This window comes from Phalangium opilio, unplaced genomic scaffold, assembly GCF_054372755.1.
Source record: "Phalangium opilio isolate 3A_F unplaced genomic scaffold, DU_Popi_V2 ptg000078l_1, whole genome shotgun sequence".
NCBI classification, from domain to species: Eukaryota; Metazoa; Arthropoda; class Arachnida; order Opiliones; family Phalangiidae; genus Phalangium; species Phalangium opilio.
The window spans coordinates 6483380-6555468 of NW_028324186.1; the positions used below are offsets into that span (position 1 = coordinate 6483380).

A 72089-nucleotide genomic window follows, 5' to 3' on the forward strand; every position below is an offset into this window, starting at 1 on the left:
TATGAACAGTGCTGAGAGAATGATACATCAGAAAGAGCCATTCAAATCGAATTGCCGAAAATATTATCCATATTTTCATTTCATATAACAGAGAAAACAAATTATTATGGTTCTGAGAGGAGCTTCCCATTTTGGTTGTTGTTCTCAAAAATATATCGCAATGCACGGGCCTAGATAGATATTGGAGGCAATGAAGGAAATATATCACAATGCGTGGGCCTTGATAGATACAGGAGGCAATGTAGGAAATATAACGCAATGCACGGGCCTAAAAAGATATAAGAGACAATGTACGAAATATAACGCAATGCACGGGCCTTGATAGATATAGGAGGCAATGATTTAACGACTTCGGTACTTGGGTTTATCTTTAATATTTAAATAAATATAATTATTTTTAATTATTTTAATCGCCAGTAAATAACTTTAAAAATAGTTAAATCGTTTAAAATAAAGTTGTTCCTATTATCTTTCGAAACTTTGCTAATATTGACGTTTAAAGTGAAGGGTACCCCTCTTGCCCGCTTTTTTCAAATTTTGGGGTATATATACATTTCGATTCCATTATAATAATAGATAAAAACGCATTCGCGTGAACCTTTGGTGGAAGCCCTGCCATTGGGAGGCTAGACGTTTCTCGTAACCCTAGCCGATCGCCGCGTATATCTTAAAACCAAATAATAGATAAAAACGCATTTGCGTGAACCGATGGTGGAAGCCCTGCCATTGGGAGGCTAGACGTTTCTCGTAACCCTAGCCGATCGCCGCGTATATCTTGAAACCAAACAATGACGGAGGGAAAGAAGCCAGAATGTACTGACTGGCGTCCATGTGGAATGGACAAAAGACCTGAAGATGGTGGTGCATTGAAGCTGGTGTCAATGTGGAATTGACGAAGAACAGAAGATGGTGGTGCATAGAAGCTGGTGTCAATGTGGAATTGACGAAGAACAGAAGATGGTGGTGCATGGAAGCTGATGTCAATGTGGAATTGACGAAGAACAGAAGATGGTAGTGTATAGAAGCTGGTGTCAATGTGGAATTGACGAAGAACAGAAGATGGTGGTTTATAGAAGCTGGAGTCAAGGTGAAATTGACGAAGAACAGAAGTTGGTGGTGCTTGGAAGAAAGCACGTACAGACTAGTGTCCATGTGGGATGGACAAAGACTAGCAGATTGTGGTCCTTAGAAGCCAGTTAGTAAAGACTGGTGTTGGTAGATGAATGACCAAATTTCCGTGAACCGCGAACGCGTTCCGGAAATCGGGTATTTGTTTGCTCCGATTTGTAAACTGCGAACGCGGTCACGTGGGGTCTGACAGACAGACAGACACACAGACAGACACACAGACAGACACGGCCGGTGTAATACCTCTCACGTGACATACGTCACTCGGAGAGGTAAAAAACGTAAAAAACTACTAGCTTTAAACCGAGACGACGGTCCGGGTAGCTATATCATTGAACTTTGGAATAGAAAAATCCCCGACCTTTATGGAACCACGTGATGATTGTTAATTTGTGATAGAAAATCTCGGCCCTTAATTTAGACCTGATGATGCATCTGTAAGATGCGAAACTAGTCGTCGGAGCTCGGTAAAATTTATTGTTTTTCCGAGTTCTAAAATTTTATTGCGTAAATAAAGTTGAATTATTTGTAAATACCTAGTAATATACCAAATACCGCGTAAATTACCGTTTATATCTTACCGTAATTTTACAATGGTAATTTACCGGTAAATTACCATTGTAAATTACCAAACATTTTTACTACGCATTAAATGTTCATTTTACTCTTAAATGATCAATTATTTCTGTGTTTACTTCCGAAATGACTCACCAGGCGCTATTCGCTAGCCAGCAGCGTGGGAAATAAGGCGGTGGCACAGGACAAATGACCAGTTTAAAAATTGCCTGGAGAAGTTTAAAAATTAAACCGGAGGGTGGTCGGTGGTCCACGGGACCACTAAGAAAATTCAAGGGTAAACAGAGTCCAGACATTAACTCAACTATTTTAATTACACATTTCTTTAGTTTAGCAGACGACGCGCCCTGGTCAATGGTCACGGACCACTTTGTTTATTCCAGACCAGGGGGGTCGCTGGCCCAATGTCCAGTTTTAAAAAAATCCTTATTTCCCACCCTGCTAGCCAGTAGTTGTAAATGTTCTATTATCCCCTCTGACACTATTTTACCCCGAAGAGCCGTAGCCGAAGCTCGAAGTCATTTAGACTATACGACGTATAGTATGATTTCTCCTATTTTAGATTATGGGGTAATTCGGGAATATGTTAGGAGTTTTGGGGTAATATAGTGGATGGACCCTAAAAGGCACACCTTTCACAACAGCACACTTTTCACAACGTCTAAAAATACCTATTTCGCATCGCCTTTCAAAAGTCGTTTTTTATCACAATGCAATATGCCCCCCGCCGCAAATACTTAAAACTAATTAGTGATTTTTATCACACTGCTAATTCCCGAAAATACAAAGAATTAACATAAGCACTGCGGTACACACTTATTTTAATGAAATCAAAAAAAAACATGAAGGAACGAATTTATTTTACTAAAATGCAAAAAAAACATCATATTCCTAGAAAGACCGAAGCTTAGCGTAAATTTTGCGGTAGGCTGCGGTAGCTGGAAATCCGCGGCAGCGCCGGCACACCTTCTTATCACAAACGGTACGGGAGGGACTCGTTTTCCCGTCGACTCGAAGGCTGAGTGCCAAGGCTTAGCAAAAGGCACACCTTTTCAGCTTCGAGAATCTAACGCCAGGAAGAGCGTTCATTTCACTTAGACCAATGGGGTAATCCAGCCACTCTCAAACGCCAAATTTAAATCGTTCAAAGTCATTATTCAATGTAAAGGAACCAAAAACTAATATTTCTCGCTTATTTTACGCTCCACGTCGTTCTTGTACTATTCCAGCATATTCTTCACAACCTCTTTATATTTTAGTACACCTTTCTCATTTACTCCCAGCACACCTATACTTTCTTTCACAACCCCTTCCGATACTAGCACACCTTTTTCATTTACTCCCAGCACACCTATACTTTCTTTCACAACCCCTTCCGATACCAGCACACCTTTTTCATTTACTCCCAGCACACCTATACTTTCTTTCACAACCTCTTCCGATACTACCACACCTTTTTCATTTACTCCCAGCACACCTATACTTTCTTTCACAACCTCTTCCAGCACACCTATACTTTCTTTCACAACCCCTTCCGATACTAGCACACCTTTTTCATTTACTCCCAGCACACCTATACTTTCTTTCACAACCCCTTCCGATACTAGCACACCTTTTTCATTTACTCCCAGCACATCTATACTTTCTTTCACAACCCCTTCCGATACTAGCACACCTTTTTCATTTACTCCCAGCACACCTATACTTTCTTTCACAACCTCTTCCGATACTAGCACACCTTTTTCATTTACTCCCAGCACACCTATACTTTCTTTCACAACCTCTTCCGATACTAGCACACCTTTTTCATTTACTCCCAGCACACCTATACTTTCTTTCACAACCCCTTCCGATACTAGCACACCTTTTTCATTTACTCCCAGCACACCTATACTTTCTTTCACAACCCCTTCCGATACTAGCACACCTTTTTCATTTACTCCCAGCACATCTATACTTTCTTTCACAACCCCTTCCGATACTAGCACACCTTTTTCATTTACTTCCAGCACACCTATACTTTCTTTCACAACCCCTTCCGATACTAGCACACCTTTTTCATTTACTCCCAGCACACCTATACTTTCTTTCACAACCCCTTCCGATACTTGCACACCTTTTTCATTTACTCCCAGCACACCTATACTTTCTTTCACAACCCCTTCCGATACTTGCACACCTTTTTCATTTACTCCCTGCACACCTATACTTTCTTTCACAACCCCTTCCGATACTTGCACACCTTTTTCATTTACTCCCTGCACACCTATACTTTCTTTCAGCTGTCTATTCTTTCACAACTTCTTCCTATAGTAGCACCCCTATCTCATGCACTCCCAGCACACCTGTCTACTTTTTCACAAGCCGGCAAAACTCCTATCACTCCGGCGAAAAACTCTCTCCTTGAGTCCTTTCCCGGTAAAGTAATCCTCCAAAGGCCTAGGCTTAGCTTAAGTTTTGCGACAGCTGGTAAATCCGCGCCGGCACACCTACTTTTCACAACGGCCTGAACTTGAGCAAGCCCTTAGCCGGTACCCATCCCTATGAATAGGCCAGGCTTCGCGTAAGCGACGTGCTTGTTATAAGTGCGCGCCGCGCACACCCACTTTCACAACGGCCACGCACCATAAGCAATTTTCGCTTGGAATACCCATGGATTTATAAAAAACTATCGTTTGTGGATATGTCACTGGGAGAAAAACGTGTAAACATAATTCGCGATTTTCTCCTAGCGCCACCTATTGATCAGGTCATACGTTAGAGCGGAAGTGAGGCAAACGTCACATCCCGTTTTGGGTGAGGGGTCCTTTGTGCGCATGACGAGATGTCACGTGTTGTTAGGTCTGGGATTTTGAATGTTAGAAACGGACATGTTAGGGTTTTCGGGTCGTGATTCTCTTGATGTATTTCAACTTATTCAAGTGAAGATTCCTTTAATGCGTAAGTGACAATCTAAAAATCCATATTATAAAATACATTATTTTCAATTCAGAACTACTATATAATGAAAAATAATTTCAGTTTAGTTCTACAACGATTAAGCTGAATGAAATATTGATTTAAATTTAGTAATTATTACATTATCAGAATGAGTGGCTGGGTAGAAAATATTTCTGAGCCCGACTCAGAGGATGAGCATACTAGTAGCTCCAGCGAAACGTCTACATCTGTCAGCGAAAGCTCTGGTAAGATAATTAACAAACCCAATACACAGCCTCCCTGTTCCCAAATTGCTAATTACAGAGGATGAAAATGTCACCACCACTGTAACGACGGAAAATATTTTGGATGGTAATTTATGGCTTTTACAATATTAACTTGTTACTATTAATAGCATGTTATAAAATGGTACATTTGATTAAACAGATGAAAACTGTGATATTCATCAGGGGTTGAGTATGGAAGACGCTCAAAACATGATTGAGGATGTGGAATTTGAACAAATGCTAGACAATGAGGACATTGACAAAGCTCTAATGAACTTAGATACGAAAGTCCAAGTCGTAATGCAGTCTACTTCACGCCCCTTAGAAACAATTACTAAGTATTGTGTTATAAAATACGAGTATGAAACTCATTTAAACAAAAATAAGTTGTCTCTCAATGTTTCAGCAAGTCACCAACTAGTTCACCAATTAAAAAAAAAGCAAAGAAAATTAATCAAGTTGCACCTCCACGAACGTCCATGATCCCTAGTGAGTTTCACCCTGAATAAGTAAATTTTCAATTAAATAATCAAAATTAATTTCACCTAGGTAGAGAATTTGATGAATCATTTAAAGGGCTTGTATTTGAAACACAAGCACAATTCAAATCTTGTGAATTGGGATCTTTGAACATCGACGAAAAACATATAGCAATTTACACTTGGATAACAAAAGTGCACTTCAGAGACTTAAATGAATTGAAACGTGTAGTAAGACCAATTTTGGTGAACACTGTGGAAAAAAACGTTTCACAAATGATGATGAAACTAATTACCCACAAAAAGAAGGAAAAATTAAAAATTTTAAATTCTTTAAAACATACAGATGTAAGAAAATGTGAATAATAATTATGAATCAGGTTGATTTATAATGTAACAATTTCAGGGTTTTAAGGATCTTGACGAAAGAGAGAGAACTGTTGGTATCAACCTTCTCTTAAAAAGAATAATAGAAAATGGATCTAAAGGAATTCAAATTATGACAATTGACGTTAGTGCAAAAATAGAAGAGCACCCTTCGGTTTTTATGTACGTAATTGGTGCAACTCTTCAATCACTAGCTCGTAAGTCAGAATTTGGAAGGAACCTCGTTTCAAAAATGCACACGACAAAAGAAAATGTTGCTTTTAATCTAAGGAAGTGGATCGACAGTCTAAATAGAGGTGGTTTATTTTACCCAACACAAGAAGTATACGAACTCTTTGTTAAAATCTATAAAATCGTCATTCCATACTACTTCAACAATTATAATGAAAACCGAGTAGTTAAAGCAAAAGCTGAGATAAAAGAAAACGAAACAATTGTGCAATCTTGGAGTAGCCTTTGTGATAATTGTGTTCCTGAAGTTGAGAGGCCCAAGCTGTTTGACCACTGCGTTAGTTATTTCATAAATACAATTGGAAATGGTCATCTCAAGAAGCTCAAAGAAGAATTTAAAACGAAAAATAGACTTAAAGCTATCAAATCCCTAGCTGATTCAAAGGCGAGATTAAGAAAACAGATGGAGCAACTTTCTACTGGTAAATTTGCAAAGTGATAAACCTAGTCAATGATGAACAAGTGCAATTGAAATGGAAATGTTCCTATTTTTAATCGTTTAAAGGTTTTGAAATGTTCCTATTTTTTATTTTTCAAAAGTTTTGTAATTAATGTTCCTATTTTTTTATTTTTCAAAAGTTTTGTAATTAATGTTCCTATTTTTTTATTTTTCATAAGTTTTGAAATGTTTTTTATAATTTTTTAATTATTGACAATCTCCATAGTAATTGAGATATATAAATGATATTAGTTAAAGCTCATCGTTGGTATTATTTGAAGTGGTGGTGTTTCCTTCAGATGTGTGTGTCGGTATTTTGTATCGTCTTAACATAAGGAGGGATTCTCTATTATTTCCAAAGGTTTCAATAGTTGGGTTATCATTTCTCCCATTCGCACCACGCTGCTTTGAAAATTCCAGTTCTAGTGGGTCTTGATTAAAATTCCCAGTCAAAACAAACGAAGCTCCTTTGCCAAGGAGAAATTTTATGATAGCCACCATTGCCTTAGCTATTTCAAAACATAGGGAAAACTTTAGTAGCAGGTACTTAATACTTTAATTTAATCTAAAATAGAATATCTTACTACTTTGCCTCAAGCCTGCCAGTGTTTCCTGCGAAAGGATCATTTTCTTCCTTTCCTCTGGCTTGAATTTACCTGGATGGATATTTTGGGTGTATTGCTCCCAATCATCTAGGTACCCCAAGAAGTCATTTTCTAACCACTGCAAAGAATTCATTCAATTTGTTCATAATTAAAACGTTAAAAGGAATACTCACACTAAGCCGCTGATCATTAATTGTCTTGAAAGGTCTTTTATTGGGTTTTCTTTTATGGTAAGCTTCGTTGAAATTTGTGGTATTGAATATGTCAAACCATTTGTCAAATATCTCAATGAACTTCACAGTTTCGGCATATTCTTCGCCAAATTCTTCTTTTATCGCTTCTGCAACAGTTTTACTGAGTACTTGTGATGCATATCGAACTTTCATCTTCGTGTAAGAATTAAGATAAATATGATCCCCAGTCAATTTGTGCGCTTTTCGAAGGTTACCAGGTTGGGATCTTTCTTTTTCAAATAAATCTCTAATCGGTTTCCAAAGAATATATTGGCCATTGTTTAGCATGAGACGAACTTTGCATGTTTCTTCACTTGACCATAAACAATTCCTTGTTGTTTTTAAGAGATGGGGAGGGTCAAACATGAAAAAGAACGGTCTTTCTTCGTCCGCACTAAATGGATTAATACAGTAATGTGGAGAATCTACTGTTGTATTCGTGGTGAAAAACTTTCTGTTGGTGGCTGCACCATCCCCAATGACGCCTAGTACTTTAATGCCAATTGCTTCAAGTTTTTCAACAGCTTCCCAAATTATAGAGTTAAGGTCACCTCCAGTTAATCCGTTGGTAGCAAAGTGTGCGAATGGATATTTCTCATGGGTTGTGGTTCCTCTTAACATCAACATTAGAACATTATTGGCTACTTTTTTTTCTTTGAACGTATCTGATTGAAGGCTATTAATCTGGTTTCTTGCATTGTTTAATTGAGTATAACCAATTATGTTGCCAGTATTTTTTTGTAAACTAATTCTTCTTTCACTTTCATCTCATCCAGAAGAATGGTGAAATATTGTTGATGAGGCTTTAATTGCCAAGGTTTTATATCTTCTTTGAGTTGATTAAACACTTCATTTGAAAATCCAGGTAAACTCCCGTTATGAGTTGAATGTCTAAATAGAGTGCTATATGAAGGCAACTGCAATATTTTAGAATTGGCCAAGCTTTTGTACGCGTTTGGGGCCTTATGATATTGATACATGCACCACTGAATGACATACGGGTGCCACCTTCGGCCACGTGCATCTTTTTGTTTAATTGCTTTCAATTGCTCTCGTAAAAACAAGGAAACAAATGATTGGTCATCTTTTTTTGGTATTGTTTTTGTCAAAATTGTTTCAATGCAATCATTATCTTCAGGTTCTTCTAATGGTTGGCTGTCAACATATATATGTTTCTTTGCTTTTTTCTTCTCTTGTTTAACTTGCCTTCTTGCTTTTCTTTCGCAAGCTTTAGATTTCTTCAGCAATGAAATAAGTTCTTCTTTAGATAGTGACTTGTACTTTCTCCTGTTGCTCGTTTTTTTCCCTCCAGAAATTGTTTTCAATGCGTAACTCCTTAATTTTGAGCAATGAAAACATGTTTTGTTGTTTGAAATACCCATGCAGTTATCGTCTCGTATAGCTGAGAAGTGAACTTTCCCTCGACATCTTTCCTTCAAAATGTTTACCATTTCAGGCTCTTTAATTCCTTGGCAAATCTTAAAGCGGTTGATGGTGGTTAAAAGTTCAATAAGAGAATTCACACTCGATATTGTCTCTGGTAACTGAACCATACTATGATTTAATATATCTTTGCCACAAACCTTAACTTGTAAGCTATTATCCTTAGTTATAGTTATTGATATTAAAGGTGTGTTTGACTCTTTGTTGACCTTCAAAAAGTGAACTTCACTATTTCCTAAATTAGACAGGTTGGACAGCCAATTTTCATCTACTAATTTTAACCATTCTGGCGAGTTCAAAAAGTCTTTCAAGTTTTTTATACTCCATTCTTCATTATCTGTACAAGTGCGATTTTGTGACATGTCTACATCATTTTGACTGCTTTGATTGGTATTATCCTTGTTATCTTCACAGTCAGTGAGGCAGATTTGTCCTACATAATTTTCATTGAGCAATTGAGGTACCATCGCCACATTATCCCCTTTTATTTGACTTTCTTCTTCAAACGGGTTGGTCATTCTTGCCATATTTTCATCACCAAACTGGTTGATCACCTCAGGATTATTTTGATCTTCACTTGCTTTGGTCAAGTGTAGAGACTCTGCATTACCTATTAAAATTGAACTGCTAGTAAATAAAAGCAAAATAGTGACAGAATGGACAGTAGTATTTTGAATTACTCATGTTCCCTATTGCATCATCAACGTCTAAATTAACGGAGCTGAGATCTCCCCAATGCATTGATAATACAGTTTCATCCATATTTAACGAACTATCAGCTACTATATGATCTTGAGTGATGCACATCGGTGTATGGTGGGGCGCTTTAGGGGTACTTGAGCAAGCAGGATTCAAAGCACGTATCATACTCTATGCAATTAAAACAGAATCTCATCTACCGTGAAGTATCAACAATAAACATTTTCTAGTATTACTAACAGCAGATTGAGTTGGTTCTATCGCAGTAGGTTCGCTTGCTTCCACAACTGACGACAAAGGTTTCAAGATAGATACCATGCTCTTTAATTAAAAGACCACATCTAATTATACTAAAAATTAAGCAATAGAATGTTTTTACTTACGTTAGAATGAACAGGGTCAGGAAAAGTTTCACTTGGACCATTTAATCCCACAAAGTGTTTATTGCATAAGTATGTGTTTTTAGTAATTTTATCCTTAGTAAAATCTTTTCTAACTTCTTTGAGCCATTTTAACCATTTATTACATAACACGGGTTTGGTTTTTGGTTTAGGAAAAGGTATAAATGTTACCCCAAACATATGAGGTTTCTCGGATCTTCTAGAATCGCTATTACACGTTGGATATATGCAGTTCTTATTTCTCCCCATCTTACACTAATGACTTTAAAATTTAAATTTTAAAATTAATTTCCTAACTGTTTTAAACGTAACGGTCGTAATTGTAAAATAAAAACAAGCAGACGATAATTAAAAGTAGATTTCTAGTGGCTCCCCCTCTTGACAAAAAGAAGCATACATTCGATTTCCGTTTAAACGCCTCACTTCCGTCCAGACCCCTAGAGGCAAGGGGGACGAAAGTGCATCTTGCCACCCAGCTTCCACCCGAAATCGTGAACTAGAGGCATTGCCTTACCAAAGGTAGAAGTACCATATCCACAAACGATAGTTTTTTATAAATCCATGGAATACCCGTGGAACACCGAGGCTAAGCAAAACACTAAACGGCACACTTTTTCAGCTTCCAGAATCTAACGCAGGGTAGCGCGCTCATTTCACTTAGACCAATGGGGTAATCCAGCCACTCTCAAGCGTCAAATTTAAATCGTTCAAAGTCATTTTTCAATGTAAAGGAACCATAAATTAATGTTTCTCGCTTATTTTACGCTTCACGAAGTTCTTGTACTATTCCAGCATGCCTTTCTATTCTTTCACAACTTCTTTCTATACTAGCACACCTTTTCTTCTATTCCCAGCACACCTGTATTTTGTTTCACAATCCCTTCCCATAATAGCACACTTTTTCCTTCTACTATTCCAGCACACCTGTATTTTGTTTCACAATCCCTTCCCATAATAGCACACTTTTTCCTTCTACTATTCCAGCACACCTGTCTAATTTTTCACAACCCGTGAAAACTAAGCTCTATTCAGTTTTCACATTTCTTCAATTCTAGCACACCTCGATATTATAATTTGACAGCACACCATATCTTTTAGTTTCTCAGACCTTTTCTTTCAAGTTCCAACCTGGCACACCTCGATCAAATAATATGAGCTTTTTGTTTGTGAAATTGATATAAATAATTAAATGTAACAAAGTACATAGGAACAATTTCAGTTTTTATTTTTCATTTAGTACTTTGAAAACAGAAAACCAAGTAACTGGTTAACCTTCTTGTCTTTACCAGCACAGAAGAACATGTCCTGGTTTGTTATGAATTTGAGACACGTTATGCTAAAAAAAGGCAAAATTTAACAGAAAACATAAATTACGAAGAAATGAAATTTACCTGAAATACTGGTGAGTGGTGACCCAAGTATACCTCAAATAGTGGTGAGTGGTGACCCACCTATACTTCAAATTATTCCTGGATTATTCACCACTAAAGTAAAGCTCAAACCCTGATTAAACACATCTCTTAGGCGCTACAGTACAACAACGAAGTATCGACTAAAAAAACTTGTGCTTTAAATAAATAAAAATGGAACTTTGAAACTTTGGGACAGAGTTCTATAATTGAAAAATATCATATTATGATCTGTAGTGTTTTACACCCATAGAAAGGGTCAAAAAAAGTAGTATACGCCCATTGGTATTTTTAATCGAACAGTTACGCCTATAATATTTTTCTGTGGCCTTCTAAGGATGGAAAAGACTATAGATTGTTTTTTTTTTGCAATCCGTACAATGGTAATAATTTTTTTGGGCATTTTTGCGAAGTTTTTGGCATGACAAATGAAACCAATTTCTACACAACACAAAGTATTTGTTTCTCCGCTTTGTTACTTGAGACGCAATTTTTTGGTCCGAAGCCACATATCGTGAAATTTGGGTTTACGTATTTTTCCATCAATTTGGAAGTTTTTCTTCTGTCTCCCGTAAAAGAAATTGTAGGTCATTTCTTAAATCAGCTATAATTTTCAATGATTTCAAAACTAGACAAATTTTTTTCTGATTATCGTAGGTTCTAGATTTTAGATCAAATTGTGTGTTATCGTTGATTGACTTTGACTTGATGTAAATTAGCCATTTTCTACCTTTCTCCTTATTTTTCGGAATTTTACTTTTAGTAACAGTTAAAACAGACTTAAAGTAATACATCAAAAATGAACAGCTGTCATCTGGCCATTGCTTTGGGCAGTCTTTGCTATGAGTTAATGACCACTCTCTCATTTCCAATTTAACTCCTGCATCTTCAAATGCCATCATTGCAAAGGCTAATAATGTTTTGAAATGCCATTGCAGTTCAGGTGTTTTCATGACAAAACCATACAAAATAATCTTTTTTTTTTCATTTAAACAAATCAATCCAAGTAGCCAATGCGTGTTTAAAATACCAGTGCAGCGTGGTAAAATAGTGGCCAAAATATCTTTATTTCCCGCCTCATTTCTGTGTAGAAATGCCAGTACTTCAGAAATAACTTGAGATTTATGTATTTCTTGCTCATTATTGTGTATAGTTTTTACCACTTTGAACAGTTTTGAAAATGTTTCGTGACTTATGACTAGAACATTATTTAAAAATCCCAAACGATCAACCAAAGTTTGCATTCCACACTGGATAAAACCAGGCTTCCCAGAACAGCCACTTCGAACTATTTCCATATGTTCGTAACCTTTTGCGTTTACTTCTTTTATTTCCGAGGCATTATATTCGAAATCCCATTCTTGAACAATGTCTGATTTTTCCAGGTTGAAGGTTTTAACCTTTTTGGCTTTAAAAACAGTTTCTGTGTCCCTTTTTCGCTTGCAGGTCTTTTCTACACCAGTAGCCTGTAATGTTGTGGAATTGCCTTTTGGTTCAGGTACTTCTTTGATGCTGGTGGAGATTTTTTGTAATTCACCTTGGTCATCAGGTATTTTTACGTTTGATTTGACCAGCCGTGTTAAACATTTTTCATTCTGTTCTATAGCAATAGCCAGTAATGGTACGGATTGCATTTCGACTCAGGTACTGAAGGTAACTCTTTGATGCTTGGGTCTATTTTTTGTACGCCAGCTTCGTCTTGAGGTATTTTTACATTTGATTTGTGAGCCCGTGTTGCAGATTCTTCGTCGATAAGATTATTTTCAAATTCAGAGTCATGAAATTCGTTTCCTCCATGAAATGTAATATTTCCCTGATTCCTACTAATCGCCACATCCATTTCTTTATCGAAATCAATATCTTTAAATTTTTTAGATCTGTCCTTCAATTCTCCAAGTTCAAAGTGCTCAGTTTTATTTCGAAGAATTTCATTGGCCTTTTCAGTTCCTTTTTTCACTGCTGCAATATGGTAACAATGGCGCGACTTGCATGAACACTTATTTTTATCTATTTCTACTAATGAAAATTTTGAGTTTATTTTCTTGCATTCCTGATTCTCAACGACATGTACCTTGTGGTGGGGGTCATAGCCAATGACGTCAGTTTTCGTAGCCTCAAAACCACTAGTTTTCGTGTTGAAGGTGCAGGTGCCCCGTTTAACATTGCGGAAAATTTCATGCGGATTGCCAAATTCAACACATGGCAAAACTATTCGTAATTTTGACATAATTTTCTTCTCTTTTAAGTTTTCATAAATATTGTTAAATTCCCTTAAAATGCTGATTTGTATGAGATACAACGATAAAATTAATTCGTCTGGTTTCAAATTTTGCACAATGTTTCTATCAGTAAGTTGATTGCTGTAACAAGGGCTTATGCCAGTGTTTGATGACACATCATTAACATATTTTTGGCCATACCTAATATTCTTTTTGGTAAAGGGGCAGTAATTCTCTGTTCGTCGTATGTATTATAATAACATTTCTTCCACATTTTTTAAATTGAAGCATAGGAAAAACACAATGCTTCCAAAAAAATAATTCAGTATCTGAACTTAAGTTTTCATGTAATAGAAATAAAATAGGAAATTTAGTCATCTCTGGTAATTCTGAGTTTGTGAGACCAACCACAGACACATGAAATCCAGCAACCTGAAAAGAGGTATTGTATGAGAGTTCAGGTTTCTTACTTTTTTTTTTGGCAGAAGATTTTAAGACTCTCTGAGCTAAGGTTATTGCTTCAGGCGCGCCAAAAATTACAAAAACCTCGTCATGTGACATGAATCTATGGATTACTTTGCTTAAGGGACCCTTTTTCAACAAACCTATATTCTTGTAAAAGCTAGGACTGAGTTTCCAAATTTGTCTTGGATTCTCTGGACATGATATAAATAGCTCCTTTTTTTCAGGTGGTTCCTGTTTCATAGAATCTGCAATAACATGTGAATTTTCAGGTCGTTCCTGTTCAGTGCTTTTCAAAGAATCTGCAATAACACGTGAATTTTTAGCTGGAGTCTTGCATATCCTATTAAATCCCTTTGTTTTTCTTGATTTTGATTGTAATACCTTATCTTCGCCTTGATACTGAATCAGTATTGCATTGTCATTTAAAGCAATACTGTCACGCAAGTAATATGATACTTTTTTAAAACCACTTGTCACCTTTACAGAGTGATCAATTCTTATGTAACTGAAAGTTTTTTTCGTTTGTTGTTATATGTGGCTTTCCAAAGATAACCATCCTTGTAAACATCGGAAACATTTCTTTTAGGAACAAAAAAGGCTAAAATATCTCCATTTTTTATTTCTGTATCTATTGGAATACTACCATTAAATACTGGGCCCGAGAACTTGCTTTCTTCAATTTCTCTTAATATAGCCTCAGCTTTTTCTAATGACAATAGCTCATCAATATTTTTCAAAAATGGGCGTGTAATGCCCTGTAATTTAAGAGGCTGATTAACATTCTCTGAGGGGATGTCCGAGCTTCTGCTGTTATAACTTTCAACATTGCAGGTGTTAATGGAACATTCATTTTCATCTTTGGCGATGAATGTTTTTGAATGTTTAGTATTGGTAAAAAGTGATTGATTATCAGGACTAAAAGAGGTTGAATCTGATCTGCTCAAAATCAAAATGGCTAAACTCAGATTCCGATGATTCTTCATTAGAAACAGAAAAAATATGCTTATGTGTTGTATCAGAAAAAGAATTTCCACAACCAAAAAAAGAACCTTCACAATCAGATGACAATTCATCATTTGAGAGAAAGGGAATACTTATATGTCCCTTTTCATTAGGTTTTGAAGTTAACTCGTCTTTATAGATCGAGCCATTAGTTGCCATTTCATATGGTTTGGAAGTTAACTCGTCTTTATAGATCGAGCCATTAGTTGCCATTTCATATGGTTTGGAAGTTAACTCGTCTTTATAGATCGAGCCATTAGTTGCCATTTCATATGGTTTTGAAGTTAACTCGTCTTTATAGATCGAGCCATTAGTTGCCATTTCATATGGTTTTGAAGTTGACTGGTCTTTATAGATCGAGTCGATAGTTGCAATTTCAATGTTTTCATCAACTTTTGAAGGTGAATGGTCTTCAGTTGTGTTTGAATTCGAATTGGATTTAACGTAACTCCGACTTAATTTACTTAGTCTCTTCTCCCTTCGCTTCATGATGGAAAAAATACCACGATTTCTAACAATCACTCAAAAAGTTTCACTTTCGTCAAAGCAGAGGCAACGCTTCCAAATGACAATGTCAACAGTCAAATCCTCCGAATCAGGATTCAGGAAATCTACACGGTTATCTTGGCTGCGTTCAGCAGAGCTCAGCTTAGTCAGCGCTTTTAGCCGTGTCCTACTGAACGGATTTGGTTTTTGGACTTTGACGTCACGCTGCTCAGCGCTGAGCCAGCGCGGTCACCAAAGAAAATAGTCGGATTTTTGGATCGCGTGACGTAAAACGCGTAGTTCTCAAACTTCTCAGCTTGGCGAAAACAACATGGAGAAATTATTACAAATATATCTTTCAGATTCTGGTGGGACTACCTATTTAATTGCCGTGAAACTATTTGAATACGCGAGAATTTTATGAGATATGCTAGTCTTTCTAATTTTAATTATTTAAGTAGTTCTTATTTATCTCTATAAATAGGTTTTCATACTAGTTTTGTTAAGCCTTGGTACCTTGACCGCTTTATGACGACAGAGCTCACCGGTAAAAGTTTCCCAAAAACCGCTGTCTTGCTTGGTGTGCTCTGCTGAACGCAGCCAAAATCAGTTAGACAACAAAGCAGTAGACATTTAACATCATCTTTCCATTCACGGCCAACTTAGATCATCTCCTCCGTCGCCTGTACAGGCGACGGAGGAGATGATCTAAGTTGGCCGTGCCCGGACGCTCGGTTTAGACCATGGCCCACTCGAACATGCGCTGAGTTGTTCGCGCTATGGAACCCCATCCAAATACCAATCGGCGGGAAATACAAAGTATACGAAAATTAATCCCTAGTTCCCTATGGTGACGGTTGGTATTCAAGCAATATCCATTGTCCTATTCATTCGAATATGTTGAAATATTTACGTAACAAATATACTACGAAAGTTTCAAACTTTTAAAAGTGGATACTGTTTGAAAGAACCATTTATTTCATAATGTCATTAATCCACCTTATTCCCTTTCGCCGGAAGTTAGGCTTATCTCGGGATTCATGGGGGTGAGTACTGAGTAGCGGGAAGAAATTGGTCTGTCGTCTGCTACATAAGCCAAAAATATGTACTGTAGCGGACGACAGACCAATTTCTTCCCGCTACTCACCCCCATGAATCCCGAGCTAAGCCTAGCTTCCGGCGAAAGGGAATAAGGTGGATTGGTTCAGAGGTAACACTCAAAATATCCTTGGATATACTGCCCCAAATCTCCTGAAAGAAGGGCGTTTTAATCTCTTCTATTTTAGGCCTACTAAAAATAGATCTTAAAGATTCCGAATGGCTTATATTTAACTTTTATAATATAAAAAAGTAGCCACTTAGAAACATCATTGTTGCCACTTTCCAGTATGAAACTTATGACGTCACTCTGCCCCTTCTCGTTGGAGTTTTTTTTTTTCAACCGTAAGTGTATGGTAACCCTAGTAAGAGATGGGGAGCGGTTCGCTCTCTTTAACCGGCAAAGGAATGAAAAGTAGTCTTCCTCAGGCTTTTTACATAAAGATCCACACCTGACAGGATGCATGTTACATGGGTTTTTGTCTTAAGTTCCCTTAACCATAATGAACTATAAATTCTATTCCAATAGACCATTTCTGTAAATATTTGAGAAACCAACGCACAGGGGCTGGGCCGACATAAGAGGTCCGCCAAGAGACAACGCCAGACTGGGCCCGCGTTGGCTACACGCGGGAGCCTAGAGGGAAGGTACTTCTAAAGCCGGTCCCGCCCCTGCGGTGTTTGCTTCTCCCATGGCATTACAGGAATTGTTAGAGTAGGAAATTTATAGATAATTAAAAAAATCACACATTTTTATATCATAAAAAATAAAATTTTATTTTACATTTATAATTGAATTACAATTAAAAAAATTCATTTCAGAAGAGACGCACGCATAACTAGTTTGCCTTACCAACTTACCATTCAGAGGAACTCCCATTTTTGTTTTTGAAATGTACCTTACAATACAGAATGATTCAAGAGTCGGGAATGATCGTGGCGCCCTCCTGTGAGTGAAACTTCTGGGCGATGGGAATGGCTCGTTTCTTACAAACTTCAAAATGTAACTACTATAGGGTAGGATAGGTGAGTTTTGGTTCGGTCCCCTAATTGGACGAACGACAGTCTCTAGCCACAGCTATGCTGTTCTTTCGCTAATGTTGAGTAGCTTCGAGCAGTTCAATGGGATTGCTAGCCCCCTAAAAATAATACCAGTGTCTAATGTATTTGATTTATTTTAGGTTTTAATTAATTGATGGTGTGTCCTTTAACCACTTACTAGTTTCTTCTTCTGTTTTAAAGCTTAAAAGTTCTAATTCCGTCTTTCCTTGATAAGCTTCAAAATATATTGTCTCACTTTTGATAAATTGTGATTTTCTAGATCCCCCAATTTCATTTGGTGAATCACACGCAATTGTTCAAATTCCTCATTACTTGTCTTGGAAAAGAGACGTAACGCCCACTTTCTACCAGAAAGGCTGTCATTCGGCATTTCAGTTTTTGTTCCTTTCAAAATGCCTAATATGTAATATACTATAAATAAACCACAGTCATTTGTCCATGACTTCTCACCAGAAGGCGAGGACAATTGAACTGGACAGTCTGTACTAGCCCCTAATAACCAGTCATCAACTTCCAGCTTTTCGCCACGGCGGTCGAATACCAGCATTAATAAAACCAATATGCATTGGAAATGGTGACGCAACTCATAAGGTTTTTGAGGCATACTATCCAAAATAAATATTTTCTTTTCTTTTAGATACACTAATCCCAGCAGCCAGTGATTTACTTTACCAAGTGGTGTGTTTGGTAGCAAAATTGCCCACACTTCCTTTTTCAAAGCCTCAGCTTCTTGAAGATATGATGAAAGTTTCATGGTAATATTGTTAAAATAATCCTTTTTATTTGTGCAAGCGTTACTCATGGCACCAACCAAAGATATGAAAGTCACACTATCTAATACGAATACTCGTTCCTCTAGCTTCAATGTTTTAACTAAAATCCCAATACATATTTCAATTACTTTATCATAAATCTCTTCTCCCAACTTCAGGCTCATTGTGTATCTATTTCTCTCAAAATGTTTTTCATTACATAGATCCCCTTTACTGAATTCCAGCCCTTCTTTATCGTCAACTTCCATTTCAATATTAAGTTCTTCGTTTGTGTCGATATCCCCGACAAGCTTTACTCTTTTGGAGACCTTTTCATGTGAATTCTCTTCAATTTCACGCCTATTTCTTTTTGTTGAACCACTTAAAGGCGAATATTTGTGGTTTTCATGGTTGTCTTTTGGGAGATTCATTGACGGAAAAATTAATATGCAAACTTTTGTCCGACAGATTTATCTTTCCCTGCTTCAGAGGAGTGGAGTGCAGTATTATTTTGTTTATAGCGTTTATAGAATCAGGAGCATCAGTACAAGTGTAGTCAAAATCTATAGCCCTTGGTTTTTTTCGTCCACTTTTTGTGGCGCCTTTCATGAGCTTGGTGAGACTACTGTTTAGTAATTTTTTTGAGGAGTGCGCACCCACGCCCATTGTTTTAGCTACCGCTAAAACATGATAACATTCTTCAATTTCGCAAGTGCACTTCATGTTTTTGATTAAATTAAAAGTCTGACCAGAGGCCTCGTCAAAGGGTTCTTTTACAACATATACTTGAGTATTTGGTTCAAAAGAGACGAGTTTGTTTTCAGCACATAAAGAAGCCACAAATTCTCTTGTATTACTGTAACAATCTTCTACCTGAGACCGAAGCATTGTGGCACGAACTTCTTCAATGCAATTTTCTGCGCTTTTCAATTGTGCTTCATTAATAGAGATAAGCAAATCCAAGTCAACCGCCGACCCTTTTAAATGATAGTCGCCACGTCCACGGTAGCATCTATTGAATTCGAGCAAATAATCCATTTGCATCTTATGCAGCAAAAGAATGAGATGATCTTCATTTTGTTCTTTGTTTCCGATTTCAGCTTTCAACTGGCTGTTAAAAGCTTCTGAAAGATTATTTGTTGGCATTTTATTTTGGAACGCAGCAAACTGATGAGTTTTCACTTTTATAGCACCTCTTTTCAAGTCATTTTTAATGTTTACGTTAATGTATTTCAGAAATTCTTGCGACCATTATTTAGAAAAGTTTTCATATAGGATTTCAAATTCTTCCTTGGTTCTCGCCTTTATAATATCCCTGATAAATTCCTTATAAGCCTTCTGCTCTTTCCAATTTGCCCCAACTTTTTTTAGGAAAAAATCAATGTTACGGTGGATATGATTTTGACAAAATCTAATATTCATCTTTGCTTGAGGGCAACTTGATGAAATTGCGTTAATTAGACCTTTCTCTCGGTCAGTAACTATGGGAACATTTCGTCCCCACGCATCAAATTCAATCAAACGAGCCACATACTTCCAAAATATTTTATGAACCTCCTTGTACCGTTTTTCGTGTAACAAATAAAAAACAGGGAATACTGGATCACCTTCAATAAATTTATTACGCATTACAATGGCCGAAATATAAAAGTTCCCCATATCATAAGTTGTGTCATACGAAATTAGCTGTTCTAGTGTTGCATCTTCGTAAGAAGCCTTAAATAATTTTATGGCAAGTGAAAGAGAGAGGGGCGGCGTAAAAAAAAATACAGTGGCGGGAAAGGAGCTGGGGTAAAGAGAGAGAGACGGGAATGGAGCGGGGGTAAAGAGACGACGAAATAAAGAGATGGTGAAAGTCAGCGAAATAAAGAGACGGTGAAAGTCAGTGAGGGGGAACAAAAAGTACCACCCCCTCCGGGGGCGGAATTGAAGGGGGCAAAAAGTACCGGGGGGCCAAAAAAATTTGACCCACCCTGCGCGGGTATCGAGGATGGGGGAAAAAAAATTCATCCCCCCCTGCACTGCCCGCGGGTATCGAGGCTTACTATTCTCTCATGTCTCTTATCGAACCCCTGTGGAAGTTACGTTTGCCATCGAACATTCGTGGATATCTGTGTCGTGGGACATTGTTCTAAGACAGATTCACTATCGGCCACGTATGCAATAAATGACGCATACGGCGACAAACGACCAATGCTATTTCTCACGTGATTTAAATACTGTATGACGCGTAATCCTTCGAAAAGTAGTCGCTTAAGTACATTGCTGCTAGTAATGATTGATAACTACACCTGCTAGATGAAATGTCAACTAGTACATTACAATGTTTTTTAAAGGATCTTAAAATAGACCAATTAAAAAACATTTGTTTTGGAAAATTATTCAAACGAGGAGCTAGCCGATATGCACCTTATGTATGGACGAGCATTCGGCGCCTTTACCAAGAGATGTGTCCTCAACGACGATTGCCGTGTCGTCAAACTTTCGAGGCGGTAGATCTAGAGGCGGCGCCAGAATTTTTTTCAGTATAGGCTGAAGGTACTTAGTTTTAGGGCCCCTAGCTGGGTTTTTCAACTTTCTACCCCCTTCTAATTAAATATTATAAGTCAATTAAAAATAAATAATAATTAATATATTATATTTTAACGTTTACCTCTTAATTCTAAATCAGTTTTGCTTCTTTTAAAGAAATTTCTCATTGTTTTTCCTTGTTTCTCAATGTCTGATTGTCTTGTCCGTTTTTGTTTACTCTTTTGCGCACCAGATAACTATTTTCTGCTACTTATATTCAATGAACAGGTAGGGCAGCCTGCTAAGCAAGCGTTTTACATTATGAAATACTTTCGTTGCATTAAGAGACTATGCTTGTTCAGACTGAAGTGCCATAAAATTCTTTTCTTACACACAACTTCGAACATTTACTCTATGGCTGGTCAATGCTTATAAAAGTTTCCCCTCTAAAGTCGACTCATCGACTGACTGTGGATGGAGCTGTCTTTGCTGTGTGGGGTTGGGAGGCGATGATTCGCCTCTAAAGACGGAATTTTAACAAATGTTTACCATTCTACATAGCAGATTAACCTGGAGCTATTTTACTACCAAACTTTGCTCCTTTCATTGCTCAGTTTTTGAGGTTTTTTGGGCCCTTGTCTAATTGTCAGGTAGGCTAAAGCCTACTTAGCCTTAATGTAGCGCCGCCACTGGGTAGATCGACGTTTGCGAGAGACAGGGCAACTACGGCGAAGGGGTGGAGCTGGAAGACCGCAAGATGTATCCGAAAACTTAGAAAACCAAGTCCTGCAAATCTTACAAAATGATCCCGGAACCAGTACCTGCAAGCTGGCAGATCAACTTGATGTAAATCATGTAAAGGTTTGGAGAAACATAAACAATCACGGATTTCAACCGTACCACTACCAGAAGGTTCAGGCTTTAAATCCAGATGACTATCCAAGGAGGCTACAGTTTTCAAACTGGTTTATCCACCAATGTGTTGCGAACCCCCAATTTCCAGGCATGGTCTTAGTGACCGACGATGCCACGTTTTCCCAGGACGGAATCATCAACTCTCACAACATGCATCAATGGCGCCAAGAGAACCCGCACGCCATCGTGGTAGCAAGTCATCAAGTAAAATTTTGTTTAAATGTTTGGTGCGGTATTGTTGGTAATCTTTTAATCGGACCGCACTTGCTCCCACAAAGACTTAACGGTCAACATTATCTCCAATTTCTAACTGAAACGCTACAGGAACTCTTAGAAGATTTGCCCTTGGCTCAGTGGCGCGACATGTGGTTTATGCACGATGGCGCTCCCGCTCATTTCAGGCGCGACGTTCGGGCACATTTGGACGCCACCTATCCTGGAAGGTGGATCGGTCGTGGAGGACCTGTTGCTTGGCCAGCTGTTTCGCCCGACCTCAACCCTTTGGATTTCTTTCTTTGGGGTCATTTGAAGGACATGGTGTACCAAAGGGAAGTTCCAAACATCGAAGAGTTAAGTCGACGGATCATTGAGGCATGCGAAACCATCAGAAATACACCAGGAATCTTTGAACGAGTTCGTGGGTCTTCCGATAAGAGGGCCGAAGCTTGCGTAAGAGGTCGAGGACAACATTTTGAACAAGTTTTGTGAAATTTAATTGATAAAATACTATTTCGATGCTCATTGCACCCTTTAAAAAACATTGTAATGTACTAGTTGACATTTTATCTAGCAGGTGTAGTTATCAATCATTACTAGCAGCAATGTACTTAAGCGACTACTTTTCGAAGGATTACGCGTCATACAGTATTTACAATCACTTGAGAAATAGCATTGGTCGTTTGTCGCCGTATGCGTCATTTATTGCATACGTGGCCGATAGTGAATCTGTCTTAGAACAATGTCCCACGACACAGATATCCACGAATGTTCGATGGCAAACGTAACTTCCACAGGGGTTCGATAAGAGACATGCGAGATTGGGTAATAATACCACGATCTGGTTAAAAACGCCGGTTTTACTAGGTTCATGCCGTTGTCACGACATCTTTCCAATAACTAGAAGCTCTTGCTTACACGTAAAAGCGCTTTACTCGTTGACTTGACAAAGAAGTTGAATGGGCCATAGTTTTAATGAATGAAAAACCAAGCCACTCAGCAACTACAGCGATCTGAAAACGCCGTTGTAACTTTAGGCCAAATTAAAACACTTTACCAAATTAAATGTTTAATTTTTTGGTCTAAAATGCTTTTAGCTCTGCCCCCAGAATCGATCGTTTCTTAAATATCAAATCTTTTTCAATTATGACCAATTAATTGAAAACAATATGGTCAAGCCAAATTCGTCGCTTCTTTTGAAGGGAAAATTCATCGCATTTTACGTGATACTTTGATGGCCCGTATCTCCGCGGGTGTTCAGTTTTGGACCATAGTTCTTTGGTGACTTAGTCTTGTTTTGACCCGTAGAATGCGCCCCTGAATTTGTGACAAATCTTTTTGTAACACCCTGTATACACGACAACCTTCGAAGTTAACTTCTATTCATCCATATGAAAGATAATAAAAAAATATTGGGATTGGGGTCCCCATAGCGGATGTAGTAATTAAAATATAAACTCAAAATGTTATTTATTACAAATTTCAATTTAACAGAGAGACATCAAAAACGCGAAGATATTTCTACTTCGTTATACGATATCTAGATAAATCGCATTATTTTCACTAAAAGCAAAAAACATGAAAAACCGTTGGCTCAAAGGTCCCCGTAAAGGGTTAAAAAATCCAAAATTAGACACAAAATGGTGTAAATTTTAAATTTCAAGTAAAGGTTTTTTTGAATAATACTATACACGACAATCTTTAACACGACAATCAAGTTAACTTTTATTCATCCATATGAATGCTTATGCTTAAGGTCCGTTGGAATAAATAATATAAAAGTAAGGAATGGAAACTTTTCCTGATCCCTGCCTTCCGCAGTTTAACAAAAACACCTGAAGACCCAAAAGGATTCAAGAATTAAGGATTTTTGGAAACTGCCTTCCAGTAAACTGTGGTTGCTACATTCCTACTGACTTGTTAGTGCCACGATTTCTTACTGGAAGTTGTTATCCAAACCAAACCCTGACCTACCGACTCCATTCCTTTCTTTTAACTCCATGGGTTGGAAACTACGTACTACACATCGTGGGAAATATTTCAGAACACAGTTATGCCGTTTTCCATTATAGATATACTAAAAACATAAAGCTCCAGATTCACAGTGCTTGATTTTGCTTAACGAAAAAATGCGGGACAAATAGCAGACACCCACTATTTTATGGTGAAGATCAGTGTATATTATAATAAGTTTCAGGTAATTTAATGACAATCGAAAACTGCATAAAGCCAATGCTACGGTACTTAACGAATATAGACCGATATCAAAAGGGGCGTCAAAGGGGGCCGCAGTCCTCAGTAGAATGATAGAGAGATAGATCCGGTGAGAAAGGGGGTAATACGTCGGCGGAAAGGGGTACACTCTGTCTGCTTAAACCCCCTTTTTAAATCGGTCTGTGGAAGATAAGTTTAAAGCGTCGCGCTTGCGCAGAGAGAAACATAAACGAGCTTCAGTCTCAACTCAGAAGGTCGGGACGGGGGGGGCGAAAGGGCTATAATCTCGTCTCGTTTGCTCACCGTAACGCGCGCCAGAGAAAAAATGAATTGTGGAAGCTAAAAATTGGGAGTTTTCTCATGCAAAGAGAAATATCAATCCAGCTTGAATCCCTTTTCACTCCCGCATTAATATTTTGAATTTTTTTATAGCCAAAAATAGAATTTTGTGAATATTATATAATATAGCTTAATGGATTGAGAGGAAAAAATTCGGTTCGATATTCGAATCAAGAATTAAATTTGTACAGAACTATTTTTTAAAAGAAAGGTTTTTTATGCATTTCCACAGTAAAATAGGTTAGAGCACAGGGATTTTCTATTTATGCTGAATCCGAAATCGTAATTTTAATCACTTTGAAGCTTAACATTACGAGGTGAATAGTTTTTTGCGAGTTAGACGTTTTTGTTGTAAAATTTCGAATCATAGTGAATGCTTGAACTACGCAATTAAAACCAAATTTCTCGTATTGATTAAACTTATATTCAAATTGTAATACAGTAATAATTTCTATATTCTGCGCCTTTGTGGGTTTGAAAAAGTGTCGCCAAGGATTTTCTATATGTACAGTTTTTTTAAGGACTACGAAGAAAAACTCGTTTTTTTATAATATATTTCAATATTTATAATCTAATACACTCTAAAGAATGACAAAGGCTAGAAGGATATATTTACGAAAGGCATCGTTAATTAAACTTAAAATAGGGTTTTTAACAACTTCCTCTTATATTAAATTATTCAAAGAGCCCATTTCAATGCTAATGTTTTACTTCCTTAAGAAAGTGCACAGTGTTCCAATGGTTTGTTTTTCATATTTTTTTATTTAGGATGTAGCTAGATATTATATATTGCACTTAAAAAATCATAAATTTGATAAATACCTGTTTAATTGATATTTAGAGTAAATTCTATTTTGTGTTTCTTTGATTTATTACATCTATAATATTTTAATTCCAACAATTTTTGACTTATCTTGACTAACACTTTTTGCGTCTCCTTAAGTTATTAGAATTAAAAATAAGTCCAAATTTTCATACCCGAGATGGGCATTGTTCGTCTTTTTTCTTTTAATGAATGTTAAAAACCTTCCGCAACTAAACGCAAAAAAATGATTAGAATTTTTGATATAAACCTGTTTAATAAAATCCCATATTTTGTCCAATTGTGACTATTTACACCTTTTTTACAGACCCTTCTTCCAATAGATTTTTGTTTTGCTTTAGATAAAAATTGGATAATTTCCGAAGGTATCGTACAACAATTTAAAAGAGCCTCGGATATCAAAACTTGCTGAGGTTAACGGTAATAGTTAGTATAGGGCGCTGTAGGTTAGCTGTGGGAAAAGGGCTAGCCACCACTCCTCTATGCGTTGTAAAGGGACCCACCTGTAAATAAGTCACAGGCTTAGTGTGGAAATCCCTTCGTAGACAAAGCTTAGATTACTACTATTATTATTACCTATCTCTTTAATTTCAGTTTTCAAACGGTTTTTCATTATTTTTCTTAATGATGAATATTAGTAGTCAGGGCCGGATTAAAGGGGGCAAGGGGGCACTGGCCCCCGGGTGCAAGGCTTGTTGGGGGCGCATTGAGTTTAACTATTCCCCCTTAGGGACATTTGCTGTTCCGTTTATACCGCGCAAACTATCTCGGCCCCGGGTGCAAAATTGCTTAATCCGGCCCTTTTAGTAGTCATTGTAAGTAAATAAAATCAATTTTCGATATATCCCTGTTGAATTGTAATTTTAATATCACCCATTTTACACTATTTTTCAGGTGAATAGTAAACTTCGTAAGGTGTCGTATCTAAAATTTTTAATATATACTATTTTAATTGAAAATTATAATTTACACCATTTTGTGTCTAATTTTGGATTTTAACATCCAACGGTTTTTCATGTTTTTTGCATTAGTTGGAAATAATACCATTCCTTAAGTTTTCGTATAACGCAGTAGCAATAGCTTTGTATTTTTGATGTCTACCTGTTTAATTGAAATTTGTGAAAAATATAATTTGAGTTTAAATTTGACTTACTACATCCGCTGTGGGGACCCTTTTTCCAACGGTTCTTTATAATTTTGTGTCTAATTTTGGATTTTAAGCCCTTACGGGGACCTTTGACCCAACAGTTTTTCATGTTTTTTGCTTTAGGTGAAAATAATGCGATTTTTCGAGATAACATATAACGAAGTTCAAATAGCTTCGTATTTTTGATATCTTCCCGTTTAATTGATATTTGTGATAAATAAAATTTCCTGTTTAAATTTGACTTACTACATCCGCTTTGAGGACCTTTTTTTACGCTTTTTCTTTATTTTTCTTTTGGTTAAACTTGGTTAGGTGTCGTAACTAAGATTTTTGATATATAATGCACTATATAGTGCGAGCCTTGATTTTTTGGTTTTCGAGCTACATGTTCAAAATCTGGTTTCGGGCTTTTATCGCGCCTTAAATTTCTATGGCGAGCCTTAACGACTTTCAATTTTAGCTCTTAATTTTCAATGCTATCGTTTTATACATTCAATTACTCTCCTTAGGAAAGAACACTATTAAGTCGTAAATATAACAGATAGACTTTTTAGACTATAAATACACTTGAATCCTTTTATCACTTATTAAAAGTACTTACGTGAACTGACAATCGCATTGATAATTCAATTCAATCGTATTTTTCTATACCCAAAACGGGCCAAAAGTAAAAGTAAAAATAAAACTCCAAATATTTTATACTTTTTTCTATGCACAAAAGTGGAACTAATATTTACACCAGTCAAATGTGGGCTTGCAAAAAGGATACGAGCCTTACCAAAAAAAACCAGATTAATTTTCTTCTTCGCTGCGCTTAGGCTATCAGGCAGTAATAGTGCAGCAATGAATCCAATATATAAAAAAACTGCAACTCGGTAACCAGCTGGCTAAAATATAGCAGAATCGGGGTCAGCGCTGCTTCTGCTAATTGAAGTACAGTTGAAGCCCTCTCACTGACTATTGCCCGTACGAAAATGTTCTATGAAATTTCCATAAAATATATAAAATTCAATAGAGCGTTGTGCGTAAGGGGCTCTATTCCAATTGATATTTCTATAGACTTATCTATAAATTTTCTATATCTTCATTTAATAGATTTTATATAAAACAGAAACCATGCGTTTTTCTGTAAGTGTTATGTTAATATTCTATAAGCATATTTTATAGAAATTTTATAAATTATTTTAACTTATTTTCCACAACTTCCTATACGATTTTTGCTAATTTTCTATTAAAGTTTTCAGAAAATCTTGTAAAGGCGTTTGAATTGTGATTCTACTGTTTTCTACAATACCTTAATGGAAAGTCTATGCAATGTATATATTGTACAATTTATACAGTTTCTTAACATAAATTTATAATATGATTTACTTTTCTACTTAATGATCGCTCCAGCCCACTTTCAGTCGCTACACACTGTAGAAACTAGAGGTCTAAAAATGGTCTCTTCATGGTTTAAACTAAAACATCATAAGAGTAATAGTTTAAATTTAGGTGTATTATGGTTTGAAAATCGATTGAGTCAAAATTAACCATAAATGGCTTGTCCATAAGGCTAGATTAAACCAACAATGTTCTGGAATTAGACATGGAACCGTTATGTTCTATTATCAGACCCTTTAACTAATGTTCTGCTTTCAGAATATGATTCAGAAATGTACCGATTTTAAACTATATCTCGTTAATTTTCCGTCTTTAAACCATATTCTGTTAATGTCCTAATAATAGAGGTTAAGTTTAAATGTTCTAGAATGAGAATAAAAATTACTATTCTGATATCAGAATTAAAGTTTAAACGTTCAAACAGCACCTATGATAGCTTTCTAATAAGGTGTAACACTCCGAAGCTCTTTCTACTGCCCGTTGACTTAAGGAGAATAATCCTTACTATAAACCCAGTGCCCGGTTAAGATGGGATGAATGAATGTAATGAAAACTTGTCTGTTCTGCAGGATTCTTAGGGCACTGCAGTATTCCATGTAACAATGAATTACATTAAGTAATACACGTTGGTACAAGTGCACTTAAACATGCAATAAACCAAAGCGGCTGAAGACCACTGACAGGTATCTCCACCCAAACTGCAGTCTACTAACAGCTCTTTTGCAACTCACTTACAGCTAATCACTGAAGCCCCATTGGAAGCACCGTTATAGTTATTGTATCCCTTTCAGGGCCCTCATGTAAACGAAAAGACGCAAGATCACATAGAAGTGTGTTAATAGTGATAAGCTTTAATTATAAAACTTTATGTAATTTAACATATTTTAGCCCCTATACCGATCATTTTAATTGGCTGACAGATATTACGTGCAGAAATTTAGCACAGCTTCATAAAGTCTGTTTTTAAGATACAGCATCTTATTTTAAGGGCTGCTTACAGATGTATTTGTGTTATATTCCAGTTATTGAGATTTGCAAACTCCTTCCTACTAAGCTTGAGTGCATCTATATTAAGGCATATCACATGGGCTACCATTACAGTTTGATTTCAGTCATGTTGTAGTATCATCAATTTGACTTATTTGCAAACCTTTTCCAACCATCTAACAGGGATAACTTGAAAATGGTCCAAAGAAACATTCAATTTACAGTATTTTAATACCTGCAGCTATATGGCTACTTAAAACCTTTGCACCTAGATTTAAGTCAGTTAAGCTGAACTAGCAGCTGTAGTGCAGCTCTTTATCAACTTTAGCAGAAAAATGCAGATCGATTTTTTAGCTAAATAATTTGCGGGATGAGTCTGCAGTCAAATGTAGTCTAGGTTCAGAGAAGGTCCAGCCAACTATTCTAAACACAGCTATAGTTTACACCTTATTAACAGCCCCAAATTTATGTTCTGGAACGGTTTTCCATAACCTATGTTTTTGATTCAATTTAGTCATATTCGTAAGGTATCGCATAACGCACAAAAACTAACCTCATACTTTTGATATATACCTGGTTTTTCATGTTTTTTAGTTTCGATGAGTCTTGATAATTTCTTAACGTATTAAATAATTATAAACGTATTAAATAATTATAAACGTATTAAATAATTATAAACGTATTAAATAATTATAAACGTATTAAATAATTATAAACGTATTAAATATTTATAAACGTATTAAATAATTATAAACGTATTAAATAATTATAAACGTATTAAATAATTATAAACGTATTAAATAATTATAAACGTATTAAATAATTATAAACGTATTAAATAATTATAAACGTATTAAATAATTATAAACGTATTAAATAATTATAAACGTATTAAATATTTATAAACGTATTAAATAATTATAAACGTATTAAATAATTATAAATTATAATCGTAATCAGAGATTCATTTATATGTAATAGAGAATATATCTCGTTTTGTGTTTTATTTGAATTTTTACGTTCGATGTGGGGATTTCACTTCCTACAGCTTTTTGCGGTCTTTGCTTTAGATGAAAATATACATAATAATACATATACATACAAAACACGTATTTTATTCCCGTCTTCCTAATTCATTAGACTTAAAAATCAATCCAATATGTTTTTGGTGTGAGCTTTTAAATTCGATTTTGGGACCCTTTTTCTTAATGACTTTGGAAGTTTTTTTGCGTTGAGCTCTCTGATGAAATTACTCAACAAACATTACTTCCTGGAGTCAATGATCGAAATTGGTTGGAAAAAAATTGCTTATGTGTATTCCGAGGAACCGCTTCAAATTAAGAGTGTAGTCCCACCCGAAGATGTTAAGGGATACATTTCTATCGAAACTTACAAACGCACGTGAAACGAGCCTTCAAAGGTATAGGCAATCTCAAAATTGGACAATAGGCTGACACTATGGTGCCCATTATAAAAATGAGGGATGTTTTGAGGGTGAACAAGGACCAGGTTCAACTTAAACCTAAACAATAAGTTCGATTTAAAAGAATTATCTATAGACTCGAGTTTTTGATATATACCTTTATAATTGAAATGTATAATTCAGCTTATATTGTATGTAATTTTCAATTTTTACATCCGCTATGAGGCCCCTCGTTCTAACGTTTTTCCATAATTTTTTTCGATTAAAATACGTGAGCTTCGTAAGGTTTAGGGTATCGCAAGTACGTTGAATTTTTGGTATCTACCTATTTAATTAAAATTTACAATACATACAATTTTTTTTGTTTCATTTTGACTTTCTTCATCCGGTATTAGGACCTCTTTTCTAACGGTTTTTCATTATATTTCTTATTAAGGTGTCGTACAACGCATTAAAATTTACCTATTAATTTTGATATATACAATTTTCTTTAAATAAATAGAAAATCCAATTTTGGCTTTTTAAATCCGCAGTGGCCAGCCTAGTTCCAAAGATTTTTCATGTTTTTTTAGTTTCTATTAATCTAGATAATTTCTTGAGTTATCAAGTAATGCACTACGTAAGAATCGTAATCCAGATATACATCTGTTTTTCTAAATTGTGAGTAAATCACACTTTGTGTTTTATTTTAGTTTTTACATTTGATATGGGGACCTTTTTTCCTACAGGTTTTCGTGGTCTTGCTTTAGATGAATATCACACTTAATCAAGCCCGGTATTTCTTCTATCTTCCAAATTCATTAGACTTAAAAATCAATCGAAAAGGTTTTTGGTGTTGAGGTTTTACATTGGATTTTGGGACCCTTTTCTTCATGATTTTTAATTTTTTTTTGTTGAAAATTATTAAATCTCCTAAGGTACAACGCACTGAAAATAGCCTCGAATTTAATATATAAACATATTAAATTGAAATTTAAAATAATTCCATATGAAATCTATTTTAGAATTTGGATGAAACTAGATAATTTCTTAACATTCTGAATCATGCAGTAAATTAGAATCATAATTTAGATATAATGTTTAATTGAAATCTAGAATAAATGTGGATCTGTTTTTAACTTTGACTTTTTACCTCCAGAATCAACGGGTTTTAGTTTTTTTTTCATAATGCTATGCACAGAAATTTGAAATCTTGTTTCAAAGGTATAAAACATTTAATATAGCCTTGTATTTTTAATATCTTATTTACTTGAAATCCAGAAATGTCCCATCTCGTCTCTAACTATTTACGTCCGTTATGCTGATCGTTGTTCCAAGGGTTTTCATATGTTTTTAGATTAACTAAATAGATGCCCAATAGTGTACTTAAAATAGGCTAAAATTTTTGATATATACCTCTATTTTTCAAATTGAGAATTAATCCCTTTTTGTGTTTAATTTTGACTGTTTATACGCGTTATGAGGACCCTTGTTATAAAATTTCACGAGCTATCTCCTATTACACTTAAAATTGCTCGATTTTTTGAGGTATTCTAAAATTATTATTATTATTAATAAATCCAATTTTATGTTTAATTTGTCACTTTTACATCTATGGGAAAATTCATTAACAATTTTCATGTGGTTTTTTTCTCTGTTTAAAGGGAATTACAAAAGTGATAATAGGATTCAAGTGTATTTATAATCAAAAAAAGTATATCTGTTATATTTACGGCTTAATAGTGTTCTTTCCTAAGAAAAGTAATTAAATGTATAAAACAGTAGCATTGAAAATTAAAAGCTAAAATTGAAAGTACTTAAGGCTCGCCATAGAAATTTTAGGCGCGATAAAAGCCCGAAACCATATTTTCAACATGCAGCTAAAGGCTCGATGCTGGATAAGAAACTCGAGACTCGGCTCGAAGCTCGAAAATCGAAAATAGAGAGGCGGGAGGCTCGACTCGAAACCAAAAAATCAAGACTCGCACAGCTCTTATATATAGTACATTATATATCAAAAATCTTAGTTACGACACCTAACCAAGTTTACTATTATTCAACTAAAAGAAAAATAATGAAAAAGCGTTAAAAAAGGTCCTCATAGCGGATGTAGTACGTCAAATTTAAACAGAAAATTCTATTTATCACAAATATCAATTAAACAGGAAGATATCAAAAATACGAAGCTATTTCAACTTCGTTATACGATATCTCAAAAAATCGCATTATTTTCACCTAAAGCAAAAAACATGAAAAACCGTTGGGTCAAAGGTCCCCGTAAAAGGCTTAAAATCCAAAATTAGACACAAAATGGTGTAAATTATAATATTCAACTAAAAAGGTATATATCAAAACTTTTAGACATCATACCTTACGAAGTTCAATATTATTCATCCACAAGGAAAATAACAAAGAACCGTTGGAAAAAGGGATGTAGTAAGTCAATTTTAAACTCAAATTTTATTTATCACAAATTTAAATTAAACAGGTAGATATCAAAAATACAATGCTCTTGCTACTGCGTTAAACGAAACCTTAAAGAAATGGTATTATTTCCACCTAAAGTAAAAAACATGAAAAACCGTTGTGTCAAGGGTCCCCACAAAGGGTGTGAAAATCCAAAATTAGACACAAAATGGTGTAAATTATAAATTTCGATTAAAAAAGTATATATTAAAAATTTTAGATACGACACCTTACGAAGTTTACTATTCACCTGAAAAATAGTGTAAAATGGGTGATATTAAAATTACAATTCAACGGGGATATATCGAAAATTGATTTTATTTACTTACAAAGACTACTAACTAGAAACATAATGAAATACCGCTTGAAAAAGGCTCCCCATAGTGGATATAAGAGTTCAAAATTGAACAAAAATGAGAAGTATTATGCATTTCAATGAAACAGGACAGGTAGATATCAAATATTCGAGGCTCTTTTAATGTGTTATACGATACCTTCGGAAATTATCCAGTTTTTATCTAAAGCAAAAACATAAAAACCCATTGGAAGAAGGGTTCATATAACAGGTGTAAATAGTCACAATTAGACACAATACGGGATTTTATTAACATTTCATTTAAACAGGTTTACATCAAAAATTGTAATAATTTTTCGTGCGTTTGGTTAAGGAAGTTTTTTTATATTCATTAAAAGAAAAAAAGACGAAAAATCGCCATCTCGGGTATGAAAATTTCACAGTTAAACTCAAGATGAATCATAAATTCTTCAAATTTTCCTTTAAAGCAAAGAAAGTGAAAAATTGTTGGTATAAAGTATTATAGATGTAATAAGTCAAATGAAAAACTGTAATAGCGCGCTGTCACTGACTCCAGAAAACACACGATTACGTAATTTTAGTTAATCCAATGTATTTATTTTAAACATTAATCCGGTTAAGTTATATACATGCCGTTAGTAAATCAATATACAAATAAATATATCACGACGTTAATTAATCGAACAAAAGTCATTAACTAATCTTGATGCCGGTAACCCTCCAACTGCCCTGATTCCCGGGCTACCTTTGAATAATATCCCCTCGGGCCTCCGGGGATCAGCCAATCCGAGGGCGAGCAGACGACAGGTCCAAGGTTCAGCTTTCTGGGCCGTCTAGCGGGGAACTCTGGTATCAGTGTAACTTGCTCCCTCTAGTGGTGAACTCTGGTAACGGGCTCCCCGTTACAACACAAAATAGAATTTTTTCTCAATATCAACTAAACAGGTATTTATCAAATTAATGATTATTTTTTGAGTGCAAAAGTAAAAAAAATGAAAAACCATTGGAACACTTTGCAGTAAAAAATTTGCTTTGAAAATATTTTGATAAAAGAGGAAGTTATTAAAAACCCTATTCTAAGTTTAATTGACGATGCCATTCGTAAATATATCCTTCTAACCTTTGTCATTCTTTAGAGTGTATTAGACTATAAAGATTGAAATACAGTATATTATACAAAAACGAGTTTTTCTTCGCAGTGCTTAAAAAACTTCACATATAGACAATAATTGGCCACAGTTTTTTAAACTCACAAAGGCCCAGAAATTGGAAACTATTACATGAATTACAATTTGAATTTCAGTTTTATCAATACGAGAAATTTGGATTTAATTGGGGAGTTCAAACGGTTGCTATGATTCGAAATTTTACAACAAAAACGTCTAACTCGCAAACTATTATCCACCTCGTAATGTTAAGCTCCGTAGAGATTAACATAACGATTTCGAATTCAGTATAAATAGAAAATATTCAAATACTTTTACTATGTGCTAGAACCTATTTTATTGTGCATATGCATAAAAAACCTTTCTTTTAAAAAATTGTTCTGGAAAGATTTAATTCTTGATTAGAATATCAAACCGAATTTTTTCCTCTCAACCCATTAAGCTATATTATATAATATCCAGAACAATGCTGTGAGTTGCCTAATTTGGACATTTTTGGCTATAAAAAATTCAAAATATTAATGCGGGAGTGAAAAGGGATTCAGGCTGGAATGATATTTCTCTTTGGATGAGAAAAATTCCCAATTTTTAGCTTCCACAATTCATTTTATCTGCAGCGCGCGTTACGGTGAGCAAACAAGACGTGTTTATAGCCCTTCCGCCTCCCCCCCGTCCCGACCTTCTGAGTTGAGAGAGACTGAAGCTCGTTTATAGTACAGGAAAAATAGGTTTTAACCCGCAACAAATTGAAAAAAAGCTGAAAATTTCAGATCTTATAGGTTTTTGGGCGCTCTTTAACGTGGTGTGGTCTCCCACACTCTCCCATTGGAGGAATTTCCGCCATATTGGAAAATGGCGGACAAAATCGAGAAAACGTTTAATAACTCCGGTTCTACTTAACCGATTAACACGTAATTAGGCTTCAATTGTAGATCGCCTTCAAACACATAATTCATCTCTTAAAATATTTTGTCCTACAACTAACCGGAAGTTCACAATCTGACCCTGAAGATTAGCCTCATATAAAAATGGGAATTTAAAGCATTTATGGTTTCTATTTTCAGAATACGTTTCCAAAATTAAACATATAGTTCCTATTACTGACAAATTTTGTTTCTTTTCTGACAAGAGCTATAATGTATAGTACGGGAGAGGGTAAAACAGCCTTTTTACCATCATAAAACGTAATGTTTTAATATATACCATTGTTCGCCCACACTTGTCAATACGGCTAAAGTTGAGTTAAAGCGAGTGAAACAAAGTTGACATAACCAAGTGTATACTTTAAATGAAGATTATGGAATTGAGCTTTTGAATTAGCTTCTCTTCCACCAACAAGTGCGGCAGCAAAGCAACATTCAAATAGAGTTTATCACCAAGTTCAAACGTGGCTTGGAAACAGCCTAAATGCTAGAGAATGGGGTTGGAGACAGGTAGGATCTGAACTCAAACCAATCGTTACCACTCTACAACCTGCTCCAGCTGAGCTTCTGCAGATGATCCCTCGTAAATGCAAGGAAGTCTGTGATTTGAAATGTGAATGCGGTAAAACTGGTCCTCTACTTGAGGCTGAACCTCAAGTAGAGGACTATGATTAAACTTAAGCTTAACCAATATTGATAAATATACTAATATACAAGTTGGTAAACCAAAATAAACCTCTCAAATACGAGACGCAATTAAGAGGTTATTCTTAAATAATTAAGAAAATATAATTGATATTAATTACTTTAGTCTTCAGTAGTTTAACGTAATTCTAATGAAGTCGTTTTAAGAAACTTAATTCCTAAAATAATTTTAAACATAGCTATTGTTGACGTTTGAATTCTAGCGTATGCCTCTTTAAAAGTTTTTGGAAATTTAGGGTATATAAGGGGAGTTGATTCACAATAAATGATAAGAACTCCGCAATTGCATGAAACTTTGGTTGAAGCCCTGCAATTGGGAGGCTAGACGTTTCTCGTAACCCTAGCCGATCGCCACGCACTTCATGATCCTAACGTTGGGAGTAGATGCAAAACGTTTGCTCCGATTTGCCAACTGCGGACGCGGTGACCGACACACAGACAGACAGAAACCCCCCCCCACACACGTCCAGTATAATACCTCTCCGTGACGTCATCGTCACTTAAAGAGGTAAAAATATAGTGGGAATAATATATTTTACTTTTAAAACCCTCTTTGCATTTATTTCGCTTGAAACCGTTTCGAAATACTCAAAAATTAGATTTGCCTTACCTTCCGGGCTGGATTGTGAACTTCCGGTTAGTTGTTGGACAACATATCTTTTGGATGAATTATGTGTTTGTAAGTAATCTACAATTGAAGCCTAATAACTTGTTAATCGGGTTAGTAGAACCAGAGCTATTAAACTTTTTCTCGATTTTGGAAATGTATTCTGAATATAGAAACCATAAAATGCTTTAAATTCCCGTTTTTATATGAGGCTAATCTTCAGAGTCAGATTGTGAACTTCCGGTTAGTTGTAGGACAAAATATCTTAAGAGGTGAATTATGTGTTTGAAGGTGATCTACAATTGAAGCCTAATTACGTGTTAATCGGTGAAGTAGAACCGGAGTTATTAAACGTTTTCTCGATTTTGTCCGCCATTTTCCAATATGGCGGACATTCCTCCAATGGGAGAGTGTGGGAGACCACACCACGTTAAAGAGCGCCCAAAAATCTATAAGATCTGAAATTTTCAGCTTTGTTTCAATTTGTTGCGGGTTCCCTCTATTTTTGGGCTAAAATGACTGTACTATTATGTTTCTCTCGGCGCAAGCGCGCCGTTTTAAAAATATCTTCCACAGACCATTATAAAAGGGGGGGGGGGGTTGAGCAGGCAGAGCGTACCCGTTTCCGCTGACGTAGTACCCGTTTCTAAACGGATCTATCTCTCTATCAGTCTACTGAGGACGGCGGCCCCTTTGACGCCCCTTTTGATATCGGTCTATAGTTGTTAAATACCGTAGCATTGGCTTTATGCAGTTTTTGATTGTCATTAAATTATCTGAAACTTATTATAGTTCTAGGAGAGTGGTACCTCTCTTACATAAGACTTCATGCAGCCTTTAATGATTAATGAGGTGACTTTTTATTGGTTTTAACCTTATTCGTATTATTTTTACTGTTTTGAAAAAAAATCTATAGAACAACAACCCGGACTCACAATATGTGGTTAAAATTTCGAAGAGATCCATCTAATAGTTTATTTTATAAAAAGTCAATTTGCCAAGGGTGGTTTTCATTAACATAAAATTAATTAGCCTTTTTGGAAAAAACTCGAAACTTCCCATTGAAATAACATTGGAATTTTTATAAAAAAAAAGCCAAATTCTGGACCGTATATTCCAAAAATTATAAATTGCTTAGGATTCAAAACGTTTTTAAATGAACATAAGATCTTTATATTAGGTCCTTTTCTACTTTTCATTCAGAAACCTTTATGTTAAGTATATTTAGTTTTAATTTTTCAAAAATACCTCGATTTACGATTTTTTCAATGATGCCCTGTTTTATTAGAAATTGACAGCACGTTCGAAACTCGCATTTTTTAGCGTTTAGTGGTTGAAAACAATTGGAGTAATTCTATTTTAAGTTTTATGGATAAAATACTCTATAGAAAGTTAAGTAAGCTTGAATCCAAGCGCTGTCTGTTCGCGAGTCGATAACCTCGGTTGAAATCTAATTAATTTTCTTTAATAATACAGCTCTGCACAAGTCTATGGCATTAAACTAAGGAGTAACATTGATTTCTTACGGTTTACGACAAACAACGAAATTCTGATCATAGGGGACACGGAACTGTAACCTCAAAGCCACCACGCTATCGGCAAAGGCAAGACTACCTCTCAAGACACTGGGGAATTTCATACAAATGATAACATCCCCGATCAGAATTACCCTAAACTCAACAAGTTTGATCATATTTATTTAAATCACCCGGAACGAATCACAAAGGTCATAGTAAAGGCATGTGGAGCATCTAACCATGACCTAACATGGATCATAAGGAAGAAAATGAGTATAAAACTGCATAAGAAAATTACCTCGAAATTAGTTCAAGAACTCCATACAAAGTTAAACAAGGTTAAGTAATCCATTGACAGCCCAGAAAGGGGCCTACAGATGTTACAAAATGAAATAATTGACCACCTGGACAAGCATGCTCCGCTAAGAGAAAAATATGTATCTACTAAAAGCGCCCCGTGGCTAACCTCAAATATAAAACATCAAATTCACATAAGAGACAAATTCAAGACAAAGACAAGAACAGTAAACCATGCTCATAAGGAAAAGTACCAAAATATGTACAGGAAACAGACATACTTGGTCAACACTCTTACCCATAAAGAGAAGACAACATACTTCAAAATTAATATTGGAATCGGCAGTAATGAAACGACCAATATTTGGAAAACCATTAAGCCATACCTCAAGCAAAAGAATACCAAACCTATAACGGAGATGGAATACAAGGCCAATAAAAACGAAGATCCAGAAACAGTAGCAAACATGCTTAACGAATGCTTTGTGAACATAGCAGGGGAACTGCTACACATGAAGAGTGTATCAAGAAGATAGCTAAAGCTTGAAGCATAAGGGTATAGAGCTCGGGAATAGACTCCCAATGGACATCAAACAAAAACAATCTTATAAACTTGTTATAGATAAGATAAACAATTATTTGAACAATCTTACTAGTCTTGAGTAATAGCAGAAAAATTAGAGCTTTTCTCTTTTTAATTTTAAAATCTTAACTTAAAAGCAGGACACTTTTGTAAATAAGAAAATTCTTAAAGGTATATCCTAAATAAAAGCCTTTTATTATTATTATCATTAAACTAGATTACCGATTAAAGGAAGTTAAGCTAGATTACCGATTGCAGAAAATTAAGCTAGATTACCGATGGCGGGTAATTAAGCTAGATTGCCGATTCGTAATAATTTCCAGTTAGTGTTAAAATTTCACTAACCACTTCTGCTATGAGGATCCTTTTTCCGACGTTGTATTATTATTTTTCATATAAATGAATAGAAGTAAACTTCGTAAGTTGTCGTATCTAAAATTGTTTAAAAAAACCTTTATAAATAAAATTTATAATTTACACCATTTTGTGTTTAATTTTGAATTTTTAAATCCATTACGGGGACCTTTGAGCCAACGGTTTTTCATGTTTTTTTGCTTTTGGGGAAAGTAATGCGATTTATCTAGATATCGTATAACGAAGTAGAAATAGCTTTGTGTTTATGATGTCTTCCTGTTTAATTGAAATTTGTAATAAATCACATTTTGTGTTTAAATTTGAATTACTACATCCGCTATGGGGACCCTTTTCTTAACGTTGTATTATTATTTTTCATGTAAATGAATAATAATAAACTTGGTAAGTTGTCGTATCTAAAATTGTTTAAAAAAACCTTTATAAATGAAATTTATAATTTACATCATTTTGTGTCTAATTTTGGGTATTTCAAGTACATTACGGGGACCTTTGAGCCAACGGTTTATCAAGTTTTTTGCTTTTGGTGAAAATAATGCGATTTAATTAGATATCGATAACGAAGTAGAAATATCTTCGTGTTTCTGATGTCTTTCTGTCAAATTGAAATTTGTAATAAATCACATTTTGTGTGTAAATTTGAATTACTACATTCTCTATGGGGACCCTGTTCCCAACGTTTTTTTATTAACTAAACGTTTAAATATATTAAAAATAAGGCATTGTATAGTACACTTCAAGTTACCCATTAAGTATTCAGCTATTGATTTCTTAGTTCCGTTATGGACTTTAAGAAACTTTCAGTTTTGGTATATTCCGACGTAATGGAAATTAGTAATCTATAGGTGAATATATATATAATACTTTAGAGACGGTATGCTGTCTTATCTTAGAGGCCTACATAAATATTGACTACACCTTATAATTTTATTCATACTATTATTATCATTTGAAATTAAAAGTTCTTAAATTTTTAATAATACAGTAATACTGGCAACACATGTGCCTTTCCATAGTCGTTTTATATAAGAGCTAGTTAAGATAGAAAGTATTCATGTGCTTATCTTCTCAAAATAAAGAAAACGGTGCGTTTGTGTTTAATTTTTCTGATCATTGTTAAAAATACCGCTTTTATGGGTCTTCACTCATACCGGAAGTAGTAGTGTGTGCTTTCTAGTTCTTGCGAGGACCGATAAGGGGGCGCTATTATCAGTCCGTGTGTGACACAAAATCGGCAATGTGTAATTTGCCGTCTTTGTGGGGACCACCTTAAAAACTAATTTTAATTAATATCAAAAAATAATTAATTTGAGCACCTGTTTTTTTTGGGTTTAATGGGGACCGAGGTGTGCGTCCCCATAAGTGACTACGGTCCCCACAGGATTGGTGTGTTTTCTCGTCGCGGTCCTCATAAGTATAGTAATGCAAACGCATGTGCAGGGTTTAATCCATAATATCCAACACACATGTCCCTAAAATTCTGGAAAACGTCTGCTAACTGAAGTGTCTACCATCACGTACAGATCGTGAAAATCGCCTAAATATTTAACGTTGAATGTCCTCCAAACTTCTTGAGCATTATTATAACTTTCCTTAGATACATTTTCTTCAGTTAGAACACTATAAAAAGCATCTTTAGATGGTAATTGTGTTTCACTAAACCTTTCGAAACTGTCCATGTATTCGTAAGGGTAAGTCTGTTTTCGCAATAATAGTTCTGCTTGTTCAGACGAATAAAATTGGTGTAGAACAAAGAAATAATTTGACCCTTTCTTAGAAACATTCGCTACTAGGGTTTCGAGGCCATCGGGTAAAAACCGGAAAGAATTCTAAAAATGTCACTGAACCGAAAGAAAAACTGATGTGAGTTTCTGCTATTGATGGATTGCTGGAAATATCCTTCTCCTCCTCGAGAGCTCTTGCAGGCTGATTCCAACAGACCATGGTTTCAAGCGGAACCAAATACCTCATTTGTAATGTTCGTGTCTAGTCGCCAAGTCCCGTAGTTGAGCTATCATCCGACTGAATACGCGGACGCGCGGAACCACCTAACGAAATGAATCACTCAAGCATTTTTGATCGTCTTGTTGGACTTCATCACCTTCAGGCCATTCTTGATTTTCTTGTTTTCCATCCTTACCTTCCGCTTCCCTCTCCCAGTTACAATCTTGGCTACCATTACCTTCCTCTAATTCCTCTTCACTAGGATTTTTTAGAAGCTCGTCACCGCCATTATCTTCCTGTTTATCGTCCTTTGTATCTACGACTTTTCCGCTAACAGAATCGATTCTCCCCTCCCCTTTGATGGCAAAGATAAAATTGATTGAGTCTCGTACAACAAACGACCCCGATGATAAACACGTAGGTTCAAAACAACTTTAATGGATTGTCATAACGATGACCAGTTTTGCCTCTTTGACACTTTTTTCTAGCAGTTTTCATAAGCCCTAAAAGAAAAGGGCCTACTTTTTCATCAAGAGCCGATACAGAAGCGTCAACTTCTTTGGTCGAATCGTAAATTTTCGATACTAGTGTTTCACTTAGTTTGCTGTTTTCGTTAATTAAAATCTGAATTTTGTCTAAAATTCGGTAGTAGGATGCAATTCTGTGTTGAGTGAAATCAATTGTATTTAATTTTCTTCTCCTTCTTTCGAGCCTACAGTATTTGACATGTTTCCACTTGCTTGGCAATGCAACACGATCTAGATAGGACTCGAAACTGAAGATAGAATTATGGATTTCAGATTCTCATTGTTATCTGTAGGAAATTAAAAATATTCACTGACCAAGTGGTGAATTTGGGCAATTTCTATATATATATATTTATTTTTTCGGCTCAGTATGACAATTTCTCCGACTTGTTATTGACGAAAGGAGATATGTCTGTGCAGTATCCTCTATTGACCATTTTCCGATTTCATTACATTCTATGTAATTTGCGAAACATAACGTACGTCCAGTTTTATATATTAAATACATATATTAAATCAGATATAGATTTAATTTTAGGAGAAGGAATGGAGATTAGAGAAATCTGGGCTCGTGTCAAAGTTTCTACCAAGGGACGGAGGGTTATGAAAGAAGAGGCGAGTCATAGCGACAGACGTAAAAAGCAATTACGCATTTTTGCTAAGAAGCCTTCGAAAATCTATACAATTTTGGTTTTGTTCTATCAGAGGTGGTTCCCACTTGGACACATTCTCAACAATTTCACTTTTCAATGTACATTGAACTTTTGCAAAGTATTTAAATGTTACATAAAAATAAGAGGGTATACTGCTACAGATACACATATTGCACGTCGCGCTCAAGAATGGTCCAAGAAGCCTTCGAAAATCTATGCAACTTTAGTTTTGTTCTATTTGAGGTGGTCCCGACTCGGACACATTCCCAACTATTTCAGTTTTCAATAAACATTGAACTTTTGGAAAATATTTGAATGTTATATAAAATTAAGAGGTATGCAATATTGCACGGTGCACTCAAGAATTGTCTAGGATGCCTTCGAAAATATATGCATCTTTGGTTTTGTTCTATCAGAGTTGGTTCCGACTCGGACACATTCTAAACTATTTCAGTTTTCAATGAACATTGAACTTTTGCAAAATATTTAAATGTTACATAAAATTAAGAGGATATACAGCTGCAGATACATATATTGCACGTCGCGCTCAAGAATGGTCTAAGAAGCGTTCAAAAATCTATGCAACTTTAATTTTGTTCTATCAGAGGTGGTAACGACTCGGACACACACTCTACTATTTCAGTTTTCAATGTACATTGAACTTTTGGAAAGTATTTGAATGTTATATAAAATTAATAGGGTATACAGTAACAGATACATATATTGCACTTCGCACTCAAGAATGGTCCAAGAAGCCTTCGAAAATCTATGCAACTTTGGTTTTGTTCTATCAGAGGTGATCCCGACTCGGACACAATCTCAGCTATTTCAGTTTTGAATGTACATTGAACTTTTGGAAAATATTTGAATGTTATATAAAATTAAGAGGGTATCCATTATTGCACGTCGCACTCAAGAATGGTCTAAGAAGCCTTCGAAAATCTATGCAACCTTAGTTTTGTTCTATCAGAGTTGGTAACGACTGGGACACACTCTCTACTATTTCAGTTTTCAATGTACATTGAACTTTTGAAAAGTATTTGAATGTTATACAAAATTAAGAGGGTATGTAATATTGCACGTCGCACTCAAGAATGGTCTAAGAAGCCTTCGAAAATCTATGCAACTTTGGTTTTGTTGTATCAGAGGTGGTCCCGACTCGGACACATTCTCAACTATTTCTCTAAGAATCCTAGTCCGATGACGCACCTATCCTGGCATCTGTCGCGTGCAGCGTAACCGCCATTGACTTTTAGGAGGACGTAATCATCAAAGCTCAATCGGCTGATATTAAAATTAATGCTATTAAACTTTATTTAACTAATCAAACCGAACCCACAGACAATAAGTTGAAGGAATATGTTAAGACCCACGCACCCAAATGTACGATTATAGTGAAAATTGTTTATCGTGATATTTTAAGGAAAGGTACCTCGGACAGCTCTTATAGAATTTGGATCCCAAAGGAATCAGTCCCACTGGTGTTACAGTTGAACCATGATTTAAAGATTTCAGGTCATTTAGGAATATTTAAAACGTTAAAAAGAATTCAGTCCGTTATTATTTTGAGAATATGACTCATTTCGTTACCCATTATGTAAGATCTTGTAAACCATGTCAGGCGAATAAAAACTCCCAACGCGCTCCAGCAGGCCTTATCAAATCAGCCGAATGGTCCGACCCGTGGCAGGTAGTGTCAATCGATTTAAAGGGACCGTTCCCTGCTAGTAAAAGAGGAGCTACACAATTGTTAGTTGTTTCTGACCTTATGACCAAATGGGTTGAATTATTTCCCTTAAGGCGAGCTACCACGAAAACTATAGTTACAAAATTAGTCGATAAATTTTTACACGGTTTGGGATACCCTCTACAGTTATTAGCGACAATGGCAGCCAATTCGCTAGTAAAATTATGACTCCCGTTTGTAAAGAACTAGGTATTAACCATCGGTTTACGTCATTTTACAGTCCACGCGGAAACCCAGTAGAAAGGTTTATTTTGGGCGCGAACTCCGCACCCCTTTCGATATAACCCTAGCATTCGACCCTCACTTAAATACCTCTGAATCTAATATGGTTCAGCAAGCCGCAAGTATTAAGGAACGTGTAACGTCCGCACTTGAGCAGGCAAAAGATAACATTTTAGCAGAGCAGTCAAGGCAGTCTGCCTATTTTAATGAGAAAAGAAGAGATGTTGAATTCTCTGAAGGTCAATTGGTCTGGCGTAAGAAGCATAATCAGTCTGGCGCAGACGAGAGAATAGCTGCCAAATTACTAGCTAATTGGGATGGGCCTTTCAAAATTCATAGAAAATTAAGTGCTCTCACCTATAGATTAGCTACCATACGCAATGGTAAAGTTTTAAAAATCGTTTTTCAAACTCTTAATCAATTCGGTGAGAACCTCAATTTTTATAACTAGTAAGCGCGTTGTTCTAACTCTAATATCTCGTTGCAGGTTTTTGGTAAAACGATGGAAAACTTACGCAATCGTATTGATTTCCATCTCGTCCAAACCGAAAAGCGCGCCATTAAGAAAAGTTCGAGTCCCGCCTTCCATAAATTTTCCATTTTCCACAACGATCTCGTGGGGATTCACATGACCAAAAACAATCTCATCCTGAATCTTCCCATATATACAGGCTTCTGTGTCCTAGATTTATCCAAGCTTTTGATGTATAAATTTCATTACGACATCATCAAAGCGCAATACAAGGATAAGGCAAAATTACTTTTCACGGATACAGGTAGAAGTGTTTTTTCCTATTAATACATTCGACAAAGTTTAATACTAATTTATCTCATTACAGATAGCCTGACGTATCTCGTTGAGACCCGGGACCTGTACGCGGATTTCGCGCTTCACGCTGATAATCACTACGATTTTAGCGATTCCCTCCTAGCCACGCCCTTTACAGCGTCAACAACAAAAAGAAACTCGGTTATTTTAAAGACGAAATGAATGGCGCGATAATAGCCGAGTTTTGCGGGTTAAGGAGCAAAATGTACTCAATGATCACTGCCACCGGAGCTGAGAAAAAAACCGCTATGGGCGTTGACAAAAGAACGATTAAAAAGAGCGTGAAGCACGAAGATTACAAGGCTTGCCTCGTAAACCTTGCTCGGACGTCGGCGGAAATGAAGCGCATTACTAGTCACAAACACTAAGTTTTTTCGGTACACCAAGTAAAACAGTGTTTGAATCCGTCTGATGACAAGCGTTTCATTCTCCCCGACGGTATTTCGACTCTCGAGTACGGTCACGTTGATATAAAGTAGCAGGATGGGATAATTTAATTATTTTATTTTATTATATTTATTTATTTATTTATTTATTTATTTATTACTTGTAAATAGTTAATTGTAAATAGTTAAATGTAAATACTTGTAAATAGTTAAATGTCAATACTTGTAAATAGTTAAATGTAAATACTTGTAAATAGTTAAATGTAAATACTTGTAAATAGTTAAATGTAAATACTTGTAAATAGTTAAATGTAAATACTTGTAAATATTTATTGTAAATACTTAATTGTAACTGCTTCTGAGTATTTAAATGAAATGCATCTAATATTATGTTGTAATTCTATTGAATTTGGAAAAATGTTTCATTAATTGATTTAAAAAGAAAAACAATAAAATGTTTTGAGATAAAAATTTTATTGAAAACTTTTTCTCCATAAATTCGGAAATCATAAGGTCATTAATATTTGTATTATTGGAAAACTTACTAACGATATCTTACAAATTTATTCCTCGACATCTATTTAAAGTAAAATATACGCAATAACCCCCGCACGTTTTGCTGGTGTTGTTTTGCAGTTGCTTCGCGTACCCCGAAAAATTTTCGACAATAAGGTAAGAAAAATCCTATACGTAGTTTGCACGAATTCGAATCGCGCGGTGAAATTTTTGTCGGCTCAAACTCCTTATTTTAGATAGCGGCACGAAGGGCGGGAATGATAAGAAATGTAACTAAGATGACGCGGGCATGCGCGTTTACTCTTGGTATTCGGAGATAAGGGAGAGAGTCAAGATTACGAGAAAATTCTAGAAGTTCCAAACTACGCAATTAATTTATAACCATATGCTAGAAAGAAGTCTTTCTTTAGAAATATTTGAAGTTTGGAAGTATAATCATCACGGAATATCGCATCAACCGCGGAGTAGGTGACATTCAACGGTTTGCGGGATCTATTTTCAAGAGTTCAACGACATTTGAACGAAAAAAAGGTAATGCGTCAATTTTTTTTCGGGAGAGGGCGTTATTCAATTTTGTTTAAAAGAGTCTTTCGATTAAACATTTCACGTGTTACAGGTGATTTTTTCTTTGATGAACGGAGGAAATTCAGGTAAACAAGGAACCTATTCGGTGCTACTGTACCTAAGGAATAAGATCGAAGTTTCGAGATTGAAAGAAGAGTAGAGACATTGAACACGTTACACCTGCAAACCGTAGCAAAACAAACAAACACGTAGTTCTTATAGACAAATAAAAACAATGATTTTTATTCAGGTATTTATTTAAACCATCACCTATTCCGTATCGCACATTATTGTTTTAATGTGTTTTCACAAATTAAAGGTGTTGGATAATTATGTTTATTAATGTAGAACGTGAATTTTTAAAAATACGTAAATTTTTATTACATTTTTCATTTAAGATACTTTTTTAATACATTTTCATTTAAGATATTTTTTTATTACATTTTTTTTATTTATTATATTAATTTCATTTAAGATATTTTAATTACATTTTTTCATTTATTATATTTTATTTAGGATATTTGTTATTTAATTTGAGTTTAATTAACGATTAAAGTTTTAATTTTTATGCAGTTACTCACTTCAATGACCTTCTTGTTCCCTTGAAATCCATTCAGTTAAATTTTTTGATTGCTCTAAACGAACATTCGACGTTGGGGGCCGTAATGATGGTTTCAGCGTGTTTCACTACGGTTTCAATTGCTGAACAAACCGCTTGATCTGTTGAGGTTGAAGGGTTTATTGGTAGTAGCATTTTCATCTGGCATTTCTTCCACCATTCCCCACTGTCTAAAAATGCGATTTCCGACGTTTGATATTGTTTTATGTGGTAGATATCCGCGGAAGTCTTTTCCGCAGACACATGTGTGGTAATACCTTCGTCATCACGAAGCTTTACGAAGGGAGCGATAAGTCCCGATTTTTATTTTTATTCACCTTTATAGCATCGTAGTAACGCGCTAACAGACGTTTGACCTCTTGTCGACATTTCGCCGGTGCTTGGCAATATCTTTGAGGGTTGCGAGGAAGAGGACATACCCTGAGCCTCGGAAGCTGGTGGGGAGTCATCTTGCAAACAGGTTTCTAGCCAAGAGAATAGAATTTTTCGTGTAGGAATTGAGACAGAGGTCATTCAGATACAGATCTACCCAGTATTGGAAACTCTTTTTTTGGTACTGGAGACCTTCGTCGGTGAGTCCGAATAAGTTCGGAACCGTTGCCGCAATGGATTTCACGTATGACGCGATGAGTGTAGAGTACTGCGAACACTGTGTTTTTAATACTCGATCACTCGAGAGAGCTGGGAAACGTGTTAAAGGTAAAGGATGATAGGATAATAATCCGGCAAATCGATTGAGTTCCGTATGGGTCATTGAAGGAAGAGCCTGTAAGACATAGTTGTCACTTACAGGTCATTTGAACAGAATGCGTGGACATTCCATTGGAATGGCTAGTAAGTGACAACTAGTTCTTATGTTTGTGAGAATGGTAAAAAATGTAGAAGGAGGATTCACTATTTCTTGGTCCTCTTTTGTTATATTTGTATCCATTATAAATATTCGAAATTGTACTTTCCTTCTCAGTGGTAGCGGAGGTAGAAGTCCCCTGTTTCGAACCAGCCGGTTTATTTTTAGCTGAGAGCGAGCTTTTCTTTGGTTCGGACGCTGCTGTTGAAGGAGTCGTTGCTGTAGATGTTGTAGGACCGTCTGGTACCGTATCCATAATGGTTAGGTCGTCATCTTCTTCCGATAGAAAGTTTAGCGTTCTCTTTTTCCACTGAGACATTGTTAATATCCGGAAACTCGAAAACTAGAGCTATACCGTCGAAAAGAGGAGAAAGAAACTAGCGAATGCGGAAAAGGAACGAGATGGAAGGTATTTATAGGCCTACGATAGATGTTCTTAAAGAGTGTGGAAAGTTTTAGAGTAGTATGATAATTGCTAGATATTAGTCAGAAATTGTGAAATGTTTTGGGAAATTTGTTTTCTGGTATGACTGTGCATTATTGATTTCATTCCATTGATCCCATTTCGATAAATTGTATAGTAAAATACCATCACTTGAACTTGCTCAATTGAATTTTAAAGAGGTAGTATAAATCTAGCGATGTGCAATAAATTTAATCATCCATAGAGCTCGTTTCGAAACAGTTAAGCTGAGAAATATAGTAAAATACCGCACGTATACCATCACTTAAGCTTGCTCAATTTGATTTTGAAGAGGTGGTCTGAGGCTAGCGATGTGCAATAATTTTTAGTTCGATATTTAATCAGAATTCTAGAATTTTCATTGCTTCAGTGAACTTCTTACCAGAAAAAACTCTAACCTCGAAGCACGAAATAAGTTTCAGTTCTACAGCTAACATGGCTACATTGTAATCTGAAATACGTGAAAATATCATCAAACGCGTTTACCCCTACCAAAACATCGGATAAAGCGGCAGGATATGACTTGTACAGGTAATTAAATAAATAGATATAAAATTATCTTTTTCAAAATCAACCTTGTTACAGTGCGTACGATTATACTGTATCTTCAATGTCTCGTACGTTAGTCAAAACGGATTTACGAATCGCGGTTCCAGACGGTTGACACGGGAGAATAGGTAGGTAGAACGTTTCATTTTAAAAATTTACGTCTATTTCATAATTTGCTATGGTTTACAGCACCAAGATCGGGACTGGCGTTGAACAATTTCTTACATATTGGGGGTACGAAAAATATACTTTAAACCCACGAACGGTTAGGTTACAATTTTGCTCCTTAAATTCGTTGTAGGGGGTGTAATTGATCAAGATTACCGTGGAAATGTGGGCATTATAGTTTTCAATTTTAGTCAAAGCGAATTTAAAGTTAATAAAGGTATGAGAATCGCTCAACTTATCTGTGAGAAAATCGCATACCCAGATCTAGAAGAGTGTAAAGTAAGGAAAAACATCTCATTAAATGGTGTCAAAATAATAATTTCATTTTCATTTTAAGACTCTCCAACACACCGATAGAGGCGAAAAGGGGTTCGGCTCTTCCGGACTAACCTGTTGAAACTAAAATATTGTATCTACATATTAAGGAAATGTTTTTTTTCTTTTGTTTGGAAAACTGCTAAATAAAATAATCACTCCTAATTAACGGACGCTCAAAATTTGATTGAAATTGATAAAAATCGCACGGTTTTCTTTGATTATTCAAGTTAAGACTATGGATACGCCACAATTGACCGGAATATTGACGAAAGATTCCGTGACAAAAAGTTTATTTCAAGACGTCTTCGCGGTCAATAAATTACCTCGTCATGTCACTTCTTTCTCATCGGTTTACGTGGTTAATACGGGTGCTGTTTACCTTAAGCCCGCCACTTTTGATATAGGACCCCTACCCATACTATTTCTATGAAGTTTTCAACACGGGTTTTTGGTCTTCCACAATTGCGCCACACAGTGATATGATAAATATTGTAGGAGTTTTCCGAATTAAGTAGACTTTTATTGATTGAAAACGTAAATATTAAATATTAAAAAGTGTTCTTTCATAATTTTTACGAGGCGTCGCAATGTACTAAATTATGATTATAAGATTAATGATTTTTCTTTGCCTCGTGTTTTCAAGTGTAAATTGCTTGGTATAATATTCTCAAGTGACCTTAAGTGGTCTAACCATGTTATTTATATAACCGCTAAGGCCCGTCGCATAGCTGGTTTGATTCGTAGAACGTTTGGACGTTCGAAAGCGTCGCTTATATCTTTTAATGCTCTGGTTATTCCATTGCTACAATATGGTGTAGAGGTCTGGTCACCTTATTTAAAGAAAGATATAGATTCTATCGAGAGGGTTTTGCGTTATTTTACATCCTTTTACCTTGGTCAACCTTATATAAATTTTCCCATGAATCGCAATCGTGTAAGATTGGATTATAGTACTCGTTTGAAACAATTGAATTTTTTACCAATGTATTTGTTAAGTCAAAAAGCTGGTTTAATTTTTTTTGTTTAGAATCATTAACGGATGCTATTATTTTCCCCTTTTAGACTATATTAGTATTAACGAGAGGCATGAATGCTTAACTTTTTATATTTCTAAATGTAGATGTGATGCTTTTTTACACTCTTTTTTTAATCGTGTTATTAGACAATGGAATGCGCTTCCTTTTAACATTAGATGTTCTATGACAATTTTTACTTTTAAAAATGACCTTGATTGTTATCTCAAACAACAGCGATACCATGTTTAAAAATTGTTCTTTTTGTTTTAATTTAATTTATTCTAATTTAATTTTTGTATGTCTGTCTTGGCAACCAGTGCGATAATGGGACTTGTCCTTAATCTGGTTGCCTTCAGTGGAATTTATTTTTTACTGAAAAATAAACATTATTATTATTATTATTATTATTCTTTTATTTAAAATGGTTTAAGCATTTAACTGGTCGCGCACTCTTTTTGGCTTAGCCACGCTGCCAACCTGGCAGCCTTCACCAGGGTGCAATTGTCGTCTACCCGATGGAAGGTACACGCCCTCGGGGTTTCGCAACCCTTTATGGCGGAGAGTTTTGGGCATCCGTACTCCTCGGCGTTGATCACTTCAACCTTCAAAATCTTCGATAGGACCTCCACCTTTTCCGAACCTTTCGTAACGAAGGTTGATGCCCTCGCTCGTATGTAGTCTCCTACTTCCTGGAGTGTCTCATAAGGGTAATCGCCCTCCTCAAAGGACAAATCGCAAATGTTGTGTGCGAGCCATCGACACTGTCTCTTATCCCGGGTGGATAACTCCGAGAATGATCGCGGCGACTTGAAGATCCATACGTCGTATGCTTCTGTTTCCCGAAAGTACATGGAAAGTTCTTTAACGATCCATTCTTCGTCGATCCTGAAGAAGTTAACCTCAAGGATTGCACTCATTTCACGAGGAATATCACAGCTTGATGACCTGGGAGAATACCTGTTCTTAATCGATGGTTATCTGAGGTATTAGCTTAAAGATCAACAAAGAGATACTCGTTTTACTTTAAATAGATGTCGAGGAATAAATATGTATGATAATGATAGTAAATAAATAGATGTTGAGGAATAAATGTGTACGATATCGTTAGTAAATTTTCCAATAATACAGTTATTAATGACCTTATGATTTCCGAAATAATGGAGAAAATGTTTTCAATAAAATTTTTACCCTTCATTAATGAAACATTTTTCCTTGGAAGAAAGTTTAACGTACTTAAGAGTGCAACTTTGTGAATCTGCATTAGCCATCGTTAAGCGGAAAACGGTTCAACATAGATGCAAGATTATGTACAAATATGGAATTTAAAACACAGAACGTTGTTTTTATACTGGAGAAATTCTAGGACATTCCATCGAAAGCGTCTTATCTATTCTTGACTGAAACAAGATGTATCGAGCATAGAAAAAGCCTTATCCACTCTCAGATCAATTCCAGGAAAACAAAAGCACCAATACGACATACAATTTGTCAGATGGTACAAGTCGATTTTATTCCGTAAGTATACTAGCAACAAATAGGTTCATTGTTTCAGTCAAATTGAGTATAAACAAAAATTGAATAACGTCCTCTCCCAAAAAAAAACATTCAACTTATTTCAAAAACAAAAGCACCAATACGACATACATTTTGTCAGATGGTACAAGTGAAGCGAAATCATAAACCACTCTTATAGACAAAATATTTCACAAGACCGATTTCTGGGAAATTTCGATGCGTCACCCTCTTGATTCGTCATAAAACGAAGCACTCGAAAATAAATAAAAAAGAAAACCATATTTCTCAATCAATATATTACGTGTCTAATTATTCGAGAATACGTTGGATTAATTAACTCCATTCAAGTTCTTTCAATCTCGAATCATCGATTTTATTCCGTAAGTATACTAGCACCAAATGGGTTTTTTGTTTCAGTCAAATTGAGTATAAACAAAAATTGAATAATGTCCTCTTCCGAAAACAAATTCGCATATAACCTTTTTTGATGAAATGTTGTTCAACTCTCGAAAATAGATCCCGCAAACCTGAAATGTCACTTACTCCGCGGCTGACGCGATATTCCGTGGTAATTAAAACTTCCAAAATAAATTAAATATTTTTGGTTATATGGTTTTAAATTAATCGCGTAGTATGGAACTTCTAGATATTTCTCATAATCTAGACTTTCTCCCTTATCTTATCTACGAATAACAAAAGTCAAAATTCGCTCGGAGTAAAATAATAATATCTACGCGTTTATCAGTTCGACGAAACTCTAATCTTTTATAAACAAGACGGACAAGACCATATTAAACTCCACCGCGCGATTCGGATTCGTGCAAACTGCGTATAGGATTTGTCTTATCTTATCGTCTTTCCCCGGCTGTCGAGGAGCTTCGGAATCAAACAAGATGAGCCGGGCATATTACAAACCCCGAAAAATTTCGAAAATTTCTTACCTATCCCCCCCTTTGAGCAGTACTAAAAACGATATGGTCAAAACCAGACTTACCAGCTGGTTGGTCGACAGTAGGCCCATTCTACACCTACTTCCTTCTGTTAAATTGAAATTTGTAATAAATCACATTTGTGTTTAAATTTGAATTACAACATCCGCTATGGGGACCCCATTCCCAATGTTTATTTTATTATCTATCATATGGATGAATAAAAGTTAACTTCGAAGGTTGTCGTGTATAAAATTATTTAAAAAAAACCTTTTACTTGAAATTTATAATTTACACCATTTTGTGTCTAATTTGGATTTTTAAATCCTTTATGGGGACATTTGAGATAACAGTTTTTCATGTTTTTTGCTTTTGGTGAAAATAATGCGATTTATCTAGACATCGTATAAAGAAGTAGAAATATCTTAGTGTTTTTGATGTCTTTCTGTGAAATTGAAATTTGTTACATAACACATTTTGTGTTTAAATTTGAATTACTACATTCGCTATGGGGACCCCGTTCAAAACTTTTTTTATTAACTTTCATATGGATGAATAAAAGTTAACTTCGAGGGTTGTCGTGTATAAAATTATTTAAAAAAAACTTTTTCTTGAAATTTATAATTTACACCATTTTGTGTCTAATTTTGGATTTTCAAACCCTTTACGGGGACCTTTGAGCCAACGGTTTCTCATGTTTTTGCTTTTGGTGAAAATAATGCGATTTATCTAGATATCGTATAACGAAGTAGAAATATCTTCGTGTTTTCGATGTCTTTCTGTTAAATTGAAATTCAAAATATTCAAATTTTGTGTTTAAATTTGAATTACTACATTCGCTATGGGGACCCTATTCCCAACGTTTTTTTATTAACTAAACTTTTAAATATATTAAAAATAAGGAATTGTATAGTACACTTCAAGTTACCCATTAAGTATTCAGATATTGATTTCTTAGCTCCGTTATGGACTTTAAGAACCTCTCAGTTTTGGTATATTCCGACGTATACCAAAACTTAGAGGTTCTTAAATATTGCCTATACCTTATAATTTTATTCATACTATTATTATCATTTGAAATTAAAAGTTCTTAAATTTTTAATAATACAGTAATACTGGCAACACATGTGCCTTTCCATAGTCGTTTTATATAAGAGCTAGTTAAGATAGCAAGTATTCATGTGCTTATCTTCTCAAAATAAAGAAAACGGTGCGTTTGTGTTTAATTTTTATGGTTATTGTTAAAATACCGCTTTTATGGGCCTTCACTCATACCGGAAGTAGTAGTGTGTGCTTTCTAGTTCTTGCGAGGACCGATAAGGGGGCGCTATTATCAGTCCGTGTGTGACACAAAATCGGCAATGTGTAATTTACCGCCTTTGTGGGGACCACCTTAAAAACTAATTTTAAGCAATTAAAATCAAAAAATAATTAATTTGAGCATATGTTTTTTTGGGTTTAATGGGGACCGGGGTGTGCGTCCCCATAAGTGACTACGGTCCCCACAGGATTGGTGTGTTTTCTCGTCGTGGTCCTCATAAGTATAGTAATGCAAACGCATCGAAATTCCTGCTCAACATGAACTTGTTGCTCGAGGACAAATTAATACGGAAGATAAAAGGAACATAACTGCTTTTCGAAACCCTGTGGCCGTTATTGAACCGGTAGCGAACGCTCAGCTATTAAACACTTTGGTATTGGGAAGAACTTTAGTCAACGTCTGCAATGATATATATATATATATTAGATTAATGAACACTGGACAGTCTTCAACTAAACTATATGAAAACTGTTTAATTGGAACTTTACATGAAGTTGACGAAATACGAAATCGGCCAAAGACTATAGAGAATGGACTGAAACCGAAAAAAGCCATATCTGAAATGATCAACCTCGAAATGACCAACCTAAATTCACAAGAAAAGGGTTGCTCTATTAAAGCTTTTGGAGAAATACGAGAACATTTTCGCGAATAGCAAATTCGATTTCGGAACCGTTAAAAATGTGCAACATAAAATTAACACAGGGGACGCCGTTCCAATTAAGAAACGACCTTACCGCGTACGTGATGCTCTGAAAGATACGGTAGGGAAACAGATTGAAGCGATGTTAGAAAATAATTTTATATCACCAAGCTCTAGTCCGTGGGCTGCACCGATTTTACTCGTGAAAAAGAAAGAAACACATGGAGATTCTGTGTTGATTACAGAGCCCTAAATGATGTCACAAAGAAAGACGCGTATTCTCTACCAAGAATTAACGAAACGCTGGACTATTTATCAGGAACGAACATGTTCACGACCCTGGACCGGACGTCGGAATACTGGCAGATAGCCATGGATCCTATTGATAAGGAAAAAACTGCATTTATTACCAAGGAAGGGCTTTTCGAATTCAATAAAATGCCCTTTGGCTTGACCAACGCTCCAAGTTCATTCCAGCGGTTAATGGAGTGTGTGCTTCGAGGTCTGCAGTGGGAAGTATGTCTGATCTACTTAGACGACGTCATAATTTTCTCTAAATCATTTACCGAGCATTTTGAGCGACTGGACAAAGTTTTTAAATGTTTTCAAGATAATAACATCAAACTTAAACCAAGCAAGTGTCATTTTTGTCACGAAGAAATAGAGTATTTAGGACACGTTGTGTCGCGCGAAGGAATTAAACCGAATCCCAAAAACATAGCTAAAGTTGTTGAGTGGCCCGTGCCAAACTCAATTAAAGAACTACAGTTGTTCCTCGGCCTCGCTTCATATTACAGGAAGTTTGTGCGAAATTTTGCATTTATTGCAGCGCCATTCCATGACCTTCTAAAACCCAGAACTGATTTTAATGGAGCAATGAATGCACTCAGGCTTTTAACTTCTTGAAAGAAGCATTAACAACGTCACCTATTTTGGCATATCCCAACTTCAACAACGAATTTTGCGTAGAAACGGATGCGTCCTGCAATGGAATAGGAGCAATCCTATCGCAGGTTCAAAATGGAAAAGAACGAGTAATTGGTTACGAAAGTCGTTCGCTTACGAAAAGTGAAAAAAAACTACTCTACTGTCGAACAAGAAATGTTAGCGATCATCTATGCCGTTGCAAAGTATCGTCCCTATCTTTTTGGACGACATTTCGTTATAATTAGCGATCATAACCCGCTCGTGTGGCTCCGTAACATGAAGGAACCCCGAGGAAAGTTTGCGAGATGGATATTGAAAATAGAAGAATATGACTACGAAATACAATACCGAAGCGGAAAGAAACACGCGAATGTTGATGCAATGTCTCGCCTTCCTTTAATGGATACATCTCTTCAAACCACCAGCGCAGTATTCAGTTATGTACCATGGAAGAATTTCAACAAGCACAACAAACCGATAAGGACATCAAGAGGATGTTCCTTTCAATTGAAACGAATGAAAAGCCTAAACATTTATTGGTTAAAATGTCCAGTGACCCCCTTAGTTTTTAAAAAATTATAGGACATTTTAGAATTTAATTGGACAATGTACCAGTGTCCTGTGCGGCTTTCCGGCCCTGCTTCGGAGGAAGTGGAGTCTATTTACCCTTTATTTCCTATGGAGGGGTTTGTTTCTTTACGTTTTGCTTAAGTACTCGGCCCCTGTTTGTCGTAGCCCAAAGCTTTTAGTATGGTTAGATGGGGGCAAATTGGGCTATAACAAACTCAAAGGACATCCCCGTATCTCTAGTAGAAACAGAGTTACGAGCCTGCAAAGTATAGTCTAAAGCATTTCCTATGGAGGGGTTTGTTTCTTTACGTTTTGCTTGAGTACTTGGCCCCTGCTTGTCGCAGCCCAAAGTTTTTGGTATGGTTAGATGGGGGGCAAATTGCACTATAACTTGCTCAAAGGACATCCCCGTATCTCTACTTTTACCAGAAATACGAGCCTCCAAAATTGGATCAAATGCTTTTCCTATGGAGGGGGTTGTTTGTTTACGTTTTGCTTAAGTACTCGGCCCCTGTTTGTCGTAGCCCATAGCTTTTAGTATGGTTAGATGGGGGCAAATTGGGCTATAACATACTCAAAGGACATCCCCGTATCTCTAGTAGAAACAGAGTTACGAGCCTGCAAAGTTTATTTTCAAAAATCAAAAGTAACCTCCTAACAATAAGTGAGACAAAAAATAAGTTGACGACGATATTGAGGTAGCCTCAAGTTTAAAGTATCCTTGTATGGGGAGCAAACAGTACTATAACATATCCAAAGGAGATACCCGTATCTCTAATAGAACGAGAGTTATGAGCCTACAAAGTTCAGTGCTAAAATCATAAGTAACATAGCAAATATAAGAGAGACGATACCATACGTTGACGAACATTTTGCTTAATATCTCGGCCCCTGTTTGTTGAAGCCCTATGTTCTTGATATGGTTGGATGGGGGACAAATTGGACTATAACATACTCAAAGGACATCCCCCTATGTCTAGTAGAACCAGAGTTACGAGACTCTAAAGTTGGGTGTGACGCAATTTCTATGGCATGTTTTTGAATATTTCGCTTAATTTCTCGGCCCCTGTTTGACGCAACCCCAAACCTTTGGTATAGTAGGATGGGGGACACATTGGGCTATAACGTACTCAAAGGACATCCCGGTATCTCTAGTAAAAACAGAGTTACGAGCCTGCAAAGTATAGTATAAAGCATTTCCTATGGAGGGGTTTGTTTCTTTACGTTTTGCTTAAGTACTCGGCCCCCGTTTGTCGTAGCCCAAAGCTTTTAGTATGGTTAGATGGGGGACAAATTGCACTATAACATACTAAAAGGACATCCCCTTATCTCTACTAGACCCACAGTTACGAGCCTCCAAATTTGGGTCTAATGCTATTCCTATGGAAGGAGTTGTTTCTTTACTTTTTCCTTAATTACTCGGCCCTGTATTCTCGGTCACCCATAATAACATATCTGTAGTGTAGTGGTTAACACATCCGCCTCACTCACGGAAGGCCACAGGTTCGAAGCAGCGAAGTTTTTTTTTTTCGCTTGGGATATGTAAAGAACTTTATAATTATCCGAACATTAGTGTCAAGGTCACATTATTTACATCCCCGTATCTCTGGTAGAACCAGAGTTCCGAGCCTCCAAAATTTAGTTTAATGCATTTCCTATGGAGGGGTTTTTTCTTTACGTTTTGCTTAAGTACTCGGTCCCTGTTTGTCGCAGCCCAAAGTTTTTAGTATGGTTAGATGGGGGACCAATTAAGCTATAACATACTCAAAGGACATCCCCGTATCTCTAGTAGAAAAAGAGTTACGAGGCTGCAAAGTTGGGTCTAAATTGCAATTCCTATGGAGGGGTTGTTTGTTTACGTTTTGCTTAAATATTTGACCTGTATTTTCGATAAAAATAATAACATATCTGTAGTGCAATGGTTATCACATCCGCCTCACTCCCGGAAGTCTACAGGTTCGAAACCGCGAAGTTTTTTTTTTTTTGCTTGGGATATGTAAAGACCTCTATAATTATCCGAACATTTGTGTCAAGGTCACATTATTTACATCCCCGTATCCCTACTGAATGTAGGACATAATCCCCCCGGACATAATCCCCCCAATTTAGAAGAAAAGGACATAATCCCCTCAGGTAGGAGACAAAATCCCCCGGACAATTTCCCCCCGAATGGATGCCAAAGACATAATACCCCCAGCCCCAGGACAAATTCCCCCCAAACTGTGTTTATGACAAAATACCCTAGAGAACGATTTCAATTTATATGAAGATTTATAAGGAAAAAAAACATCAATTCATGCGTTTAATAATTATATTCTTTAATATTGAAAGTAGATTTTCTTAATTCCAAGCCAAATTATTTCCGATACAGTTCAAGAACTGTTGCATGTCCACCCAACCCAACCCAACCTACCCTAACCTAACCTATCCTAACCTAACATATCCTAACCTATCCTAACCAAACCTAACCAAACCTAGCCTAACCTAACTAACCTATCCTAACCAAACCTAACCTAACCTAACCAAACCTAACCTAACCTAACCTCGTTCACGGGTAGTTGAGCGGTTTTCAAAAGAGCGTTTTGGAATAAAGCGGGCCCCAAAACAGCGGTTTGCAAAACCGCGTGGAAGCAAAACCGCGGTTGCTGTTTCCGCGTTTCTCAATATAGCGCTATTTCCCAAACAGCGGTTGCTGTTTCCGCGTTTCTCAATATAGCGCTATTTTCCCAACCAGCGGTTTAGCACTACAGCGTTTCATAACCGTTTGCGATCCTCAGGTTATGGACTGGTTCGCGGAATATATTTTGGAAAAGTTGGCAGCAAATTAATAAGAGTATATCTTGGAAAAGGTAGCAGCTAATTAATAGGAAAATATTTTGGAAAAGGTGGCAGCTATTTAATTGGAAAATATTTTGGAAAAGGTGGCAGCTAATTAATAGGAGAATATTTTGGAAATGGGGGCAGCTAATTAATAGGAGAATATTTTGGAAAAGGTGGCAGCTAACTATTAGGAGGATATTTTGGAAAAGGTGGCAGCTAATTATTAGGAGGATATTTTGGAAAAGGTGGTAGGTAATTAATAGGAGAATATTTTGGAAAAGGTGGCAGCTAATTAATGGGAGAATATTTTGGAAAAGGTGGCAGCTAATTAATAGGAGAATATTTTGGAAAAGGTGGCAGCTAAGAGGAGAATATTTTGGAAAAGGTGGCAGCTAAGAGGAGAATATTTTGGAAAAGGTGGCAGCTAATCAATATCAGAATATTTTGGAAAAGGTGGCAGCTAATCAATATCAGAATATTTTGGAAAAGGTGGCAGCTAATTAATAGAAGGATATTTTGGATAAGGTGGAAGGTAATTTATAGGAGTTCAAATAATCCATCCCAACCAAACATTAAAACGCATTAACACACTAGACCACGAAACTGTTTGTTAGACAACCATTAAAATTCAAACCTAAACCTGAAATCAATACTAATTAGAGCTCGGCATTATCCATCCGTTATCCGTAAATTAGTGAATAATCGATTATTTATGGATAAATGTTGTGGACATAATTCGATTTAATATACAACTTCTGTTGAAAATTCTGGATTATGGATAAAATAACGTGGATAATGGATAGATAATGCCGAGCTCTAACAATACGAAACAACGCTCAAGATATAAACGCTGTAATCAAAATGCGCTGAAACGAGAAATGGCTATAATGACAAACGCGTTTATGAAAAAGCCGTTTTGGACAATGCTGTTTTGATAACACGCCCAATCGATAACATACCACCTAACCTAACCTAACCTAACCAAACCTAACCAAACCTAACCTAACCAAACCTATACTAACCAAACCTAACCAAACCTAACCTAACCTAGCCGAACCAAACCTAACCTAACCAAACCAAACTAACCTAACCTAACCAAAACTAACCAAACCTAACCTAACCTAACAAAACCTAACCGGGGATTATGACCGGGGAATTTTGTCCAGAGCGTAGGTGGATTTTGTCTACAGAGTGGGGGGATTTTGCCTTGATTGTGGGGGGATTTTGTCTTGATGGTGGGGGGATTTTGTACTCTTAACTTGGATGGGGGGAAAATGACCGGGGGATTTTGTCTTGAGAGAGAGGGGATTTTGTACGTTTTTAAAAATGGGGGGATTATGACCGGGGTCTTTTGTCTTGGGGGTATTTAGTCCGTATACCATCTCTACTAGACCCAGAGTTACGAGGCTGCAAAGTTGGGTCTAATTCAATTCCTATGGAGGGTTTGTTGGTTTACGTTTTGCTTAATTACTTGGCCCCTGTTTGTCGTAGCCCTAAGATTATAGTATGGTTGGATGGGGGACAAATTGGACTATAGCATACTCAAATGACATCCCCATATCTCTAGTAGAAACAGAGTTACGAGCCTGCAAAGTTTATTTTCAAAAATCAAAAGTAACCCTCTAACAATAAGTGAGACAAAAAATAAGTTGACGACGATATTGAGGTAGCCTCAAGTTTAAAAAATCCTTGTATGGGGAGCAAAGAGTACTATAACATACCCAAAGGAGATCCCCGTATCTCTAATAGAACGAGAGTTATGAGCCTACAAAGTTCAGTGTTAAAATCATAAGTAACATAATAACAATAAGTGAGACGATACCATACGTTGACGGACATTTTGCTTAATATCTCGGCCCCTGTTTGTCGTAGCCCTATGTTCTTAGTATGGTTGGATGGACGACAAATTGGACTATAAGATACTCAAAGGACATCCCCCTATGTCTAGTAGAACCAGACTTACGAGCCTCTAAAATTGGGTGTGACGCTATTTCTATGGCATGTTTTTGAATATTTCGCTTAATTTCTCGGCCCCTGTTTGACGCAACCCCAAACCTTTGGTATAGTAGGATGGGGACAAATTGGACTATAGCTTACTCAAAAGTCATCCCCGAATCTCTAGTAGACACAGAGTTACGAGCCTGCAAAGTATAGTCTAATGCATTTCCTACGGAGGCGTTTGTTTCTTTACGTTTTGCTTAAGTACTCGGTCCCTGTTTGTCGCAGCCCAAAGTTTTTAGTATGGTTGGATGGGGGACCAATTGGGCTATAACATACTCAAAGGACATCCCCGTATCTCTAGTAGAAAAAGAGTTACGAGGCTGCAAATTTGGGTCTAAATTGCAATTCCTATGGAGGGGTTGTTTGTTTACGTTTTGCTTAATTACTTGGCCCCTGTTTTTCGCAGCCCAAAGTCTTTAGTATAGTTAGATGGGGGACAAATTTAACTATAACATACTCAAAGGACATCCTCGTATCTTTACTAGACCCACAGTTACGAGCCTGCAAAATTGGGTCTAATGCATTTCCTATGGAGGGGTTTGTTTGTTCACGTTTTGCTTAAATATTTGGCCTGTATTTTCGATCAAAAATAAGAACATATCTTTAGTGCAATGGTTATCACATCCGCCTCACTCCCGGAAGTCTACAGGTTCGAAACCGCGAAGTTTTTTTTTTGCTTGGGATATGTAAAGACCTCTATAATTATCCGAACATTTGTGTCAAGGTCACATTATTTACATCCCCGTATCTCTACTAGACCCAGAGTTACGAGGCCGCAAAGTTGGGTCTAATGCAATTCCTATGGAGGGTTTGTTTGTTTACGTTCTGCTTAATTACTTGGCCCCTGTTTGTCGTAGCCCTAAGATTATAGTATGGTTGGATGGGGGACAAATTGGACTATAACATTCTCAAAGGACATCCCCGTATCTCTAGTAGAAACAGAGTTACGAGCCTGCAAAGTATAGTCTAAAGCATTTCCTATGGAGGGTTTGTTTGTTTACGTTCTGCTTAATTACTTGGCCCCTGTTTGTCGTAGCATTAGGTTTATAGTATGGTTAGATGGGGGACAAATTGAACTATAACATACTCAAAGGACATCCCCGTATCTCTACTAGACCCAGAGTTACGAGCCTGCAAAGTATAGTCTAAAGCATTTCCTATGGAGGGTTTGTTTCTTGACGTTTTGCTGAAGTACTCGGCCCCTGTTTGTCGCAGCCCAAAGTCTTTAGTATAGTTAGATGGGGGACAAATTTAACTATAACATACTCAAAGGACATCCCCGTATCTCTAGTAGAAACAGAGTTACGAGCCTGCAAAGTATAGTCTAATGCATTTCCTATGGAGGCGTTTGTTTGTTCACTTTTTGCTTAATTACTCGACCTCTGTTTGTCGTAGTCCTAAGCTTTTAGTATGGTTAGATGGGGGAGAAATTGGACTATAATATACTCAAAGGACATCCCTCTATGTCTAGTAGAACCAGAGTTATAGGCCTCCAAAGTTTATTGCTAAAAATCAAAAGTAACATAATATCAATAAGTGAGACAAAAAATAAGTTGAGGACGATATTGAGTTAGCCTCAAGTTTAAAGTATCCTCGTATGGGGATCAAAGAGTACTATAACATATTCAAAGGAGATCCCCGTATCTCTAATAGAACGAGAGTTATGAGCCTACAAAGTTCAGTGTTAGAATCATAAGTACTATAATAACAATAAGTGAGACGATACCATACGTTGACGAACATTTTGCTTAATATCTCGGCCCCTGTTTGTCGTAGCCCTATGTTCTTAGTATGGTTGGATGGGGGACCAATTGGACTATAACATACTCAAAGGACATCCCCCTATGTCTAGTAGAACCGGAGTTACGAGCCTCTAAAATTGGGTGTGACGCTATTTCTATGGCATGTTTTTGAATATTTCGCTTAATTTCTCGGCCCCTGTTTGACGCAACCCCAAACCTTTGCTATAGTAGGATGGGGGACTAAATGGACTATAACATACTCAAAGGACATCCCCGTATCTCTAGTAGACACAGAGTTACGAGCCTGCAAAGTATAGTCTAATGCATTTCCTATAGAGGGGTTTGTTTGTTCATTTTTTGCTAAATTACTTGGCCCTGTATTTTCGATCAGAAATAAGAACATATCTGTAGTGCAGTGGTTAACACATCCGCCTCACTCCCGGAAGGCCACAGGTTCGAAACCGCGAAGTTTTTTTTTCGCTTTATAATTATCCGAACATTTGTGTCAAGGTCACATTATTTACATCCCCGTATCTCTGGTACATTTTGCTTAATTACTCGGCTCCTGTTGGTCGTAGCCCTAAGTTTTTAGTATGGTTGGATGGGGCGCAAATAGGACTATAACAGACTCAAAGGACATCCCCCTATGTCTAGTAGAACCAGACTTACGAGCCTCTAAAATTGGGTGTGACGCTATTTCTATGGCATGTTTTTGAATATTTCGCTTAATTTCTCGGCCCCTGTTTGACGCAACCCCAAACCTTTGGTATAGTAGGATGGGGACAAATTGGACTATAGCTTACTCAAAAGTCATCCCCGAATCTCTAGTAGACACAGAGTTACGAGCCTGCAAAGTATAGTCTAATGCATTTCCTACGGAGGCGTTTGTTTCTTTACGTTTTGCTTAAGTACTCGGTCCCTGTTTGTCGCAGCCCAAAGTTTTTAGTATGGTTGGATGGGGGACCAATTGGGCTATAACATACTCAAAGGACATCCCCGTATCTCTAGTAGAAAAAGAGTTACGAGGCTGCAAATTTGGGTCTAAATTGCAATTCCTATGGAGGGGTTGTTTGTTTACGTTTTGCTTAATTACTTGGCCCCTGTTTTTCGCAGCCCAAAGTCTTTAGTATAGTTAGATGGGGGACAAATTTAACTATAACATACTCAAAGGACATCCTCGTATCTTTACTAGACCCACAGTTACGAGCCTGCAAAATTGGGTCTAATGCATTTCCTATGGAGGGGTTTGTTTGTTCACGTTTTGCTTAAATATTTGGCCTGTATTTTCGATCAAAAATAAGAACATATCTTTAGTGCAATGGTTATCACATCCGCCTCACTCCCGGAAGTCTACAGGTTCGAAACCGCGAAGTTTTTTTTTTGCTTGGGATATGTAAAGACCTCTATAATTATCCGAACATTTGTGTCAAGGTCACATTATTTACATCCCCGTATCTCTACTAGACCCAGAGTTACGAGGCCGCAAAGTTGGGTCTAATGCAATTCCTATGGAGGGTTTGTTTGTTTACGTTCTGCTTAATTACTTGGCCCCTGTTTGTCGTAGCCCTAAGATTATAGTATGGTTGGATGGGGGACAAATTGGACTATAACATTCTCAAAGGACATCCCCGTATCTCTAGTAGAAACAGAGTTACGAGCCTGCAAAGTATAGTCTAAAGCATTTCCTATGGAGGGTTTGTTTGTTTACGTTCTGCTTAATTACTTGGCCCCTGTTTGTCGTAGCATTAGGTTTATAGTATGGTTAGATGGGGGACAAATTGAACTATAACATACTCAAAGGACATCCCCGTATCTCTACTAGACCCAGAGTTACGAGCCTGCAAAGTATAGTCTAAAGCATTTCCTATGGAGGGTTTGTTTCTTGACGTTTTGCTGAAGTACTCGGCCCCTGTTTGTCGCAGCCCAAAGTCTTTAGTATAGTTAGATGGGGGACAAATTTAACTATAACATACTCAAAGGACATCCCCGTATCTCTAGTAGAAACAGAGTTACGAGCCTGCAAAGTATAGTCTAATGCATTTCCTATGGAGGCGTTTGTTTGTTCACTTTTTGCTTAATTACTCGACCTCTGTTTGTCGTAGTCCTAAGCTTTTAGTATGGTTAGATGGGGGAGAAATTGGACTATAATATACTCAAAGGACATCCCTCTATGTCTAGTAGAACCAGAGTTATAGGCCTCCAAAGTTTATTGCTAAAAATCAAAAGTAACATAATATCAATAAGTGAGACAAAAAATAAGTTGAGGACGATATTGAGTTAGCCTCAAGTTTAAAGTATCCTCGTATGGGGATCAAAGAGTACTATAACATATTCAAAGGAGATCCCCGTATCTCTAATAGAACGAGAGTTATGAGCCTACAAAGTTCAGTGTTAGAATCATAAGTACTATAATAACAATAAGTGAGACGATACCATACGTTGACGAACATTTTGCTTAATATCTCGGCCCCTGTTTGTCGTAGCCCTATGTTCTTAGTATGGTTGGATGGGGGACCAATTGGACTATAACATACTCAAAGGACATCCCCCTATGTCTAGTAGAACCGGAGTTACGAGCCTCTAAAATTGGGTGTGACGCTATTTCTATGGCATGTTTTTGAATATTTCGCTTAATTTCTCGGCCCCTGTTTGACGCAACCCCAAACCTTTGCTATAGTAGGATGGGGGACTAAATGGACTATAACATACTCAAAGGACATCCCCGTATCTCTAGTAGACACAGAGTTACGAGCCTGCAAAGTATAGTCTAATGCATTTCCTATAGAGGGGTTTGTTTGTTCATTTTTTGCTAAATTACTTGGCCCTGTATTTTCGATCAGAAATAAGAACATATCTGTAGTGCAGTGGTTAACACATCCGCCTCACTCCCGGAAGGCCACAGGTTCGAAACCGCGAAGTTTTTTTTTCGCTTTATAATTATCCGAACATTTGTGTCAAGGTCACATTATTTACATCCCCGTATCTCTGGTACATTTTGCTTAATTACTCGGCTCCTGTTGGTCGTAGCCCTAAGTTTTTAGTATGGTTGGATGGGGCGCAAATAGGACTATAACAGACTCAAAGGACATCCCCCTATCTCTAGTAGAGCCAGAGTTACGAGCCTCCTAAGTTGAGTGTGACGCTTTTCCTATGGCATATTTTTGAACATTTTGCTTAATTACTCGGCCCCTGTTAGACGCTGATTTCCCTGAATTTTACTAAAAATTCGAAATTTCCCTGAGGTTTTTGTCAACTATTTATTTCCCTATATTTTCCCTGAGGTTTCTTTGAACTCTGGTACGGGATTTTAAAGGAATTTCGGGAATGGGCAAATTAAAGCATCAGATTACTAAAAATGGTCACCAACATCAAAATTATCGGGACAAATGTGACAATTCATTTAACCAACTGTAATCTCATGTTTTTGGGAAAACAGTTTCAATTGGTCGAAAAAAATGACATAATGCCAGCCAAGGCTTAATGTAGGTACGCGTTTACTGTACTAACCCAGAACTCGCGGGTTAGCCACAAAGATTCGCGGTACCGAGTCACAGTCTGACCACCACGTCATGTATCATCACTTGGTGCTTTATAACCCAAATATAATAAAATTCTAGGCCTATTTTTGGCCTATTTTTATAAAGACCGTGATTTCTCATAGTTAGTTTGGAATTCCCTGACATTTTATGCCTCATTTTTAGTTCCCTAATAAGGTCACTTTCATTCGATGTAAAACTGAAAAGAGAAATATTTTCTCTCGACGTTCGAAAATGACGAACGATACTGCCAAAGGCAGGACTGTGGCACTACTATTACTACTACTACAACAACAAAAGGGCAACTCAAACTAAGAGCCTCATCGTAGATGTACATCATACGATGTGGCTAAAAAATATAATCTCTTCCCAGTATCGAGTTTAAAACGTTCAAAAATGACGAACGATACTGCCAATGGCAGGACTGTGGCACCACTACTACTACTACTACTACGATGTGGCTAAAAAGAGACTAAAAAGAGAATAACGAACCATTTCTTGGTGGCACATATTTTAGCTCCTAGATTACCTTCCAACGAATATCTTTTACACGGCAGCAATTCAAAGCCAGAATTTTTGTCGAACATTTTTTTTTTTTTTCTCCACCTACAACACTAGTGCTTAGCCGTTAGGCCTTGAGCACCAGGAAGAATTGAGCGGGAGACCCTACGCGGCCCAGCACTGACGGGGGCCGCTAGGTCGTATGTGTATAAGCAGGGAAGGAAATGAGGTTAACTTGGGAGGTGACGGAAGGTGGAATTGGGGTAAGTCACCTCCGGCGGACACGGGACAGTCGGCACCTATAGGGTAGGATCGCCGACATGTGTCGTATTCCCTCAAACTTTGCCGCCCAAAAGCTTGGCTTACAGGAGTGCGCCACACTCCCGGCGTCGAACATTCTTAGATAGCGAAAAACCTGTCAAACAAAAATTAATCCCTAATTAACAAACCGAGAACGCGTCGGAGTCTGTAGTTAAATTTATATTATTCTTACCTTTTCAATAAGATGTCCGCGGTATTTAAACACGAATTTACTTTACCGCGTAACCAATTAACGATTTCGTATTTTATTTTGCTGAATTATAACACCGTTGTTTTAAATTTCATGTTAGTTTTTACTTCTTGACCTAGGCCTAACTTTCTAGAATTTGACAAGCGGTTAGTTAGTTTTGTTAAGCCAATAAAGCTTTGCTGCAGGGATGCCAGATTTGAAAACCTTGAACGCGCCAAAATCAAATTTGAAACAAGCCCAAAAAACCGCCAATCTATATTTCGAAAAGAAGCCCAAAAACTGACTAAGATCTAGACTACCCAGCCCAAAAACAAGCCAAAAATTTATCGTAATATAAAAACTATTTTCCTCTCGATATAAATTCTTACTAATTTAACAAAGACTTTTTTATAAAAAAAAAAACCACATCCCCTCGTTTCATCTGAGTTCCACTCCAGCACCTTAGAGTATATTTTATCTATGCCCTATTCTCATTGGTTAACATATTCGTGTGGCTCGTGCCTCCAGAGAGAATTTAGAAGGGGAGTGGAAGACCCCCCCTTTGACTCTATTAAACGTGATGAAGCCCAAACAAGTTGTCACGTTGAGCTTCTTGGGGTAGGCGAGTTTCCGGTCACATGTTCTAAAATCTCTCTGTTACAAACGCTGGCGATCTTTAAACGGAAGCTCCGGCTACACCTGAACTAACTACAAAATTCTGGCTATATGGCACCAAGCCCTAGCCTAGTCCCGGACCCAGAGCAAAATAAAAAAAAAAATACCGGAAATCGACCTGCCTAGCCCTAGATAACGTTTAGCAGACGACGTTGCGCTAGATTCCAAACCACCCCTTCCACTCCCCTTCTAAATTCTCTTTGGTGCCTCCAGATTTTTAACTATAAAAAGACGTTGTGGACGGTTGGTATTCACAGTGTGGTTCCGATTCGTATTGAAGGGGTTTTATTGCTTTTAATGTTTTTATTGTTTTTATTGCTTTTATTATTTTAACTTATAAATTTTAAAGTTCATTTTTAATTACGATGGCCTCTACACCTAGTGATCGGGACATGAGGTATGTAAAGATTAAAGTTAGCGAAAAAGCAAAAAGCTGCGGTTATGGCAGTAAAAACTTATAATCATTAGCCATATTGTTTAATGTGTTATATTATCCACTTGTCACTCCTCCCACTAGTCCTGGAAATTCTTTCATTAATTAATTACCTTCAAGCCCTTTGTTAGTTTAAATCTTAAATTAGTTTACTACTATTCCTAAATTTAATTAAATATGACCAACAATAAAATAGATGTGTAGGCCTATTTATTTTTTAACAACCGACTTCTTTTTATTAGGCTCGGAAAAGGGCAAAGGTTGAGCGGAACCTCAGAAACATCACTCTGGATAAGATTGAAAGACGGTTTGGAGTAAGAATATTGTGTGAAGTGACCTACCTAATTAATTAAATACTTCTGCTTTCTTAATTCTTCCTTCATTATAGGCTGACAATTGTCTTTATCAAATTTCATCTGTCTATTTTAAATTTTTTAATTTTTAATTAATTTTTAAATTTTTTAAATTTTAATTTTTTTAATTAATCTTTAATTTGGTTGTTAAAAAAACTTATGGGACTTGTATTTTTTTTTCTTATTTTATTAATAACTAATTTGTTTGTACAACTTTTTTCTTATTGTTTAATATTAATATTAATTTTAATTATGGTTCACTTTGAACTCAGTTTTTCCAAAATATATTTCCTAAAAAAATTGCCATAATAAAATGTTTTTATTGAATCCAGTTTGTGTCTGATTATTTTTCGTTAGTCATTATTTTGGAAACCCTTTAAATTCTACGTTTTAATATCGCGCTCAAAAGTCAGGTGAAAGTACCACGTGATCAGGTAGCTCTGTCGTCTGCTACATCGTAGGCTACATGGAAAACACCTCCGTCAATTTAGCAGAACAGAATCCCAACAGAATGAGGAGAATAAAAAAAAGCTTAAGCGAAAATTCTTCTGGACTCACGAAGGAACAATTTCTTCAGACCCATGAAACTAGAAAAAAAATTCTCCAATATCAGCCCTACAAAGGGGGAGAAAAACCTGATTACCTCGGCCGTCTAACATGTAATTTTTTTGAAAGTAACCCTAAATATTCGATTGTCTACCATTGGGTCGAATCCCATTGGATCGAATGTCTCGTTCGACCGAATCCCATTAGACCGAATACCGCAATTTGGGCGGTTTTCCAATCATGAATTTTCCTTTCAATCCTATTTTTCTATTGATTTTCCTATTAAACTTCTTGTTATTGCAGAAAATACTAAACCAAACGTAACCTAATATAACAGTAATGTTTTGGAAAAGGCATATTTTTGGAGAAGTCAATGAAGCTAAATTTCAATATTTTGGAAAAGGCGTAACATTGTTAAATGATTTATAAATTATTCCTAACCTAATTTAACCAAACCTAACCTAACATAGAAGTAATGTTTTGGAAAAGGCATATTATTTGAGAAGTCAATGAAGCTAAACATCAATATTTTGGAAAAGGCGTAACATTGTTAAATGATTTATAAAATATTACTAACCTAACCTAACCTAACCTAAACTAACCTAACCAAACCTAGCCAAACCTAACCTAACCAAACCTAAACTAACCTAACCTAAACTAACCAAACCTAACCTAACCTAACCTAACCAAACCTAACCTAACCTAACCAAACCTAACCAAATCTAACCTAACCTAACCAAACCTAACCAAATCTAACCTAACCTAACCAAACCTAACCTAACCTAACCTAACCTAACCAAACCTAACCTAACCTAACCTAACCTAACCAAACCTAACCTAACCTAACCAAACCAAACCAAACCAAACCAAACCAAACCAAACCAAACCAAACCAAACCAAACCTAACTTAACCAAACCAAACCAAACCAAACCTAACCTAACCTAACCTAACCTAACCTAACCTAACCTAACCTAACCTAACCTAACCTAACCTAACCTAACCTAACCAAACCTAACCAAACCTAACCTAACCTAACCAAACCTAACCAAACCTAACCAAACCTAACCTAACCTAACCAAACCTAACCTAAACTAACCTAACCTAACCTAACCTGACCAAACCTAACCTAACCTAACCTAACCTAACCTAAAAATAAAATTGATTTTCTTATTAAACTTCTTGATACTGCAGCAAATAATATGTGTTCACCAATAACATTCTTCAATAAATTTCAGAAAATAACTTCCATTTTTGGAAATTGTCTAACCCTAACCTAACCATCCCTAACGTAATCTAACCTTACCATTAAGAGATCTCCCTCCCAAGTACTGACGGCGCTCGATGCTGCTTAACTTCTTCGATCATCCAAATCACTTTATCCATTGCGCTACTGGAGCCCGGCAACTCAAGGAAAACGCTATGATTTTATATGTGTAAACCCATCCCATTCAGTCGAAAGCTCTTCCATTTAAATATTCCCATTCAGTAGAAAATCGCTCTTTGGGCTATAAATTGTTTTAAATTTGGCTACAATTTTAGAAATTTGAATTCGATCCAACGGGATTCTATCCAATAGGATATTACCAAATATTCTACTCAATATAATGAATCAAACATTAACGAATGCGGCGATTATAATTGCGCGTAATTTTCACATTTTACACGCGAAGAAAGAGGGGCCAATTGTGGGAGAAATGTGACGACTAAAATGGTTTCCAACGGATGACATGATTATTGAAGTTTTCCCGACTCCTGTAGAAATGTACTTAAATTTAATTTAGCGCCCTTTGTTTTTAGCGAGGTAAGTGCGTGACTGGACTCTAACTCGACCTTGTTCTCCAAGACCGCCGTCAATTTAGCAGAACAGAATCCCAACAGAATCAGCAGAATGAAAAAAAACTTAGGCGAAAATTCTGCTGAACTCACGACGGAAAAATTGCTTCAGACCCATGAAGCTAAAAAAAAATTCTCCAATTTCATCCCTACAAAGGGGGAGAAAAACTTGATTATCTCGGCCCCCTAACATACAATTTCATGAAAATATTCCTAAATATTCTACTAAAAATCACAAATCGAATGAGCCATGCCTCATCTCTGGAAAATGTCTGGTTCAGGATTTAATTACTTAATTAAAATATCACAAAGGGGGAGAAAAACCCGATTATCTCGGCCCCCTAACATGGAATCCTATTATCGTGACTTGGCAATCCTTATGTATGTGTACATAGGGTTATGCATAACTCGCCTTTTAAACTTGTAAATAGGGTTATGCATGACTCTTCTTATAAACTTGCGCATATCCCCTGGACCATAAACGATTTAGTGAATATCCCTTCAATTATTTTAAAATCGGCAACAATTTAGTGAATATACCCTCGACTTCCTTTTAACATTACTTACCTCCGATTGCCAAGTCACGATATTTTTGAGACGAACAAAGATGTATAATAATGATAGAGTCAAAGAATATTGGTTATTAATTAGGAAAAGGACTTAATTTATAACATAA

At 36.3% G+C, this 72089-nt stretch overlaps 5 protein-coding genes and 1 pseudogene across 10 annotated transcripts; 3 read left to right on the forward strand and 3 right to left on the reverse strand.

Moving 5' to 3' along the window:
- Positions 1–8003: 8003 nt before the first annotated feature.
- LOC149655994 (uncharacterized) lies at positions 8004–9904 on the reverse strand. The gene is made up of 5 exons (XM_089845098.1): positions 9810–9904; positions 9667–9747; positions 9408–9597; positions 8868–9337; positions 8004–8762 (listed from the first exon to the last, which is right to left on the reverse strand). The coding sequence occupies exons 2-5, from the start codon at positions 9742–9744 to the stop codon at positions 8004–8006; spliced, it is 1497 nt and encodes a 498-aa protein (XP_089701224.1). The 5' UTR covers positions 9745–9747; positions 9810–9904.
- Positions 9905–11690: 1786 nt separating this feature from the next.
- On the reverse strand, positions 11691–13684 carry LOC149655995 (uncharacterized). 4 transcript variants are annotated; one of them, XM_089845032.1, is made up of 4 exons: positions 13657–13684; positions 13308–13596; positions 12774–13249; positions 11691–12702 (listed from the first exon to the last, which is right to left on the reverse strand). In XM_089845032.1, exons 3-4 carry the CDS (start codon positions 12780–12782, stop codon positions 11779–11781), a joined length of 933 nt encoding a protein of 310 aa, XP_089701158.1. In that variant the 5' UTR covers positions 12783–13249; positions 13308–13596; positions 13657–13684; the 3' UTR covers positions 11691–11778. The 4 variants fall into 4 exon arrangements, with proteins under 4 accessions (XP_089701158.1, XP_089701157.1, XP_089701155.1 ...); XM_089845031.1 differs by having other exon boundaries at positions 11691–13195; XM_089845029.1 differs by having other exon boundaries at positions 11691–13249.
- Positions 13685–21245: 7561 nt separating this feature from the next.
- Positions 21246–22454, forward strand: LOC149655996 (histone-lysine N-methyltransferase SETMAR-like). The gene is made up of 2 exons (XM_089845099.1): positions 21246–21252; positions 21529–22454. The coding sequence occupies exons 1-2, from the start codon at positions 21246–21248 to the stop codon at positions 22452–22454; spliced, it is 933 nt and encodes a 310-aa protein (XP_089701225.1).
- Positions 22455–44701: 22247 nt separating this feature from the next.
- On the forward strand, positions 44702–45303 carry LOC149655997 (uncharacterized). Its single transcript, XM_089845033.1, has 3 exons — positions 44702–44727; positions 44790–45078; positions 45142–45303. The coding sequence occupies exons 2-3, from the start codon at positions 44805–44807 to the stop codon at positions 45291–45293; spliced, it is 426 nt and encodes a 141-aa protein (XP_089701159.1). The 5' UTR covers positions 44702–44727; positions 44790–44804; the 3' UTR covers positions 45294–45303.
- A 1533-nt stretch (positions 45304–46836) lies between these two features.
- LOC149655998 (uncharacterized) lies at positions 46837–48709 on the reverse strand. 2 transcript variants are annotated; one of them, XR_016370296.1, is made up of 2 exons: positions 47474–48709; positions 46837–47386 (listed from the first exon to the last, which is right to left on the reverse strand). XR_016370296.1 is itself a non-coding variant. In XM_089844953.1 (2 exons), the coding sequence occupies exons 1-2, from the start codon at positions 47727–47729 to the stop codon at positions 47211–47213; spliced, it is 372 nt and encodes a 123-aa protein (XP_089701079.1). In that variant the 5' UTR covers positions 47730–48709; the 3' UTR covers positions 46837–47210. The 2 variants fall into 2 exon arrangements, 1 of the variants encoding a protein (XP_089701079.1); XM_089844953.1 differs by having other exon boundaries at positions 47534–48709.
- Positions 48710–48837: 128 nt separating this feature from the next.
- LOC149655999 (deoxyuridine 5'-triphosphate nucleotidohydrolase-like) lies at positions 48838–49727 on the forward strand (annotated as a pseudogene). The gene is made up of 6 exons (XR_016370335.1): positions 48838–48841; positions 48949–49057; positions 49112–49203; positions 49265–49309; positions 49377–49522; positions 49581–49727. The product of XR_016370335.1 is annotated as a deoxyuridine 5'-triphosphate nucleotidohydrolase-like (transcript).
- The last annotated feature ends 22362 nt before the right edge of the window (positions 49728–72089 follow it).

What these genes read in the sequence shown, in the direction of transcription:
- LOC149655997 (XM_089845033.1), top strand. Translation starts at nt 44,805, where the DNA reads ATGGAAAACTTACGCAATCGTATTGATTTCCATCTCGTCCAAACCGAA. An exon ending in ATTACTTTTCACGGATACAG is followed by an intron (nt 45,079 to 45,141) that starts GTAGAAGTGTTT and finishes ATCTCATTACAG; the next exon opens with ATAGCCTGACGTATCTCGTT.
- LOC149655995 (XM_089845031.1), bottom strand. Translation starts at nt 12,870, where the DNA reads ATGCAATCCGTACCATTACTGGCTATTGCTATAGAACAGAATGAAAAA.
- LOC149655994 (XM_089845098.1), bottom strand. Translation starts at nt 9,744, where the DNA reads ATGGTATCTATCTTGAAACCTTTGTCGTCAGTTGTGGAAGCAAGCGAA. An exon ending in TGATGCAATAGGGAACATGA is followed by an intron (nt 9,338 to 9,407) that starts GTAATTCAAAAT and finishes CAATTTTAATAG; the next exon opens with GTAATGCAGAGTCTCTACAC. An exon ending in ATAATAGCTTACAAGTTAAG is followed by an intron (nt 8,763 to 8,867) that starts GTTTGTGGCAAA and finishes AACCGCTTTAAG; the next exon opens with ATTTGCCAAGGAATTAAAGA.
- LOC149655998 (XM_089844953.1), bottom strand. Translation starts at nt 47,729, where the DNA reads ATGACCTCTGTCTCAATTCCTACACGAAAAATTCTATTCTCTTGGCTA. An exon ending in GTTACTACGATGCTATAAAG is followed by an intron (nt 47,387 to 47,533) that starts GTGAATAAAAAT and finishes TCGCATTTTTAG; the next exon opens with ACAGTGGGGAATGGTGGAAG.